The sequence below is a fragment of the Mercenaria mercenaria genome, chromosome 13 (genome assembly GCF_021730395.1).
Source record: "Mercenaria mercenaria strain notata chromosome 13, MADL_Memer_1, whole genome shotgun sequence".
In the NCBI taxonomy this organism is placed as follows: domain Eukaryota; kingdom Metazoa; phylum Mollusca; class Bivalvia; order Venerida; family Veneridae; genus Mercenaria; species Mercenaria mercenaria.
Genome location: NC_069373.1, coordinates 45,334,485 through 45,389,242, shown reverse-complemented (window position 1 = coordinate 45,389,242; position 54,758 = coordinate 45,334,485). Strand labels below are relative to the sequence as shown.

At 35.4% G+C, this 54,758-nt stretch overlaps 3 protein-coding genes across 10 annotated transcripts; 1 reads left to right on the top strand and 2 right to left on the bottom strand.

The window, feature by feature from the left end:
- Nucleotides 1-343: 343 nt before the first annotated feature.
- On the bottom strand, nucleotides 344-26,122 carry LOC123528476 (oocyte zinc finger protein XlCOF7.1-like). Of its 7 annotated transcripts, none has more exons than XM_053521683.1 (7): nucleotides 13,671-13,800; nucleotides 7,119-7,227; nucleotides 5,308-5,351; nucleotides 4,726-4,844; nucleotides 3,811-3,967; nucleotides 1,863-2,456; nucleotides 344-1,431 (listed from the first exon to the last, which is right to left on the bottom strand). In XM_053521683.1, exons 4-7 carry the CDS (start codon nucleotides 4,822-4,824, stop codon nucleotides 605-607), a joined length of 1,677 nt encoding a protein of 558 aa, XP_053377658.1. In that variant the 5' UTR covers nucleotides 4,825-4,844; nucleotides 5,308-5,351; nucleotides 7,119-7,227; nucleotides 13,671-13,800; the 3' UTR covers nucleotides 344-604. The 7 variants fall into 7 exon arrangements, with proteins under 7 accessions (XP_053377658.1, XP_045164155.2, XP_045164158.2 ...); XM_045308220.2 differs by lacking the exon at nucleotides 7,119-7,227 and adding an exon at nucleotides 11,417-11,440 and having other exon boundaries at nucleotides 13,567-13,757; XM_045308223.2 differs by lacking the exon at nucleotides 7,119-7,227 and having other exon boundaries at nucleotides 13,671-13,805.
- LOC123528478 (uncharacterized) lies at nucleotides 13,832-35,253 on the top strand. Of its 2 annotated transcripts, none has more exons than XM_045308232.2 (3): nucleotides 13,832-13,874; nucleotides 18,147-18,258; nucleotides 24,219-35,253. In XM_045308232.2, the coding sequence occupies exon 3, from the start codon at nucleotides 24,499-24,501 to the stop codon at nucleotides 25,417-25,419; it is 921 nt and encodes a 306-aa protein (XP_045164167.2). In that variant the 5' UTR covers nucleotides 13,832-13,874; nucleotides 18,147-18,258; nucleotides 24,219-24,498; the 3' UTR covers nucleotides 25,420-35,253. The 2 variants fall into 2 exon arrangements, with proteins under 2 accessions (XP_045164167.2, XP_045164168.2); XM_045308233.2 differs by lacking the exon at nucleotides 13,832-13,874 and adding an exon at nucleotides 17,617-17,966.
- A 4,295-nt stretch (nucleotides 35,254-39,548) lies between these two features.
- Nucleotides 39,549-52,610, bottom strand: LOC123528475 (uncharacterized). The gene is made up of 3 exons (XM_045308217.2): nucleotides 51,735-52,610; nucleotides 42,601-42,691; nucleotides 39,549-41,989 (listed from the first exon to the last, which is right to left on the bottom strand). The coding sequence occupies exons 1-3, from the start codon at nucleotides 52,004-52,006 to the stop codon at nucleotides 40,082-40,084; spliced, it is 2,271 nt and encodes a 756-aa protein (XP_045164152.2). The 5' UTR covers nucleotides 52,007-52,610; the 3' UTR covers nucleotides 39,549-40,081.
- Between the last annotated feature and the right edge of the window lie 2,148 nt (nucleotides 52,611-54,758).

The window sequence follows — 54,758 nt, the reverse complement described above, 5'->3', positions numbered from 1 at the left end:
CGTATGTTCTCCTTACTATTTGATAAACGACATTGTGTCTGAAATCATTAGTCCTCCACCTCTGATTCATGTGGGGAAGTTGGCAGTTACTTGCGGAGAACAGGTTTGTACTGGTACAGAATCCAAGAACACTGGTTAGGTTAACTGCCCGCCGTTACATGACTGAAATACTGTTGAAAACGGCATTAAACCCACAACAAACAAACAAAACAAGGCAAATGTTGACGGACTATGCCGGACTGACCGTTCGTAATTGCTCGCCTTGAGTACTTTGTGCTCAGGTGAGCTAAAACAGAAATATCTGAAGTGAAATTCTTATATGAAGCAGGTAAAATCTATGCTCTTATTTGTTTTTGTTGGGTTTAATTGTCACACTTTTCTAGACTTAGGTCTATTGTGTACTATTGTCACACAATTATAGGTCATATAGACTTTCCAGCTCTTGCACTAAGTTAGTAAGTTTGATGATCTCCTTTGATATTAGAACACTAAACTTCAGATGAGGTTTTTATTGTACAGCTTCAATGGTCCAGTGCTGTATGTCAGCCATCTGCTCAGCCACTGAGTCCCTTCTACGTTCTTAAGTTTTAAAGAGTAAGTTAGATCATTCAGAAGTACTACTAGTAGAAGCCGCTGTCCAGTCTCCATGAGATGCAATATGCACATCTAGCAATTTCTTTTTACAATAGCCAACGAGGCATATGGGACACATGTATGGTTTCTGTCCACTATGTTTTAAGGAATGAACATGCAAATCATCTTTTCTATAGAACTTCTTATCACAAAATTCACAAGACCATGGAGTTTCACCAGTGTGCCTTCGTTCATGTCTTCTCTGGGAGGCAGGTGTCGTAAAACATTGAGTACAGTATCGACACTCAAATTTTGTTTTATTCTCATTTGGTGGTCTACGAATTTGTGTAGGTGTTGATAAATTAAACATAAACTGTGCCCCACTTTCACCATCAGAGGCAACATTTGCTCGAGATGAAAATCTGCCACCTGTAGCATTGGCAAAATTCTTGTTCATTACTGACTCAAAGGATTTATTAATACCAGCTCCTGCAGGTTGCTCAGAATATTGCTTGTTAAACATATTTAGTTCATTTCTTTTACTTTCAGACATTTCTACTAGGTTTGCTTCACTACCAACACCAGCTACAATCCACATACTATTCCCGTCTGTTTCAGTGGCAATTTTATTACAACCCTCTTCAGAGTCGCTTAGATAAGACTTTTGTACTCGAATTACATCATCTGTTTCCGTGGAAATTTTCTCAGGCAGTGAACACTCATCGGAGCTGCTTAGATAGGACTTCTGTATAGTTATCACATCATCTGTCATATTGTTCATGATATCAATAGAAATACCACCTTCACTCCTTTCGGGATTTTTTCCACCCATGGCGACTTCTTGTAAATCTTTACAACCTAAAGAACAAAAAAAAAACCAGCTTAAAAAAGTCTAGAAATTGGATAATACTGACAAAATGGTGACAATTCTCATCCAACACTAGTATAATACGTAGTGCCCTACACAAGGGAGATCATTCTTACCTGACTAGTGAAATACTGTGACTTGTCTTACATAAGGGAGCTAACTCGCATATAACCAGTTAAATACTGTGAGTATCCTACACAATGGAGATTATTCATACCAGACTGTAATGAAAAACTGTCACTGTCATCAAAAGGCGATAATTCTCATTTAACTGTAGATAAAAACTGTCAGCATCTTACAAAAGGAAGGTAATTCTTACCTGACTTGGGTGAAAATACTATCAGGTTCATACAAAGGGAAATAACTGTAACCTGACTTATGAAATTCTGTCATTGTCCTACTAAAGGGAGAAGACTCTTACCCAATTCTGGCAAAATACTGGCACTGTCCTGGTTATTATGAGGTGCAGTTAACTCATTGCATATACTTTCTGGAGCTGTTTCAGCAATTATAATACAGTTGTTTTCAACAGGTTCCTGTTTAATAAAATCAGTATTGCAGCTTTTATATTCTGGATCAGCAAGTAACTTTTCTGGTAATTTGTTACCATCTGCATTACACTCTTTATCTGAATCTTCTTCATGCTGTAAACTTCTAACATTTTCTATTTCAATGCTAGTAACTCCTTTCTCAGTTAAGACTTCACAAACTTTTCTGTCTGTCTTTTCTGCATGAGTAATTTTATCATTTTCCTTTCTCTGATTGTAACCATCAATATTTATATAATTATCTTTTGCTCGACTGTTTTTGTCAATAACTGTATGGTTGTCCTTTGCCTGACTGTAACCATCGATGATAACAGGGTTACCTTGACTGTAACCACAAACAACTGCATGTTTGTTCTGCTGAACATCAGGCCTTTTTCTTTTTAGAGCAGGGCTTTGTTGATCTTGTGGATATATATTGTCAATATGAGTGTTCCTTCTGCTAAAACTTCTGTCGTACTTCAATTTATCTGAAAGGACAATTCGTAAAAAGCTTTTAAGTCAACCAAAACAAGAACACTCTCTATGAATGCGAGTGCTCGCCTGAAGTGCTTCATGTAAGGCAATATGCAAAAAAAGAGTTCTTGGTCTACTTACTTACTCGCTCAGTTAAAAAAGGACCTGAACAAAGCATCTGTTGGTGCCAGTGCTCATTTTAGGTGTTTGATATGAGACAATATGCAAGAAACAAATCAAGGGGTAAAAACTCTCCTTCATCTTGGTCAAGGGGAATAACACTAAATGTGATCAAAGGCCATGTACTAATTAATAACTATAATGAGGTTTGGTTGTTCTGGTTAATAAAATATTTCTTGAATTATAAGCATTTTCATTCTTTTCTCAAACAAATCAAGGGGAAAACCTCTGCTTTAACTGGGTCAAGGGGGATAATAATACATGTGAGCAAAGGCATGTGCTGATTAATAATTATTTGAGGCTTGGTGGTTCTAGTTTTAATACCTTTTTAATTATAAGCATTTTCAATTCCGGACAGACAGATAGATGGAAGCCATGGACGGACAGACCTGAATGGACATCAAACCAATATCCCTCGGCAAGGAAATAATAAATCAATGGGCCTTGTATTTGCTTAAAATGCCTATCCTGGTTAAATATCCGTGTTTGCAATGGATATGCCAGTATTTCTGAAAAGGGAACAAAGTTTTGAAAAATTTTCAAGAAATTTCAAGTTGAACAGATATACATGTCCCCAACCATTTTCCATATATTATCTATGACTAAATCATTCAACAAGAACTGTCAAGGAAGACAGTGTGGTCAACTATTTCGAAGCTGGATAGTGAAATAGCAAACATCAGAGGAAGCCAGAGCAATCACTGAGTGTTTTATGAATCCAATGTGGATGACTATAGTGGACAAAAGTTAAGGTCTGAGTTAAATTTATGTAATAATAAGTAATAACAGAGATAGAGTGTAAGTGTATAAAAACATTAGCAAAATTAAAAAGAGACATGATTTGCAGGTGTAACATGCACCATGTGTCATATCATGTGACTAATAATGTGGAACAAATATCAAATCCATTTAGTAGTAAGTGCCCTGAGCTTCCTCTGCCATTTGCCAAAGTAGCCAAATGCTATAAATTCAAAGAACTGGCTATAGATTTTTGAAAGTGGTATCAAGAATTTTATTATAAATAATATGTGGCCAAATTTTAGCAACTCGGCCTCAATTTGGCAATTTCTCTCTAAAAGTGGATACAACTTTCTGAGGCCTTGGGGAGGCCCTGGTGCCATAGCACAACTAAACCTGAAATTCTAAGTAAAAAGGGGGCACAATATGGTTAGTTTGTATAGTACTTACTCTTTGCACAGTGCACTGTAAATTGTTTCTTTATGTCTGCTCTCTGATCGAGAAAACCTGTTCCGTAAGTGGAAGTGAGACTTGAGATAGTTCCGGCTGAGATGTTTGTTGTTAATACAAGTGACTCTTCACCAGCATGTTGTGAAAGTTGTTCAGTCTATAAATTATAAAGATACTGTTAAGGTAATGGACACTCGTGACAAAAAAAATCAGCAAATCACGTACCAGTATTCTCAATATGTAATTTCAGCATATTCTACTGTTACGAAATTTGACATTCTTCAGACTTAACCCTTATCATGCTGGACATAATTTTATGTATTTTCCTCATTATTTTAATAGAACCATGTCAAATTCATTACTAATGACAAAATACTGTTATTGACATTTTCTCATGATACTTTGCAATGTTCAATGCTTTATTTTCATAAGTTCATACATGTTACAAAAATTGTACATGTAATTTGTGAATAAAAATTTAAAATACCACTTTTACAAAATACATCTAAAATAATTTTTGAACAACCTGCATTAAAGTCCCAATGGACTTTAAATTGTATGTTAAAATCAGATGAAGCAGCTGCCAAAACAGACAGATTGTATAGTTACTTGGTTAGAAAAAAACACCAAGTACTGTCATTACTGTAAATGCATACTGGCAGTTATAGCCATAATGATAACAATGGATCGATTCAGTAACATTTTCTCAATATGAATCAAATATTCAAACCTTTGAAATATATTTTATAAATTATTGGTTGAAAATAGGATTTAACAAGAAATTACTATATAGCCAAATATGTGGCAGCCACATTATATATACAAAGTCATTATGCCTGGGCCTTTAAGCCTTAAAGTGACTAAATGGGACTTTAAGCCTTAAAAGCGGCATATAGAAACTGATGTTATAATTACCAAATACTGCATCTGCTGTCTAAGAATGGTTGTATATAGTGGTTTGAAGTATGGCAAGTGCTTGAAGGCATCTAGGCATGAATCTAGGTCCCCCATCATGGTACTGGTATAGATACAACCTAAATACAGAACAACAAAGTGTACTTTTTAACAGAAAGGCATATCCTGTTGACTAACAAATGCCTCTCTAATAAAAGCCATAATAACTGTTAGATTTAGATCAAGTTTAAAGACCATGGTGTGAACTTCTTCAGAGCACTTGACCACAATAATCAGGCAAATTTAGTTTGAACATGTGAAGAATATTGCTGCATATTGCTGATAGTATATTCTCTGCTAGCAGCTGGTGCCGGATAAAGCTTGTTTGACTTTTTCATGGCTAGCTGGGAGATTCTTCATTCAGGTGCCACCTTCGTGCAGGTATCAATGCTAATGATGCTTTAGTGTCTGTGATTAATTATCTATTTTAAGTGGTATCAGTATGGCAGAGCTTATGTTAAATCTCATCCATTTTGGCTCCAGAGTATAAAGAAAAACAAAGAGCACCTAATGCCAACAGAACACTGAGAATAGATCACTTACAGCACCAACATCACCTATCAAAATAGATCACCACCAGTACCAATCTAAAAATAGAATCAGATTAAAACATTGAAATGCTAGCTAGTCTAAGATGACACAAGTTAGATTTACTGTCCATTATAAGTCAGTACCAAGTTCTGTCACTTACCTATAAAATTATAAATTTATGAACTACTTGAAATTCTCACTGAAAGTTAATAATTATCTCAACCCCAATTTTACTGCCATTTAATGATTTGCTAACCCAGAGGTTTACTTTCTGCCACCTAGCTGCAGAAACATTTAATCAAAATATAAATTTTGGTGTGTGTGTGCGGGGGGGTGGGGGAGGAGTCATGCATTCATTATGCATGAACTCCAAAAGAAATTTAATTCATTCGCTACATTTACAAATTTAATTGCACACATTTTGTTTCATTTAACATTTAAATCAGCTTCCCAGCTATTCTTTTCACCAGGCAACACAGATGGAACATTATTTTTATTAATATAATTGTAAGAAACCTTCTCCCTGACAATATGCTGATGTCATCAAAACAGCATCTCATTTAGCCATGATATCACAAAGCAGTGTTTATATTTCATCCAATTTTCGGGCGACTGAAATTTTGCTTTTCTGAGTGGGAAGGGCGAAATGAAATATTTAAAGGCTAAGTTACGGCTAAACTTCGCCCAAAACGCAGTCCCTGGTATACTCTTAATCAATTTAGAAAAATAAATCACTTCTTGAGTAAGTTTACATTACTGGACAATCAGAACAGACTAAACTTCAACCTTATTCCATGTTATACCGGCCATTACCTTATTCCCAATAAGTTCCCTATTCTTTATGTACTTTTATTTATTTGTGGGGTTGCATTAAAAAACCAAAGAGTAATTTCACGGAAGGAAGTGGCTATTCTTAGAGTCCCGAAGGAATAGACTTGCAGGCTATTCTTACGGCTCTCTCTTAAAAATAGTGAAAAGCCTGCAGGTGGTTATTCCTACGGCAGTTGATTTTGTGTTACAATACATTGTACTGAAGACTCATACAACTGATATATTTTCAACCGATTTCGGAAATGACATGTAATCACATTTGGTCATTGTGTTGCAAATAAAATGTCAGGTCTGAATTGATGCAAACATGTTAAGCAGATGTGTGACAAACGTCAAGTATAAAACTAAATTAAAGCAGGGTTCCCGGAAACGCCGAAATCGGCGTCCCTGTACGCATAATTGGTCCCGGTATACGCGTGTTTATTGCAGCTTGGGAGTCCCTGGACGCATGTTTCTGCAGTGAGACGCAATGAAAATTAATTGATTACATTAATTTTTGACTACATTTTACTTATTTTACCTTTACCTTTTTATCTCATCTTAACAATATTTGGGTGAAGAATTGTGATTACAAAATGTCTGTCGGTCTACATTTAATCTGACAGTACAAATTAGAGGCCTGTGTTTTGACGAAAAGTCTAGTCAGTAGTTGGGACTGCAACTTTTTCAGCTTTGGGAGTCCCAGGACTGCAACTTGAAATTGCTAGTGAGAACCCTGTTAAAGGGCAATAAACATGTTTAGAGTGGTAAGAGATTTGTACTGTTGTGAAAAATTTGCATGTATATACACGAAACATAGATAATAATTCTCTAACTGGTTTAGCTGAAAACACTTGGTCGATATTTTTTAATATTAATAACGTAATTGAATTTACATCTGTACAACCAACAATCGTTTTCCGATTTATTTAGAAGACAAATTTCAGTTAAATAAGTATTATATACTTACAATAAATTTGTTGCATTAAAATTGTTTGTTTATGTTAAACTACCTTTTGTCTACCTTTTGTCTTCTGGGCACACTCCATAGCCCTTTAGCTAAAATAAGCCCCCTTGAACTACGTCATAAAAACGGTTCTCCACCTCCAGTCTAGTCTAAACCTTTTAAATAAACATGAGAAATATATATATGACGTATCGTTTAGATATCCATGCAGTATTTATCCAGTTTTGATTTGAATGAAATTACAGGTGTCACTGTTGACTAATTCCTCTGGTAAGTTATTCCATAGCTGTTATAGTGCGATGTCCAAAGGAGTTTAACCGTAATGATTTTTTGGCTTTTAGTTTGTAAAGTTTCAAATTATGACCTCTTGTACTGCTATTTCCAGCAAAACTGAAGAAAGTTTTCATGTTTACATCATCTGTCTTGTGTATTATTTTAAATACCGGGATCATATCAAATCTATTTCTATGATAGTCCAAATTTAAGAAGGAATATATAATTAATTAACCTCTTACATTATAAGAAAGATGTCTAATTTCAGGAACTAGTGCTGTTGCACGTCTTTGTAGATTTTCAACCAGCTGTTTACATTTTTTCGTAACTGGATAATACACTAGGTTACCATAATCAAATTATCAATATGAGAGCAAACTAAATTACTAATGCCAGAAAGTTATACAATGTCAAAAACAACGATTTATCCAATGGAAGTAATAAAATGGAACAAGAGGGCCATGATGGCCCTATATCGCTCACCTGTTATCATTGCACTTGAGGACAAGAATGTCCTCAGAAAAAATATCTAAGTCTAAAGGACAGGAACAACAAAGGAAAGAAATTTAACCAAAAAGAAAAACAAAATTCTTACAAGGTACAGATATGTTAAAATACACCTAAAAATTGGAGGTACCATCCATGTTGTACCACAGAAAAGTGGTCTCAGTTTTTCCCTACGGCCAATAATAAAAAAATTACTAAAAATAGGCTATTTATAGTAACGTAAAAGGGAAGTAATTCAAAAGAAAATTATTGTAAGTTAACAAAAGAAGGATCTGCCAAATAAATCTGTTGACATAAATAAAATTTCAGATCAGTATCTTCATTAGTTACGGAGATATACCCATTTTAATTTGAAATAAAGGGAGGTAATTTGACATAAAATCAGTCCATAGTTATCTACCCTGATTGGCTCGGTCCAACTAATGACAATAATGAAATTTCAAATAAGTCCTGTAAGTACTTACTGATATAAATCCATTTTGACTACAATCAGGGGAGGTAATCAGATATAAAATAACTCTGGAAACTACGATTGGATCTGATTTGTCATAGAATCCAAGATTTATTGTTGTTGAAGATATTTTGGAAGTTTGAATCAAATAAAATCATAAATGAAGTCTCTATATGGCTGCAAAAGCCAAAATAGCCAATTTTGGAATTTAAGGGGCCATAACTCTGGAACCCATTATGGAATCTGGCCAGTTTAAGAAAGGAACCAAGATCTTGTGGTGATACAAGTTGTGTGCAAGTTTGGTTAAAATCAAATCATAAATGAAGTTGCTATTGTGCAGACAAGGTCAAAATAGCTAATTTTGGCCCTTTCAGGGGCCATAACTCTGGAACCCATTAGGGGATCTGGCCAGTTCAAGAAAGGAACTGAGATCTTATGGCAATACAAGTTTTGTGCAAGTTTGATTAAATTCAAATCATAAATGAAGCTGCTATTGTGCAGACAAGGGCAAAATAGCTAATTCTGGTCCTTTCAGGGGCCATAACTCTGGAACCCATAACGGAATCTGGCCAGTTCAAGAAAGGAACCAAGATCTTATGGTGATACAAGTTGTGTGCCAGTTTGGTTAAAATCAAATCATAAATAAAGCTGCTATTGTGCAGACAAGGTCAAAATAGCTGATTTTGGCCCTTTCAGGGGCCATAACTCTGGAACCCATAATGGGATCTCGCCAGTTCAAGAAATGAACCGAGATCTTATGGTGATACAAGTTGTGTGCAAGTTTGGTTAAAATAAAATCATAAATGAAACCACTATTGTGCAGACAAGAAATTGTTGACGGACGGACGGACGGACGGACGCACGCACGGATACACGACGGACAGAGGGTGATCACAAAAGCTCACCTTGTCACTATGTGACAGGTGAGCTAATAAAATGAGTTTTACTAGGGGAAATCACTTCCCTTTTCTGTCTTTTCTGGATCATTTTACCGGAAAAGTAAAAGAAGTCGGGTGAAATTATACCAGTCAAATGAATTCAGTACAATGTGTAACTGTAAGACTGTAAGAATAGCCACTTCCTTCACGGAAAGTGTCCAAAGGGTTTCTTGTGTAGGCATGGTAAAAAAATAAGGAAGTGTCTAGGGGTACGGATCCGTACCTCTAGAATCTGATTCTAGAGGTACGGATCCGTACTTCTAGACAAGCCTGTTTAGGGTTTTCTAGTAGGGGTACTGACATCCATTTTTTTCTAGAGATTATGGGTCATTTACATTTCAAATTTTGTTGAAAATGAAATAAAAATAACACTTCATCAGAATTCACCTTAAACTTGGATCTAAATAGTTTACAGATAACAATGTTCATCCGATTTGTTACATTTTCTTTCGAAGCGTAAATAATCGAGGAACACCAAATAAATCACGAGGATTCAAACTGGCAGAAAAAAAATATATCGATATTTAAGATTAAACAAAATAATCTTAAATATGTTGGGAAAAAACTATATTTAATTGATAATTAACCCTTAGTGTATAATGTTTTTTTCACACATTTGGTAGTCGTTACGAGATACAAGGGACGTTTTCACAAACACTTTCTTTTACTTAATGTCGCTTAATTGATTATTAAACAATCAAGTCCGTGCCGATTATCATTATACCTTGTTAAATAACAAAATAAATAGGTGCATATTATTATGCCTATTTTTTTTGCTGAATTTCAAATAGAATTCATTTAAGGGATAGATCTAGCTGTTATCAACAATTTATTTGACAACAAACTAATCGGCACGGAACAGAGTATTCATTTGGAGTTCCTCGGTTATTTAAGTTTTGAAAGAGAAGTTAAACAATCGAGTGAACGCTGGTATCTGTAAACCAATAAGATCCAAGTTTTAAGTGAAGACTGGTTAAGTCTTATTTGTTACTTCATTTTCAACAAAATTTAAGATATACATAACCCTAAATCTCTAGAAAAAGGAGGTCCGTACCCGTAGAAAACCCCCTTACAGGCTTGTCTAGAGGTACGGATCCATACCACTAGAATCAGATTCTAGAGGTACGGATCTGTACCCATAGACACTTCCAAAAAGCAAAGAGCTATAAAAAAATAAATAGATCGGCAACTTGAACAGTCAGGGGTGTAACTGTTTAAAGTTATGTAACCTATTTCAGTTACTTTTTCCAGCATTTTATAACCTGTATGAGTTATAAAATATAGATAACCCAGGTAAGTTATTCATAAAAAGCCTTTTTGCTGTTCTCACAAATTGACCATCAAAGTGTAATTAGTAGCAAACTGTGGTTAATCAAATTCTCTTTTAGTCTGATGATGGCCTGATGAGCATGATGTTAAGAGTTTTATAGCTTTAAAACCATTTGCGTAAGACTTTATCAGCCTTGCGTAAAAAAATTTACTGCATAGCTGGAAAGATAAAAGACCAAGGATTCAGGAAATTATTGCATTAGTCACATTCAAAATAAGCATTTGGCACAGGAGGGCTTTGTAATATTTTATGATAACTGAAACAAGTTATGAAAGTAAACACAATAACTCAAATGGGTTATAAAATGTGATAACTTGAAACAGTTACACCCCTGACTGTTGAAAGGCATACTGAGCAAATCTCGTCAAAAAAGCGTGACAACTGAATGAGATCTCGTTTACCGGAAGTGACGCGTTCTCCATGCGCCATTTTGTATGCTAAAGCAATTATTCATCAGTAAATTAACTATCACCTTATGACCATGCTTCTTTTGATGGTAAGAAACGTGTACTTTGTGTCTTAAGACTATTTCACATTAAACTATATGTTGTTTGAGAAGCTTAAACATGTATTTTAAATGTAGTTTTAAAGGTACAAATTGTAACTCCATGCTCGCCGATGTTTGTTTTTACTAAGATAACGCCGATTCATGCTCTGACACGAGATCACGCGACATTACAGCCAGTTGCCATTCTGTGTATTTTATACTTCTTTGCAAAAAGTAAAGTGGCCGGCTGATAGTATCAGTGCTACAACCCTAACCCTAAAAGTCCAGAGTTTCTTGTGTAGGCATAGTAATTGGAAACTCTTTACTGCATTAATAAAAAACCGCTTTGGCTCTTTACCCTAACGAATTTGTGGTCTCTGACGGATGTTAGTCAAAACGTCCCCTAGTCAAAACGTCCCCTAGTCAAAACACCCCCCATTTTGGTCAAAACGTCCCCCTTTTCTGGTCAAAACATCCCCCTTCCAAAAATTACCAGGTCAAAACACCCCCCTTAAAATTTATATAATTTTTATTATTATTATTATGTAAATACATATTATTTAAGTTAATTTGGTAAACATTATTGAATTATAATGTTCATTATATTGTTTTACATGCATAGATTTTAATTTAGAATATTGTAAACCATTAGTTTTAGAATGTTAAGAATGTTATATGTTGTGAAATTATCTGATGTTTATATTGTGTAAAAGTGATGTTTCTGTTATTTATTAATAATAAAATTAAATGAAATTATAATGTTATGTTACAAATGAAATTGTTACAACTGCATGAGGACAAAGTGATAATGGATCAAACAAGATGTTTGTAAACAGGTATCTAAAAGTATAATTGCACAACAATTAAATAATGTAAAAAAAAGTTAAAACTTAAAAATGGAGTGTCCTTGCATTAAGTGTAGGAACAAAGTCAAACCGCGTCTACATGCCATTGCCTGCGACTCGTGTGGCAACTGGCAACACAGAACCTGTGACACAGGTAAGTTATATTCATGTTATTATCATTATTTCTTGAATTACTCGACTTCAGTAAATGTCTTTTGTGGAATACATATCATATTCCAAATTGTCTAACTACTTTTTTGGCAAATACGTAATTTTCTGCCAAAATCTGATTAACTACCTTTTACCATTTAATAATACCTTTATTTTATTTTATAAAATATTGAAAATGTAGTCAGAAAGAAAAAAACAATATACAGATCATAATCACATTATGAAAAGCAAACAAATTCAAATATACAAGTAATCAATGCATTGTCAAGTTAATCCAATCAGAGGTGATAATGTGTTATAACATGAACAGATTACAATAGGTGTTAATTCAATCAAGAGATTCTGTATATATTGAATTGTATTAGTGACAAAAAATCAAAATTAAGATAACAAAATATTCTTCCGACAGCTCTTGTTCATTGTAATATTTGGGTAAGGTTGGTGTCGGAGTTGGGCTTATGTAGGTTGCAGCGGGAAAAGTATAGGTCCATGCAAACCAGGGTATTCGCAGCTTGGGACAGGTGATTATGTTCATGCTATTAGTATTTAACTGTCTTGATAAAAATGTTTCTGAATTTTCTAAAACTCTTCTCTTCCAGCAACAGCATCATAACAGATTTTTTTCAGAAAGTTATTTATAGTTTGTGTAAAAATGTATTATTATTTATAGTTTGTGTAAAAAGGTATTAACATTCTTTTCAGTCATCTCATTTTCTTACTATATCTTTTTTTCAGTTACTTATGCACAATTTGTGATTTCTATCTCCTATAAATGTTTCTTATGTCTTTTACAGCTACCGCGCAGGGGGTATGTCTGTGAGTTCCTTGCTAAAAAACATGAGCACCATTTACAAACCAAGGCTCACCACAACAGTTCAGGATGAGAAATAATTGTGATAAAAACATTAACTAGCCTAAAAATGAATTTGACTTCTTGATATTGTGTAGCTGGAACACTGTGAATTAATATTGTGATATTCTTGACGCGAGATTAGACATGGAACAGCACATAAACTCGGTATTCAGATTCTGCTATGGTCAGATCAGACAAATTGGTCACATAAGAAAATATCTAACAACTGACGCAACAAAATCTCTAGTAAACTCCCTAGTAACATCACGGATGGACTATTGTAACGTGCTGCTGCATGGAATACCGAAAACAAATCTTAAAAGACTACAGCACGTTCAAAACACAGCAACCGCCTCATCACAAAATCGTCCCGCTATGACCATGTTACTCCTATCCTGAAAGATCTCCACTGACTACCTGTAGAGTACGGAATCAAATTCAAAAACCTAACACTTACCTATAAAACATTACATAACAAAGGTCCAGTATATCAAGAAAATGCTGAATGTGTACCAACCAAAACGGGACTTACGATCCCAGAATGGTTCACTAAGACTGGAGTTACCTACGAACATTCGAACAGCAACTTATGGGGGGTGTTTTGACTAGGGGACGTTTTGACTTGATACCGTCTCTGACAATTAACTAGCTGATGAAACATCCAAAAGCTATCCGAAACTGAAACTTATCCGGAAACATGAAATTGTCAGTGTCTCGTAGTACAAAAAGGCTTCTATCCTTACACGTTCTCTCCTTCTGTTACATGTTATATCTCTTAAGAACAACATAAACTGCATACAATATTCTTTGTCGGTCAGTTCTGATTTTAGAGCTTTGTTTAAAAATTAATAATAAACCGGTGCGATGTTAATTGATTCGTATTTGTCACGATGTGCTAAGATTACGGAGAAAACAAAAGCCGTACCGGGCAATGACTGCAACCGAAGGTTTGTAATTACACGCACATTTTCATGTCAATATTGCATTATTTGTATTTCACGTGTGCACTTTTGTGTGAGATTTTCAAAAAGATACTGAATTCATGCGCGGATCCAGCCAATTTTCTCAGAGGGGGTCCGACCTCACCCCACAGAAAATTTTGAAATTTAGCGCTTCATTTTCTGCATTCTGGTGCATTTTAAGAGCATTTAAGAACACCATTTCACTGCAATTTTATATACATTATACCTCTTATTTTCACAGTTTTATGGGCTAACCTGTTAAATTTGGGGAAAATGATAAAATCAAGTTTTCTTGAAGGTAAAAGTCTTAATTTCTTTTAGATAACCAAAGAACTAAAAATACACAGAATGGCAACTGGGGATAATCCCGTGTCATCTCGTGTTAGAGCGTTATCTTATTTCAAAGCGTTTGCCGACTTGATCAATCGTGATCAAATCAACAGACGCTTACTAAGTATTCATAACTTTATCATGACATCACAGTACATTAGGGGTTCTAATTGACCAATCAGACAGCTGCATTTTCGAGTACCTGCCAGTTTCCACTTGGGTATAACAAAGTATATTTACAATGAACATATAGTGACTTTAGAAATAAATATCACACTATTTTAGAAATCAAATTAAGATTTCTCACTGCACATGCCCCAGATGATGCTACAAACAACAAAACTTTGAAGTTTCATTGAAATATTATATCAATTTAATACTTTTATTTCAGTTGAAAGTTTGGGATTTTACACAGGGAGTCTATGATAAAGTCCGAGTAAAATGTAATCATTACCCAAGTGAAATTAGTATCATTCCGCAATGTTTTGGACATGTTAAAATTATGAATAAAATTGGCGGTACGCCCGGCGCGTAATAAACCAAATCGAGTCCTTTTTTCAAACGAAAACTGTTGATTTCTTAGACTTCCAATCATAAATTCATTCCTTCCCAGTGTAGGAAATACTAATAACATTAAAAAGCACCATTATCATTATAAACAATCGATCCGAAAGTAACCTTATTTAAAAGCGTTTGCCGACTTGATCAATCGTGATCAACAGACGCTTACAACGAGGTCTCATTCAGTTGTCACGGGATGTTGGTGAGATTTGCTCTATATGCCTTTCAAGTTGCCGATCTATTTATTTTTATAGCTCTTTGAGATAACTAATATAAATATGAATTATGTCGGGGTCGTATGTAGCAGCAGCCGCAGCCGCATATACTTTGAATGTGGTCTTAATGTTGCCTTTTTCGAAAAACATTTTCTTTCCTTCTTGTCCTTCTTTCCTTAAGAAGGGTTTTCCAGAGGGGGTCCGTACCCCTGGTCCCCACCTCTGGACCCGCGCATGGAATTTATTCCAAGACAACACTGAGTGTCCCGGCCGTCAAACAAATGCTGCCCAAAAAAATTACAAAGTAGGAATATCATAAAATAATAATATCCCAATAAGCCAGTTTTAAAAAGGTAAGGCAAATAATTATGCTGGCGATAACACCTTCAATTTTTCATGCAATGACACAAATATAGATAACATATTGTTAATTCTTTGGAGTCAGATAATCAATCTTTGATAAAACTGTTCTCAGAGTCAGACAACCACAGGAAATTGCACAATTGGTAAAAAACAATTATGGATCAAAACGTAACGTTAACCAGGCCTTTTCATCAGGAAATTGGGAAGAGGCCTTCGCCTTTGAAATTGGGAAATTTCTGTGCAGTAAATTATGGTCCATTTTGGGAAAAATAATCAACTGGAAGTAAACACCAAAACATAAATCAAATTTATCTCCCCTGAAACACAGACTCAAGGCCATGGAACATTTAAAGGATTAGACTGGTAATGCGTCACACGTGCGCTGTTAGGCTATAGTGCGACAAAAAATCGATACCAGACAAATGCTAGAAGGTACACAGTTTTTAGCTCATCTGAGCCAAAGGCTCATGGTGAGCTTTTGTGACTGCTCAATGTCAGTCGTACTGTGTCATGTGTCTGTCAACATTTTCTAAAAGAATCTTCTTGAAAACCACTGGGCAGAATTACACCAAACTTCACAGGAATGATCCTTGGGTGGCCGCCTTTCAAAATTGTTCAAAGAATTGAATTCCATGCAGAACTCTGGTTGCCATGGCAACCAAAAGGAAAAACTTTAAAAATCTTCTTGGCCAAAACCACAGGGCGGCTTTGATATCTGGTTTGTAGCATCATCTAGTGGTCCTCTACCAAATTTGTTCAAATTATCCCCCTAGGGTCAAATATTGCCCGGCCCCGGGGTCACATGGTTTATATAGACTTATATAGGGAAAACTTTGAAAATCTTCTTGTACAAAACCACATGGCCTAGGGCTTTGATATTTGTTATGTAGCATCATCTGGTGGTCCTCTACCAAGATTGTTCAAATTATCCCTCTAGGGTCAAATATGGCCCCACCCCAGGGGTCTCAAGTTTTACATAGACTTATATATGAAAAAAAGTTTAAAAATCTTCTTGTCTGAAACCACAACACTTAGACCTTTGATATTTGGTTTGTAGCATTGTCTTATGGTCCTCAACCAAAATTGTTAAAACTGTACCCCTGGGTGAAAAGAGGCCCTGCCCTGGGGGTCCAAAGTTTTATATAGACTTATATAGGAAAAAAACTTTAAAAATCCTTTTGTCTGAAACCATACAACCTATGCTTTTGATATTTGGTATGATGCATTCTCTACTAAAATTGTTCAAATTATGAACCTTGGGTTAAAAGAAGTCCCACCCTGGGGTAACTTAGTTACTGTGTGAGTTATATAGGAAAAAATGCTTTAAAAAATCATTTGATCCTATTTCCAAGACTGTTTAGTAATAAATTAATAATTACCAGATGAACCCAAGTAATATGATGTCACTTGACTTTGACCTTGACCTACTGACCTACTTTCTTGTTTTTTAAGATACAGCCATGAAATTTTGATGACATACACAGTTTTGCACACCCATTGTAAAACTGAATGTCATTGACCATGAATGTGACCTACTGACTTTCTTAATATTTTATCATAAGTTTGATCTTTGAAACATGTAGCTCATATTACTCAGGTGAGCGATCCAGGGTCATCATGATCCTCTTGTTTGTCTTTTGGATGTTTTGGTTCAAAAACAGCTTTTTGCTTGTATTTTGTCACTTGCGAAAAGTGATCATCAACAAATTGATGTCTCAATATGGATTCATGGTCTGATGCAGTCAGCTACAAGGATGAAATGTAAATTTAATGTACATCATAGCTAAGCGTCACAGGACAGACAGTTGTTTCCGAATAGAAACCATTTTAGTGTCTTTGGATACACAAATAAGCATGAATGGTAATTTGTGAAGCACTAAGAAGGTGACATATCGCCCTCATACATGTGTTTGTAGCTTCAAAGGACAGGATCAGTAATTTATAATTGTCATGACTCATGAATTCAAGTTTGACAGTGTTGATACTTTATTTTTATGTGCATAGGAGCTTTAATAAGATGAAACCATAATATTACTGGGGAATTTGGGTTCATGTTCCTGGCAGAGTTTGTGAATACAAGATCTATTTCAATTGTCAATATTCTCAATTGCTTAAGTTGGATGTTTATGAAAATGGGTTTCTTTTGGTCTAAGTTGATCAAATTATAAAATTAACAGCAAATGTTACACTATGGGGAAGTTTTTGACACTTTTATTTAAGGAAGCAGGAAATAGTTTTCAGGTGTTGAGTGTCAAATTGGCTGGGTTCAGATTTACAAATAAAAAGTCAATTTACAGATTGAAGTGCATATTTGTACTTAGAAATAATAATAATTGCTAGAATTGAAGTTCATTGGCAGGAATTAAATTTCATTTATTGAGTAAAAATTAGTTGAGTTGCCTTGACCTTGAAATAAGGACAAAGTGGCTTGCAGATGTGAGAAAATGCGAGCTTAATGTGGAACTGACATTTTGACAAAAGCTGCAGGGAAATTGAAATACTGAGAGAGAAAAATTGTGCCATTGGCCCTCATATTTGAGGTTACTTTCAGATTTAACAGTGTTACTGGATTAAGAAGCTGTGTAGCAGTTGGTGCTGTTATTTTTAGGTAATTTTCTGTAGCCATGTGAAACTTGGTAAATATAGCTTTTTTTTTATCATATTTCACGACCGGGAGAGCAGAAAATTCAGGGTTTGTAAACTGAAAAGTAGATGTTAGACATGTACTGTTGATGGTTAGTAATGAGACACATAAGGTCATGTTAATAGTGTAATATTTGTATTTCAGGTGCGTGGTTACAGACTTTTTATGTGAGGTTTTGAAAGTCAAGTAAGCAACTGTATTCAGAGAAGATGTGAAAACTGTTCGCTGCCTTCATAAGAACTAATCTTGAAATTTTGTAAGTTCTTCTGTGTGTCTGAGAAGCTTTTCAGTTTGATTTATAAATGAGTATGAATGTAAAAGTTAATTTCAAAACAAAATACTAGTCAAAAGGGAGGTAACTGCGATTCAGGCATAACAGTTTTACATTGTTTTGGAAACAGATATAATGACAGATGTGGCTGTTGTAAACAAATGCTTGCTTTGACATTAAAGTTGTCAGATAATATGGCATGTATATGCAAATTCTCACCATTCACACTAAATCAGTTACCCCATGATCCGCATCCATTCTCTCTTACTCCTTTACCCAATCCCGCACCATTCTCCCCAACTCAGTTACCCCATCCTCCCCCATTCTTCCAAACTCAGTTATTTTTAGCTCACCTGTCACAAAGTGACAAGGTGAGCTTTTGTGATCGTGCGGTGTCCGTCGTCCGTCGTCCGTCCGTGCGTGCGTCCGTAAACTTCTGCTTGTGACCACTCTAGAGGTCACATTTTTCATGGGATCTTTATGAAAGTTGGTCAGAATGTTCATCTTGATGATATCTAGGTCAAGTTCGAAACTGGGTCATGTGCGGTCAAAAACTAGGTCAGTAGGTCTAAAAATAGAAAAACCTTGTGACCACTCTAGAGGTCACATTTTTCATGGGATCTTCATGAAAGTTGGTCAGAATGTTCATCTTGATGATATCTAGGTCACTGACGTTTACTTTACATATGGCCTGGTGCACAGTAAAGTGCCCAATTGGGTTAGCATCTAAGTCAAAAAATAAAGATTTTACTTTGCCTTGAAAAATACCTTTTTTCAACACTTCAACATGTTGTGCACAAGGTTCAATACCCAAATAGATAACTTTTTGGGAATTTTTTTCAAAAAAGTGGATTTAAGTTGCCATGTCGGGTTGGGGACGGACATTACACTGTCATTCAAATTAGATTCCTACTGCAAATGTTTTATACAAAACCAGTTCTTTTATGTGTACTTTCTAATAGTTTGAGGTCACAGATAAGAAAATATAAGCCTTAACTCTTTGCTTTTCCAGTTTTTTTTAAAAATAGCTAATTTCTTTGAAATTACGATTATTTTCTGTTAATCGTAAAATTCACTTTAATACAAAATTTGGAAAACGGAACATTTACAGCAGGAAAACACCTTTAAAGCAATTAATTAATACAAACAACAAAGTAGAAACATAAATACTCTTATTTATATTACATTTAAGCAGAAATATCATAAATAAATAGTGTCGGAAACGGGGGACGGACATTACATAAAATGACTGGTTCAGCTTTTATAACTACTTTGGAACAAAAATTACTCTGAAATTCAAATTTCTTAACTAAGGGAACATTTGTGTCATTTCAATAGGTAATATGTCTATAAATATAGTAAATGGTTTTACTAAATGATAAAGGAACTTCATTTCAGACATTCATTTAAAAAGCAGTTAAAAAGCGAGCGAGATAGAAGTATTTCATTTCTACTAAATTTCAAAAAGTATTCTACAAGCAGTATTTGTCAAAATCAGCTTTAAAATCAATTCTTCACCTCATATTATCATATATATGCAAATACTGTTCTGTTTCAAAGAAAAAAACATACATGCAGCACACGCATTCCCATAAAACTAATCCATATCTAACAACCTTCCATGAGAATACAAGCATATTAAATGTAGATGACCATAACATTACTGTATCAGTTTAGCTTTCTATCAGTGTTGTGTTAATGGTACAAAAAGAAATAATGATAACATAATAAAGTTCTGTCTGTGACTCAAAAAATATAACACTTCAACACATTGTTTTTTTGTATACTTGTACCAGTCTTTTATTTTTCACGGTTTAATTTAATATATACTTTTTTTTAAAGGGGTGAGGTCTTTGGCAAAAAAGGCAAAATATATCCTTACTAGGGGTTTTAATTTTATACAATACACTGGATTATAACACTTACATCAAAGAGTGTTGTTTTAGGTAAAGATTCCATAATGATCAATTAAGATCCAGTTTAGGGGTTTTATGGTCCCTTGTATATTGGCACCCTGTTGAGAAAGTGTGATTTTGTGATCTTCTATGGCCACCTGTGTTTTATGGCATGTTGTTGCCACCTCCATAGGTCACTAATTAATTATGTTATGATTATGATGCATCTTATGACCCTTTATGGTGTTGATGAAAATATAAGAGAAAATATAAAAGATAAGAAATATACAGTAGGGCACTAGGGGAGGGGGAATAAGTGTTTATGGTAGCATTTCAAAACGTTTTTGTAATTACTAAGGGAAAAAAGGGGGGCATAGTTTTCTGGATATGATGTTAAAACCTATAAATTATAATACTATAAATTTCAAGAAGACAGAAGACTAAAACTCTACTTACTTTTTTCAACATGTAGTTTCAGTACAAAAATGTAATGTCCGTCCCCCAGCACTTTAAATGTGCTTATAGATAATGTTTGGCAAAGTTTTACTTTATCTATATACTCATTAGTTTTTTTCATGTTTTTTCATGAGTTCTTTATATGAAAGTAAAATTCATGTATGAAACTGATTCATTTTGCTGAAGATTTCAACAAATTTTGACATTTTTTACACACACTGTGTTTTTAAGAATAAAATGTCACAAAATAATGTATTTTACTGATTTTAAATGCATTTGTTTTTAAATTTCAGTTCTTATTGATAAATCAGAAATAAAAGGAATTGAATTTGATAGAAAATAATAATATATATACAACATTTAAAATCAATGATAAGTGGGGACGGACATTACGGGGACGGACATTACAGATAACTTTTACACTTTTGTCAATATCTAAAAAACAGCTTGATGGATTTCAACAGTTTTTGGAAATGTTACTCATGTCATCATATGTAATAAAAATATGCTGCAAATTTCTAGTTTTATAACACTTAATGAAGTTTATGGAAGGGGGACGGACATTACGGATTTTTTGTCACAAACTAACTTTTGATGAGATATTCAGCTATATTTATTTATAGACTTGATGTACAGAAATGATACTTTGACTATTTCAACTTACATATTTTTCAAACTTTTCAAGGCCATCCCACATGTTCTAGCACCAAAAGATACTACTTTTTTCTTCACTTTTTTAAGTATAGCATTTTCAGATTTCTAGGGCGTTACATCCATACAACTTTGGTTCAAACCATGATTCTCAGAACAAGAATTACAGAAGAACATGATGTTATATATCAAATCAAAGCAAAGATATTTTTCTTTCACAAAATTTAATAGTGAAGATGTAATAAAGAACAGAATTTCTGTGAGACAGCTTACAAAAATGATGAAATTTTAGATGCTAACCCGTTACATGCAAAAATGGCTAAGTTTTGCCTACTTAAACTTGTCGCACTACTTTATTTTTAAATTTTCATGATAAATGTTCACCTCCACATCTACATCTGTATCATACCTTACTTATAAACTTTATTTCATAGTTCTATCATGTATTGTTTGAAAGATGGGGCTATGTACATGATTTTTTGCTGAATTGGGCACTTTACTGTGCACCAGGCCATATAACAATGTGTAATAAACATATTGACACGCGAGAAGATGCAATTTGCAATCAATTAGCAACCGATTATCGGGTTAAAATAATCTTTTTGTTTCGTTCTCATTACGGCAGATTAAATGATTGATGCCTTTAATTTCCATGAGGTCACATTTTTCATGGGATCTTTATGAAAGTTGGTCAGAATGTTCATCTTGATGATATCTAGGTCAAGTTCGAAACTGGGTCACGTGCCATCAAAAACTAGGTCAGTAGGTCTAAAAATAGAAAAACCTTGTGACCTCTCTAGAGGCCATATATTTCAAAAGATCTTCATGAAAATTGGTCAGAACGTTCACCTTGATGATATCTAGGTCAAGTTCGAAACACGGTCACGTGCCATCAAAAACTAGGTCAGTAGGTCAAATATTAGAAAAATCTTGTGACCTCGGTAAAGGCCAAATTTTCCATGTGTTCTGTATGAAAAGTTGGTCTGAATGTTCATCTTGATGATATCTAGGTCAAGTTTGAAACTGGGTCACATGCTATCAAAAACTAGGTCAGTAGGTCTAAAAATAGAAAAACCTTGTGACCTCTCTAGAGGCCATATATTTCATGACATCTTCATGAAAATTTGTCAGAACGTTCACCTTGATGATATCTAGGTCAAGTTCGAAAGTGGATCACGTGCCATCAAAAACTAGGTCAGTAGGTCAAATAATAGAAAAACCTTGTGACCTCTCTACAGGCCATACTTTTCATTGGATCTGTATGAAAATTGGTCTGAATGTTCATCTTGATGATATCTAGGTCAAGTTAGAAAGTGGGTCACGTGCCATCAAAAACTAGGTCAGTAGGTCAAATAATAGAAAAACCTTGTGACCTCTCTACAGGCCATATTTTTCATTGGATCTGTATGAAAATTGGTCTGAATGTTCATCTTGATGATATCTAGGTCAAGTTCGAAACAGGGTCATGTGCGGTCAAAAACTAGGTCAGTAGGTCTATAAATAGAAAAACCTTGTGACCTCTCTAGAGGCCATACTTGTGAATGGATCTCCATAAAAATTGGTCAGAATGTTCACCTTGATGATATCTAGGTCAAGTTTGAAACTGGGTCACGTGCCATAAAAAACTAGGTCAGTAGGTCAAATAATAAAAAACCTTGTGACCTCTCTAGGGGCCATACTTTTCATGGGATCTGTATGAAAGTTGGTCTGAATGTTCATCTTGATGATATCTAGGTCAAGTTTGAAACTGAGTCAACTGCGGTCAAAAACTAGGTCAGTTGGTCTAAAATTATTAAAATCTTTTGACCTCTCTAGAGGCCATATTTTTCAATGGATCTTCATGAAAATTGATCTGAATGTTCACCTTGATGATATCTAGGTCAGTTTCGAAACTGGGTCATGAGCGGTCAAAAACTAGGCCAGTAGGTATAAAAATAGAAAAACCTTGTGACCTCTCTAGAGGCCATATTTAATGATATCTTCATGAAAATTAGTGAGAATGTTCACCTTGATGATATCTAGGTAAAGTTCAAAACAGGGTCACGTACCTTCGAAAACTAGGTCAATAGGTCAAATAATAGAAAAACCTAGAGACCATATTTTTCAATGGATCTTCATGAAAATTGGTCAGAATTTTTATCTTGATAATATCTAGGTCAAGTTCAAAACTGGGTCACATGAGCTCAAAAACTAGGTCACTATGTCAAATAATAGAAAAAACGACGTCATACTCAAAACTGGGTCATGTGGGAAGAGGTGAGCGATTCAGGACCATTATGGTCCTCTTGTTTATTGATTATTAAACTCCCTGTCTTTAGAGGTTAGCCATGAAATTTTACTCAAGTGAGATGACGCCTATTTGTTTGAGGTCACTTGATCAAAGGTCAAGGTCACAGGAGCCTGAACAGTAACTTGAGAACCACTAGGCCAAGAGTGTTGAAATTTAGCGGGATGACTGGACATGCCAAGTAGATGATCCCTATTGCAGCCAACCATCAGTGTCTCTTTGACTTTCGCTCCTGAACCCTATTGACTTCTTGCCTATAGGACTTTGCACTGGGGGAGACATGCGCTTTTTTACAAAAGCATTTTCTAGTTTCAATTCAGACATGTTATCAACAATCATAAACATCCTTGAAGATATCCACCAAATATTTCCTTGCTTTGTGTGGCTTTTTTTCCGTTGTGCCACTGTGTAGTTTGACACTATTGTGTCATAATTGTGAAGTACAAACAACAGTGAATGTGTTGCATAATAACACATGATATCAGTGTTCTTTGTTTAAAAGGGAAATAAATTAGATTGTGTTAGAATTTAGATTTTCTTACTTAAGGTGCCATATTACAATTGAGCTTCCTTTGTGGCTCACAAGTTACCTTTCTTAAAACATTTCTTCCACTTGTCATTTATAACAATTTTCTATGTGTGTTTTTTTTTTTCAGATGTGTGACTCTTGGACTCATAGCAACATTTAAAGAATGCATCTATTGTATTGTCAGATAGGTACAATGTAGCATAGCCATCTTGTTGGAATGACTTGCTGAGGTCTTCAGATAGATGCAGTAACATATGGCATGATCAGTGGTCTTCAGACGGATGCTGTTAAAAGCTTACTGCTCGGAGGTCTTCAAACTGATACTGTACTATTTTGACATCCCGATCTTCATATGAATGCTGTTACATTTTAACTGATAGTCAAATTGTTGTCCATTAACAGCAAGCATGGCAAATGTGTGTTTGAAAATGTGCAATTCTATGTACCAGATTCCGACCCGGATACTATGCCTGGTGCTACTCCTTCTGCAGGGTGTGGTCTTGGACTATTACCTAGTCAAACACAAGAACAAATATTGGGCTTCATGGATTGTTGCTGATATTGCAGTCATTGTAGTCTTTGTCACGGCATTTATAATATCGTACAGGCATTTACAAGTTGCAAAGGATGCAGTCGTTAAAAACACTCCTGTGCAGACTGGTGCGTTACCACTTGGCTATCTAGCATGGTTTGTTTATAGTGGTTTCCTGGCAACAAGGGTGGCCATTATTTTTAAAGATTTTGCTTTCCAGCTGAAAGAGGAAGACTTTTTCGGACCAAACACGCTAAAAATTAACATCTCTTTGGCAGCTTTTGTCTTTATGCTGTTACTTCTTTGTCATCACGATGCAGAAGTCGACTCGGAACGGAAGCATGTGATTGTTGAGCTGACTGGTACGGTCGTTTTTGACGTTTTAGACTCGGTAGATGTCCTTGACATTTTATTTGATAAAGAGGCTATTGAGGATTTTACTGCTCATATGGATACTGCAATAATTGTCATAGCGTGTATTAATCTAGTTCTGCCAACCTTGCCTTTGATGACCTTGAGTCGCATGCATTACGGACACAGACGTGCTCCGCGAGAAATTTCAATGCTACATAAATTGCTGCTGGTGTTTCTGGTGAATCTTCCACTGCTAATTATTCGATTACTCCTTTGGCACCTCTTGAGTAAAGATATCTCGATATTCCCAATGAAGAACGTGGTAGTCATATTTCTGGTGTTTCATGATCTGTATGAGAAGAGGAGAGAAGAACTGGATAGGGAGGAGATGATGGAAGTTGATGGAGAGGCCACAGAGCTAAATGAAGTGAATAGTCAGTGAAGAGACTTTGTTGTCAAGAATAGAGCATTTGAAAAAATGCCTTTAAAAGTTAGTAATTTGTAACTTTAAAGACTAGTACTTGCGCAACATTAGGATTGTTATTTAGCTCGACTATACGAAGTATAAGGAAAGCTATCCTACTCGCCCCGGCGTCGGCGTCTTTCCGCGTCCCCATCTTGGTTAAAGTTTTGGTGCACTTTCTCTTTTTTTCAAATTATCACTGTAATTACTTGATGGATTTGATTCAAACTTGAAATACTTATTCCTCATCATCATCCACATCATCTGACATAAGGGCCATAACTCTGGCACCAATATTTCATGAATTATCCCCCCTTTTCACTTAGATTTTCAGGTTAAAGTTTTGATGCACTTTCACTCTACCGTATTTTGGTGCGTATAGGTCGCACTTTTTCTACCCATTTTGCTGCCTGAAAAAGTTCCTGCAACCTAGACGACAGAACATTGCCAGCAGAAATTTTTTTCGGGCCAATTTTCTGACCGTAGCTCTCGCAAAATTACGTGCATTTGTTACAAATGAACAAAATGGATAAAAAGTATCAATATCGACGGCTTTTCAACCAATAGCGGTTATTTTCAATAAAATATATCGTAAATAACCCATACAGACTATTGAAATTACGAATGACTTTAATTCAATGATGTTTTTGAAGTTTGAATTACGTTAGTTTCTACTTTCATTTTACTGGACGCCATGACAGGTACATGTACTCCGGGTTGGATAAAATCCGGACAGATCCGTCCTCCATTCCAAACATTGTTTATACTAATTCTTAGCGTAATAAAAAACTCGAAAGATATTTTTTTTACTTTTAATTTTTAAATAATAAAAAAAACCTCCAAAAAGAGATATTTTTGTTTGTCTGTTCATCACTCTTTCGTATATTTAATTAACTCCTACAGTTTCCACCCAATTGAAATAAAACTTTGGTCACATTATCAACATGAAGCCAACATGCATATTTACATGTACCGTCAGTTCTTACAAATTTTCTGATTTTCTTTGCTGGAGTTATGGCCACTTTTTGAAGTTTGATGTGTTGCAATTGTATCTTTAATGTTGCAACTACACCGCAACATTGTGTAACTCCTTCTTTTACTGAAACACAATCAAAATGAAGTTTACATGAGCAGATTATCGACAGCTTTATATCCAACAATTTCTGGGGTTATGGCCCTTTTTATTGCTTTGAAATATTACAACTAAATTTGAACATTCTGTATTCAACTTCTACAGTTTCCATCCAATTAAAACAAAACCAGATATACATTATCAGCATTAAGTGGACAATTCCATGTGTGTATTTTCAGCACTTTCATTTTAGATTATTTTTTTTGAGTTATGGCCATCATTTGGATATGTATTATAACCATTTTTTCTCACTGAGAATTAGACATAATCTTTTCTTGTGATTGAATAATGTGAACACAGTTACTAGCGCATGTTTTGTGCAATCATGCATTAAGTTTCTTTTATCAGTTGTGGCTCTTTTGAATTGACGAACGTTTTCACAACATAAAAAATGAGATGGTCATGAACGAACTTGGAGAATTTCTATAGAGGTCTGCTTCAGCTGAAAATATGTACATGTAGCTTATTGACAATTTGAAAATGCCATTTTTATATTGATAAAACAAATTATTAACATGTATGGATGAAGCTGTGCCTAGAAATAAAATTATAACTTGATTTTTTTCATAGCAAAAAGCTGGTTGACTTTGTATTGTTACATTTTACTTTGGTTGGTGGAAAGCTGGAGGCAAGGGGGATGCAGGATCTGTGTCCAAGTGGTTAAGGTCGCTGACTTCAAATCTCTTGCCCCTCATCGATGGGGTTCAAGCCTCACTGGGGGTGTTGAATTCTTCATGTGAGTCCAGCTGGCTTACAGAAGGTTGGTGGCTCTACCCAGCCCAGGCACCCGCCTGTGATGAAATAATGCAGGGAGGGGCACCTTGGGTCTTCCTCCACCAGCAAAGCTGGCCATATGACCTATAATTGTGTCGGTGCGATGTTAAGCCCATCAAAATAAATAAATTGCTTTGTGGGTGTTCGAAGGGGGAGTAAGGCGGTGGAAGTGGACAAGTTCCTCTCTACATTAAAAATTGCTGACAATACTTTTTATTTAATCTTGTAAGGGGAGCTAAATCTGGCTTGTTCAGAGTGTTTATACAGTGGTTATTTATTAGACTAGCTCCTAGACTATGATATATCTTTTTACATTTTTATGATTGAATGTAGTGAACTGAACCAGTCTATATCCTATGTCCAATATCATATGATAATTTCAACATCAGTCCTGTGTGAAAATCTCTAAAATAGACTGGCTTTTGTCTCTATGAAATTGAATTCGTCAAAAAAGGGAAAAATATAGAAATATAGTTATTATCAGTCTAGTGGCTAGTCTAGTTATTTCTCACTGTGATATACTTGCTTTCAAAAGCAGAAAAATAGTATTATTTCTATATCACGAAAATGTTTTGTAAGAAATCGGCCAAGAATCCTATAAAAATATTTTTCATAGGTAATTATACATGTTTTGTTGTATTAGAAACATAAAGGCATATTGCTGTATGAAAATAGAAAATGATGAGCTTTTATGTTTCAAATATTAATACTAATATGATGAAATTTTGTTGTGTTGTATAAGATTATTTTTTTGATACTTGCAGTTTTTACAGAAACCTAAAGTATTGAAGGAATATTTAAGAAAAATACTGTATATCAGATATGTATTATATATATTATTTATCCATTTTTATGTTCTTTATCCAAGTGGACATTGTTGGTGGTAATAAATGTTCATTAAGCAGTGATTCTCTCTCTCTTTTTTTTTATTCTGTAAATCTCTTAAATGTACCATAGGTTGTTTTTTTTTTTATTGATAAGTACTTTAAATCAGCAGTGTTCTTTTATTTGCAATATTAGTGTCTTTTCTAATTTTGATATTTTATATAACATTTCTTTCAAGATCTGTTGCAGTATTTTTTATGAATGCAATATTTGTTTATTTTTAACTTCATTTCCATTGTTAATTGTATCCATTAGTGTATTACTATTCACTATTGTTTGTGGCCTTGTAGATCTATACATTACTTCTGCATTCATATAATGTAATATGAGCTGCACCATGAGAAAACCAACATAGTGCGTTTGTGACCAGCATGGATCCAGACCAGCCTGCACATCCGAGCACTCTGGTCAGGATCCATGCTGTTCGCTAACGGTTTAAGTAATTGCAATAGGCTTTGAAAGCAAACAGCATGGATCCTGACCAGACTGCGGGGATGTGCAGGCTGGTCTGGATCCATGCTGTTAACAAATTAAAGCCACTATGTTGGTTTTCTCATGGCGCAGCTCAATATTATGTTTATATTTATTGGTTTGTTTGAAATCTCTGTTATCTTACTTAGTTTAAAGTGTTTATTTGCTTTGAAGAGTTTTGTTTCCTGTTATGATTTTGTAAACTGATTCATTACTGTAACAGTTACATTAGTTTTTATTGTACATAATTTTCAATGTTAAATGTACAGTCAAATCCGTGTTAAGCAGCCAGCTAAAGATGTGGCACAGTTAGTTTACTTAAGGCAGGTATTGAAATTTGAACAAAAAAGCCATTTTGAAAAGTAAGCTGTCTGGCTGTCTAAGGCAAGTAGCTGCTTAATACAGGTGCCGGCTAAGGCAGGTTCAACTCTATGCAAAATATACTGTGAAATCATTAATTTTTGTGGTTGTGACAATCCACAGGATTAAATCAGAATGAACGATCAAATTTCCCATTCATTTTATCTTCAAAGGTTTAAAAATTATCCAACTGAAATTTCCATTTTTGCCAAAATCAGTGCTGGCCGCATGTAGTTCTATCTTTGCGACCAGTGCAGACCAAGATCGGCCTGCACATCCGTGCTGTCTGATCTTGGTCTGCACTGTTTGCTGTTCAGTCAGTATAATTTCAGTGAAAACCCTTTTCAAATAATAAATGGTACTGCCCAAATAGAATGATAGACTAGTCCACTTTAGAAATTTAGCAGGGTACAGGTTCATGCCCATGAAATTAAATGATTTCACAGTGGTTGTACATGTTATGACCTTTCTGTGTGATGCAACAAAATACCACACATAATGATTGTGTTCATACAGTGCCTTATTATTATATTAAGCACTTACAAAGTGCCTACTAGTATGTTGTTATCTTTTTGCAGTAATTCCTCATTTTTTGTCAGGCAAAAGTATTTTGCATATCAGTTAAAACCATTGTTTATATCATATTTGGTTAATGTATGTTGATACATAAATCATTTAAGCCAAAAGTAGTATGTAACAGGCAAAGGTTGGAGGCAAATGTTTGTCATTTTTACTTCAATTTTTTGTTTAAAGATATTTTGTCTTGTAGACAGTCATGATATAATCATTAGAAAAATTTATCTCTTTACAATTGACTTTGTTGTAAACTTGTTGATATTGACTTTTACTTGTACCGGTATAACGGTCCGTTTTCCCCAGATTGTTTTTTCTCCGAGGCAGGAGGTGGGGTGGGGGCAGGGAGCCAACTTGTTGATTTCTTTCCCTGGGAAACATACGTCATCTTATTTTAATCTCATTGTTTACTTGTATATGATATCACTTCATTCCTGTACTCTTTGGGTTAGAAATACATAACATTGATGTTTTACATTTATTTGATGCACTTGTAATTTTTATGCACCATTTTGTTATACAAGTCCCAAGAAATCAGGAATTAGTACACCCTTGAGTCAATATTGTATTCGTTGTTCTATGTCATACTATATATATGGCATGTATGAGTTCTTATTTCAGCACTTGTTAATTTTATAGAGAATATTACATGGGTGCCTTTTCATATTGAATTTATTAAACGAGTTGAATAAAATGATAAAATGCGAGGCTCTGCATTAATAAATTCAATCTGGAAAGTCACAAATGTAATATTCTTTTTATCACATGTTATCATTTCCTGTCGAAACATCAACAAATCTACTTTCTTTTACTATATAAACAAGTCAATTTGACCAACGTCTCCTGTACTGTAAATGACGTCAACGTCAAAGCTTTATTACACTAGTGTATTATCATTTTTATGCCCCCGAAGGGAGGCATATAGTTTTTGAACCGTCTGTCAGTCTGTCTGCAATTTTCGTGTCCGGTCCATATCTTTGTCATCCATGGATGGATTTTCAAATAACTTGGCATGAATGTGTACCACAGTAAGACGACTTGTCACGCGCAAGACCCAGGTCCGTAGCTCAAAGGTCAAGGTCACACTTAGATGTTAAAGGTCATTTTTCATGATAGTGCATTCGTGTCCAGTCCATATCTTTGTCATCCATGGATGGATTTTCAAATAACATGACATGAATGTGTACCACAGTAAGACGACATGTTGCGCGCAAGACCCAGGTCCGTAGCTCAAAGGTCAAGGTCACATTTAGACGTTAAAGGTCATTTTTCATGATAGTGCATTCGTGTCCGGTCCATATCTTTGTCATCCATGGATGGATTTTCAAATAACTTGGCATGAATGTGTACCACAGTAAGACGACGTGTCACGCGCAAGACCCAGGTCCGTAGCTCAAAGGTCAAGGTCACACTTAGACGTTAAAGGTCATATTTCATGATAGTGCATTGATGGGCGTGTCCGGTCCATATCTTTGTCATTCATGCATGGATTTTAAAATTATTGGGCATGAATGTGTACCACAGTAAGACGACGTGTCGCACGCAAGACCCATGTCCGTAGACCAAAGGTCCTTAACTCTAACATGGGCCATAACTATTCATTCAAAGTGCCATCGGGGGCATGTGTCATCCTATGGAGACAGCTCTTGTTATTTAATGGCTTTATTACACTCCCACGACGTCAAACATGTGATAAACTGTTTTCTGATATTTGCATTTTGTTCAAGGTTTTGCTTTTAAATCTCACTGTATATAAAACTTTTTAATTTACTCCTTTGTTCTGCACTGTTTCTCATGGCACATTTTGAAATGCTGTATACAAGGCATATTGTTCATTTTTAGCTCATCTGAGCACTGAGTTCTCAAGGTGAGCTATTGAGATCAACCTGACTGTCAACACTCCAGAAGTCAAAATTTTAGCCCAGTTTTAATGAAACTTGGTCAGAATGTTTACCTTGAAAAAAAAACAAGATGAGATTGTTACTGGGGTCAGAAACTAGGTCACTAGTTCAGTTAATAGGAAAGCCTTGTTAAAACTCTGGAGGCTACATTTTTTACCTCACCATAATCAAACTGTCAGAATGTTTTCTCTGTGAAACCAAGGACATGTTCAATGCTTCATTACTACATGTGTAGGTCACCAGGTCAGATCAGAGAAAAACCAAACCTTGTTAACTCTGTAGAGGCCACATTCTCTGTTTGATCTTAGAAAGCTTTCTTAAATATGTTTATCTCTATGAAATCTATGTTAAGTTTAAATTTGGGTTACAAGAGATTGAAAACTAGGACAATAGGTCAAATCATAGGGAAAAAAATTGTTATCACTCCAGAGGCCACATTTTCTATATGATATTCATGAAACTTTTGTCTCTAAAGCATAAGTCAGATTTAAAACTGGATTACCTAAGGTCAAAAACTGGATCACTACGTCAAAACATAGAAAACCCTTGTTTACTCATTAGAGTAACATTTTCTGTCTTAACTACGTTGAATCATAAAAAAAAAAAACTTCTTAATACTCAGAGGCCAAATTTTCAGCTTTATTTTCATAAAACTGTCAGAATGTTTATCTCAAAGAAATCTAGGCCAAATTAGGTAGTAGGATATCTGGTTAAAAACTGGGTCAGGTGAGCGATACACAGCCTTCATGGCCCCCATGTTTGAACAGTGGTGCCATAATCATCTGCTAAATACAATTACAAATTATACTCTAGTCTTCATTTTTGAATTTAGCTTTTGATACTTTTAAAATTGTTATTCATTCCTTCATTTAAAGTTTCTTGTATTTTCAGACATATTCATTCATGCATTTAAGTTTTGATATTTACGCTATTATTCATTGAAACTCTCATTAATTTATCTTATAAATATATAATGTATTTGTTGTCTAGTCTCTAACCCTTACTGTGAAAACAGTAATATTCATCATATTTGTTCGAATGGTCCTGCTTAATGGATTTTAGGGGCTGCATCATCTCTGACATGAATTTCTTATGTATTGATATATCTAAAATGTTAATGCTTGACTTGAGAAGCATATACTTACTGAGATTTATATTGACTGATGCCTCTCTGATTTTCTATCTAGAAATATCTTTTTATTCTACACTGAGGACTATTTGGTATATACTTTATCCTGTTTATTCAGAATTTGATTATTTTGCTGAATTGTTGTCATGCTACATGTAATTCATACCAGTGATAAAAGTTTGTCCTTGTGACATATTTCTTTAGTGGCATCTTCGAGGGCACAGAGCTTTTAAGTCCTGATCTCTATGGCTGCGTTTGGGATGCTTTGTTCTTCCAGGAAATCTACCCTTACCTTTCATATTTAATGCACATTTCAGCACCTTTTTTCCCCAAAACACAATTCTTACCATTCATGATGCAGTGTGTCAAACTCTGTCCCTATTGTTACCTGTCTGGTCCATAAATCTGACATCCATCAAAAGGATTTTAATATTACTTTGCACCAATGTTCCCCATAATGAGAGGATGTGTCATGCTCAACATTCTGGCCCTAATTTCTCGGGAAAAAACTTAAGTAATTACTTAGTTATGTCTGTTATTTTAAAATCGTGCTATTGCTTAAGTTATTGTTATTTAATGTTGATTGTTTCTATAACAATGTATTTATAACTAAATTATACTATGGTTAGTAGTATTTGTTGACAACTCTTATTCCAGTCAGGCAAATATGATATTTCTGTTTAAGCATGATATAACAAACTTAAGTATTTGCTTAAGAATATTTCTTATTTCTATACTTTGTTTCAAGTAAAATTCAGAATTGTTGCGTTTTGATCTATAGATGAAATAGTCATACATGGTTCTAATATAGATGAAAAAGTCAACATTGAAGACACATATAGGTAAAAAAAGACTTAGTTAAGCAATTACTTAATTTATTTCATGAATTTTTGCGGCCAGATCCCAAGCTCAAAGGTCAAGGTCACACTTGAAGGTCATATGTCAACATTGATCTTTTCCTGTATGTCCGTAAATTATTTTAGGACACTTTTCTTTTCCTATCTAGCTTTTTTCGTCCATGCATGGATATTTAAATAACTTTTTGTAAATATTCAACATAGTAAGCCCATGTGTCATATGGACCTAATTTACCCATAGCCTGCTGGCGGCAAGTGATTCTGCCCTTGCGACCAGTGCAGACCAAGACCAGCCTGCACATCAATGCAGTCTGATCATGGTCTGCACTGTTCGCAATTCAGTCAGTATCTTTCTGGTAAGCACCCCTTTTATAACAGTTAATGGTACTGTCCTATTGAAAGATGTACAAGTTCATTATAGAAATTTAGCAGGGTAAGGGTTAAAAAACAGTATTGTATTTTCTTCCGAATTACTTCCCCTTAATAAGATGAAGTATTTCCTAAAATTCTTTCAGTTACTTTCCCACAATTTAAAAATGAAATGTTATTAAAAATACTTTTTATATCAATAAATAATACCTTTGTACAGGCAATTTACAAATATAAATGCAAACTGTGTGTTATATAATACAACATTGTATATACAACATTGACAGATACTATATCATTAGGCTATTGATAATAATTGCAGTCACCTTCCAGTTGGGGACTTTGTATTGCATTGCATGTACTCTGTTCACTTGTCTGTTTTGAATCAGTCATCAACAATCCATTTTACTTCGGTGTTTTCCATTGTAAATATCAGTCAACAAAGGCCACACATAAAAAATTATGATTTTGGTCTGTTTATTGCTAGTCTTACACAGCTTTCAGAATGTCTTTCATAGCTAACAATCATTAATCAATAATTGAGCCATGCCATGAGAAAACCAACATAGTGGGTTTGCGACCAGCATGGATCCAGACCAGCCTGCGCATCCGCGCAGTCTGGTCAGGCTCCATGCTGTTCGCTTTTAAAGCCTATTGGAATTGGAGAAACTGTTAGCGAACAGCATGGATCCTGACCAGACTGCGCGGATGCGCAGGCTGGTCTGGATCCATGCTGGTCGCATACCCACTATGTTGGTTTTCCCATGGCACGGCTCAATTTATGTTAAAAAATCTCCTCACCTTCCCAAATGTTCAAGTGCCATGTTGATCAAATAAGACATTAGGATAAGAATGATTGATAATTTCGTCTCTTGCAAACTTATGAACTTACATAGTTTCGGTTAAACGTTTATACACAAGAAGTATTATTGCTAAATGATTATATGAGCCGTGCCATGGGAAAACCAACATAGTGGGTGTGCGACCAGCATGGATCCAGGCCAGCCTGCGCATCCGCGCAGTCTGGTCAGGATCCATGCTGTTCGCTAACAGTTTCTTTAATTCCAATAGGCTTTAAAAGCGAACAGCATGGAGCCTGACCAGACTGCGCGGATGCGCAGGCTGGTCTGGATCCATGCTGGTCGCAAACCCACTATGTTGATTTTCTCATGGCACGGCTCATATCATTTATAGGTGCTTTCCTTTCTTGCCGGAATGAAAAAGCTCAGTTATAAACCAAAGCAGGGTTGTTTACATTCCTTGTTATGTGCTGTTTTTTTCATCACTTTTCTAAACTTGACATTGTACTTTTTGATTGTTGTTTTCTGCCGGAAATATGAAAATAAAACAAATATGAATGAATTTTTCTTCCTTATGTCTCAGTTTATGTATGGAATATGTTTTTGTACGCCCATTTTGGAAAGATGCGACATATCAGTTGGTGGCGCGTGTGTCTGCCTGTCCATCCGTAAAAAATTCGTCCCCCGAGCATAATGACTTTATAACCATTACAGGTATTGACTTTAAACTTGGCCTATAGGTAGATGGGATGAGCAGTGTGTTTGAACCGGCTCTGTAGGTCAAGGTCACAAATTGAGCTATAAGGTCAATATTGGCCGTATTTTGTGTCCAGAGCATAACTTAATAACCAAGCAGATATTGACTTCAAACTTCGTATGTAGGTAGGTGGTGATGAGACGATATGCAGAGCACATGAAATGGGTTTGTAGGCCAAAAGTCAAGGTCACAATTTGAGCTCAGGGGTCAAATCTGTCCTTCATATTTAGTGTCTCGTATTTAGTGATCGTAACATAACTTATTAACCATTCAAGATATTGACTTGAAACTTAGGATGTAGGTAGGTGGTGATGAGACGATGTACAACGTGCATGAACCAGTGTGGTAGGCCAAAGGTCAAGGTCAATTCTGCCCATCATATCTCGTGTCCAGAGCATAATTTGAAAAATATTAAAAGGTACTGACTTACTTTTAACTTGGAATATAGGCAGGTGGTTATGAGACGACGTGCATTAATCTACATAACATCCCCTCCCATAAACTCCCCTCCCCCACCCCCTACAAGAAAAATGTTTTGTTTTTTTAAATCTTAATCTACTGCTACGATTGGTCAGCCCGGTGTCCGTATAATGTGACTGGGTGGGATATCATGTCGCGTGTCTACGGCATGATATTCCAGTGAGGCAGAACTATAAAGTTCGGCATTGTGCTCACTGCTAAGTAGACACCGTCTTTTATATGACTGAGAAAAAAAAGACGTTAAACCTGAACACACAAACGCTATTAAACACTAGGTCTACGTTGGAAACATCAAGTATGGCAGTTTTTCTTGCTGCGTAAAATCCCGCAAGATGGCAATACTAGGTAATATGACTTTTTTACGTAATTTGGGCATGTGTAAGTAGAATGTCTGCCTCGATAAAATCTCTAACGAGTTGAAATCGGCTCATTTTGAGTGAAAAAATGTCTCTAGGCCAAAACAAAAATGTTTTTAACACACTTGGCAATATTTTTCACACACTTGAGGCAACAATTTTTCTACCTGATCTACATGAAACGTGGTATATCTGCCTTTATGTATTATACATTACATTCGAAGCTGGGTCAACTGCTGTGTAAATCTAGACCAATATATCAAATTATAAAGAAAACCTTTAAACTAAGGAAGCTCGAATTTATGCCTGGGTTATGCGGTCAGGTATGTTTCTATTATTCTGGTCTACTGGGGTAAAAAAAAAACTAGCTCACTAGCTAAATCCCAGAAAAAAACAGCGCTTCAGATGTTACGCTCTCTACTTCATGTACATGAAACCCAGTCAGTATAATGAACACATCTCGGATAGAGAAGCAGGTAACTCGGTAGGATTGCCAGAACTTTAACTTTCTACATGCCACATTTTCTACCAAGTTTTAAACTAGGGCATCTGCAGTAGAATAAAACTATATGCCACTTTAAGGGCAAATCATAGAAAAGCTCAGTAGCACTCTATAGATCACAAATTCTACCTGATTTACGTATTATTTTACGATGGAATGCTCGTTTCTATGTAATGTAACCAGTTTCGAATCTGGGCCATTTAGGATCAGAAACATTATGTCACTAGTTCTGACCGTGACAGTACTCTGGCTACTACGCCTGCTAGTTATTTTTATACAGATCTGAGAGAATCTCAGGTGAGTGGTCTACGGCCATCATGGTCCCCTTAAATTGTTGATAAAATTCATTAGCAATAAAGATAATTATTATTCTAGCCTTTTGTTTTGTCGACTGTAAACTTAAGGACCATCAACCGGATTCGTCATTAATTGCCACATCATGACATGTTTAATACTCTCTGGAACTAGTGACAGTATACAAACAGCCTGACGATTCAACCCCCGCTTAGTTTTAAAACATAAAGCCAATATAAAAGATATTTTTAGTAAACGACCATAATAATTAAACATCGGTCATACATACATAAAATTATATAAAAATATGTTAAACACGTAAATATTACAGCATTCTTTCTCTCGGAATTTTAAATTGTGATTTTCATACATGATCCCAATTATCGTTTTCAAAATATACAGACATTCTGGCGCTTTCTCTGAGTGGAGTTGGACTTCCGCATCTATATCCTAGCTTTCTGCGGCTGTAGCGCATTAAAACGTAATAGCGTCTGATGGCCCTTTCACGCTTCCGTAGAATCAACATTTATAACACGAAATTCATTTTGCAAATATTTCTGAAATGTCTAGGTCTGCAGCTCTAAAATACGTGTCAGTGTTGTTATATTTTCTGCTCCTTTGGGATCATGGAGTTCATTCAACATATGTGTACTAGAGTCCGTTTAAGCCGGTGCTAGGGGGCGTGAGAGGTGTTGCACATTTCACTACCTCTCATGAACAGACTCAATCAAACCGAGTGGGCTATATTATTCTTCTTGTTTGCATTCTTTGCTTCCAAAGGATCTTTTTACAGAGTTTATTTACTGTTATGTCTGTAACTGAAATATTTACATGTCGTTTTTTATTTAATTTTACATTCAGACGTTCATTTGTCATTTACATTTTTCATTATGTTTGTACGAATATCCGAATAGCAAAACAATATTCCAAGTAAAAAATAAAACTGAAAACTCGTTTGAAACTGTGAAATCTTTGACGCATGGAAAGTCGAGACGCCATTATTACGTCATTTCGGAATGACTACCTTTACGTCCCTGGCGGGAGCTGAATACAGGATTTGCACTCGTTAGTAAAGTACACGCTACATTTCTGACAGAAAACGATATGGACAAATTCAAGTTAAAACAAGAGCTGTCACTAATGGTGACAAATGCCCCCGCAGCGCCTTGACCTTTGACCTGGTGACCTTGACCTTTGACCTGGTGACACCAAAGTCAGTAGGAGTCGTGTACTCAATAAGTACTATCAGCATGTGAAGTTTGAATGTCCTGGGTGCAGTGGTTCGCGAGTAAAGTGCCTTCATGCAAAACGTTAACGTTGTGACGAACGAACGAACAAACGGACGTACAGTTAAAAACTAATATGCTTCCCTTCGGGGGCATAAATAGGGACATCGCATAGGAATAGTTCACCACTGAGTTGAAAAAAGGAAGCTAGAGCTACAAGGTTATCCGCATGTTTTCGTGCAGGTGTAAAATGACGTTTCACTAAACATTTGTTTGTGTGTTTTTGAATATTGACTGTAAAATGACGTTTCACTAAATCTTAAATATTGACTGTGAAAATGACATTCTCTCTTTAAACTTAACCTTCGTATATTTTCCGTGTTTTACTTTCATTCTGATTTTTAGCTGATTCATGGATGCATGCAGATACTATGTTGTTGTTTACTGAACTTTGTATCTCTACGACAATGTACTACGTACATGTCGGGAATATATGTCTGTAAACTGTTACATTAATTGTTTGTAAGAACAAGTTTTTTATTATGTTCTGGTCCTCAACCAAATAACGCTTTACGGAGTAATGGCCCTTAGTCTAACAATATTGCATAATAACGCAGACTTTCAGCATTTCTTTTCAATGTGAATTGAGATATTGAACTGGTCAGACATGGGAGAATCAGTCTTCTAAGCAAAGTTATGGCCCCTACTTTTTGTATGTTTTCTGCACTTTTCTTAATGATGAATGAAGGCATACATGGGAATACTGTGATTATACAGTTTTATGTTGGTTCGGCACGACGCTTAGGGTTTTGATTAATGCAGTGCAAACGGGCATATTTTGCAACTTTGGGGTTAGGCGTAAAAGGAATGTTTGTTTCCGGTATCCCGACTTGGCGTGACCCTTAATGTTTTTATGGCCTAGGAGAATACTTTTTCTCAACTTTTTAACAAAAAGATGCATAACTTCTTTTTTATGCTTTAAACATGCTCAGTGATGTTAGAAATAGACTTACTGATGCTTTAAAGGCATAACCCCCTTATTTGTATTCATTTTTGACATAGAAATAATTTCCGAAAAGTCTCACTTAATAAACCCCCACCCCCACCCCCATAAAAAATCCGACGTACCTACCCTCATTTTTTGTGCATGTTACCGGAAACAAAGAATTTTTTTAGGCCTTATCGTTGTTAAGCGATGCAAAAGCTTACATCATTGATAAATTGTGTAAATGCAAATAAAAATCATTTTGTATATTTCATTTAATCCGACAACTTTTAAAGTCAAACAAAACCTTATCATGCCTTTAACGAATCTGATATAAAATTAGTCTTATTCATATAATCATTATAATACAACAACAACATTACCAACAACAGCATATAATACGCAGCCTTCTTCGCTCAATTATAATATTAAGTCTTTCTTTAGTATTCAGACTTGTGTTAAAAAGAACTGATGTACTCAATGTGCCTTATTCTTCACGAGTACCTGATAAATGGTTTTGAGCCTACGTAAGAATAAACATTAGCTGTGCTTCGATGTGTCTTATTCTTCACGAGTACCTAATAAATGGTTTTAAGCCTACGTAAGAATAAACATTATCTGTGCTTCGGTGTGTCTTATTCTTCACGAGTACCTAATAAATGGTTTTGAGCCTACGTAAGAATAAACATTATCTGTGCTTCGATGTGTCTTATTCTTCACGAGTACCTAATAAATGGTTTTAAGCCTACGTAAGAATAAACATTATCTGTGCTTCGGTGTGTCTTATTCTTCACGAGTACCTAATAAATGGTTTTGAGCCTACGTAAGAATAAACATTATCTGTGCTTCGAGACCTGAAGAAATTTGCGTATCTTGTTGGCTGCTCGGAGAAGTTGTCATATGCTGCACTGCGCACCCCACCACAAGGTTTTGGACATGTCTGATAACATCTAGCAAACCGTACGTCTTCATCCTTATTAGAACTATCAGAGAGTAACTTTTTGCCTCTCGCTGGTCTCGGATAAGAATAATTGTTTTCCATCGACATATACTCGTCATCGTCTTTAGGAGTGACCATTGGCATGTATATGTCATCATTTTGTGAATCCATCCGTAAATATAGATCCTCACCATTGTTCCCAGCATCCATCATTAGGTATGGATCGTCATCCGTTATTTTACAAGCATTGGGAGCAGTTGCTTCTGGCGTGTTCATTTGACCTGTTCTCCGCATCTTATCTTGCCTGCAAGTTTCCAGTGAAGATGTGCTAAATCCGCGTTTACCTTGCTTCTTTAATGATGATTTCAATGCATTAAACATGTCTTCATTTTCATAGTCGACGGCTTTTCTGTCAGGATTTTCAGAAAGTGACCGTCCTCTTTCCGCAGAATTTGCATAATCTGGTTTAGGCACGCCCAACTTCGCTTTTGACTCACTGAATCTCATTTTTAACTTAACTGGTTTATATTCTGACCCATATTGCTTAGCTTTTGGCACTGGTAATTGAGATTTTAAAACACTATATTTAGGTCTTGTTCCTAATTCCTTGAGCTTTGGCTCGCTATGTTTAGAATCTTCTTGTTTCTTATGTTTTTCATTTTCTTCCTTAAAGTTAATCTCAGCCAAAGAAGTAATGCATTTGTCAAGTTTTTGAAGTCTAGAAACACATCCGGCATCCTCATATTCACTACTTGACTGTCTTTTTAAGGGTTCCTCAGGAATCAGATTAATCGAGAGTTTGTCGGGCACATTCTCGTATCCACTTGACTGTCTCTGCACCGAATGCTCCAAAGCAGAATTAGTCGATCGTTTTTCAGGTACATTAACATACTCACTCGATTGTCTCCTTGACGAATTTTTTGAAGTAGAAACATTTGACTTGCTCTCCGGTACATTCACATAAGTATTTGTATTGCACGGAGGTGGTACTGTCTTCAATAACTTTGCTTCCTTAAATTTCGTCCTTTTTATCTTTGCTAAAGAATTTTCATAATCGTGCGGTTCGTCTTTCGTTTGCACTTCAGCGCTTAACACGTTGCTGGAGATATTACCAAGTCTTTTAACATTTGGTTTCGGTTTAACTTTCGGTTTTATTTTTTCATGTCTTGTTTTAGAGATATTTGTGTCTTCTTTCACAGAATATATCTCTACCACATCTTTATGTTCTTCGTTTGTTGAACACTTATTTGAATCATTCGGAAGTTCAGTTCTGTCAGTTCCGACATTTCCGTCACATTTATCAACGTTTTCAATCTCAGCTTTGCCTTTGTTGTTCAAAACAGGGAAAACAGGAAAAGCAGTTTCGTAATCACTGTTAATGGACACTGTTTTAGCATGTTTTTGGGAATTGTGTCGCCTCTGAAGCGAAAATTTGGTTTCATCATTTAAATTTGGCATACTTAATTGCTTTGGCTTATCGCTGGCGGTCAGCAGACCCTGCTTTGAGAACTTGGTATTTTCATAAACAACAGCTGTGGAGGCAATAGTTTCATTTTGGGTAGAGGCAAGAGCAACGGTTTCATTTTGCTGTGCGGAACTGTTAACGCCCTGTACATCACATAATTCACCCTTTTTTGCGCCATTGGTTCCCACTAACTGAACGGGTCTAGGATGTTGACCGGAAGTCTGATCTTGTACCTGGCTTTCAAATACAGCAATAGGAAGTATTGTGTCTTGGCTGTAAATGGCGTTTTGCACCTGAATGGTAAAAGTAAACGAACTTTTATTAATTTTATCAATTTGATGTCTAAACTGATATAAAGTACTGAATATCACAAGAGACCAAAGAAAGCAGTTACAGTTCATCTAATATTCATTCAGTTACAATTCGCTTCAACTTTAGTTGCTCACGTGACAGACACCTTTTTTTTGAAAGATCAGTTTTATTTTCCAGTACTGAGTAGTGAAAAATTATAATTCAGTTTAAACTTCGAATATATAATAATGCCGTTTATAATTTTAAAATATCGATATAACGTCACATCAAATCTTGAACTTAAAACTACAAAAATAAATCAGTAGAAAGTATTTAAAGAGCCTTACATCTATTATACCAAAACATTCGTGCGAATAACGTAACTGAAGTCTTGCACACAACTTAGAACATATTTTCTTTGGTAGGTAGACATGATAAGTGAGAGAATTCGTGCGCATGACATCCTATCTCATGCAATGAGATTAGCTGAGTAATGACCGTGAAATAGTAGGTCTTACACACGACTTACAGAAATATTCTCAGAATTTTGATCTTTGACCTACAGGCTATAATTGTAGTATTAACTACAGCCAATGTATTTGAAATGTCTTACCCCATTTACAGCTTCCGGTACGTGCTCCTCCCTGTCAATTAGGTCTAAACTTACAGTTAGTGGTCTTTCACGACGTTCCGTATATACCCGCCTGAAAACCAAAAGCAACACAATTACTTATACATAAAGCTTAAATATAAATTGTAGTTTACTCGGATGGCGAGGGCAAAATGTTGGCATATATTATGAAAGTTTAAAATATCTGTAACGCTTATATTTTGCACACGTGGATACGCCTGTTTTATACACATGTGTACTAGTTTACACTTGAAGAAAGAGCATTTCCGTTCTGTATAGGTACAGCGGCCAGTGAGACATTAAATGGTAGTGGAGGTTAGCAAGCTTGTGGGTCTTGGCGAAATTGTCTCATTCTTTTGTAATCTGTCAAGGGCGACTAGACTTACTCATGATAGAAATATATGCTACCAATCCAAAGTTTTCAAAAGTAAGGTAAATTTTATCTACAGTCATAAGAAGCCAGCAAAGGGTCTGCTTAAGTAATGGATCCGTTATGACATTCGGCAGTTTTCGTGCGGTTACGTCATTTTCCGACTTCTACTTCGGTAATCCTCGGTCGTTACCATGGCTCAAGCTAACACATGCCTACGTATCAGCCGAGAAATGCCGAGATCACTAACGGTGAATACGGACAATACGTTATCAAACGGACATTGCCGGTTACGGTCTACTACCGTAAGGTAGGCGGCTGGCTAAGTCAAGTAGAAATTACCAATATTGACTGTCTGCTTAAGGTAGGTAGTTGCTTAATACAGGTGGCCGGTAAGGCAGAAATTGAATGACGAGTAGTTAGTAAGTTTTTGAACATCTGCTACTTTAGATAAATGAAAACACTTGAAGGCTAGGCGCCCCCTACCGGACTAATCATTATCAGTATCCGCTGTTATATCTGTTATGACAAAAAAAACAAAAAAAAAAAAAAAAAAAAAAAAAATATGCCATTGGTCAATTTCAGAAATGTGCGCACAGAAACAGCCAATCAAATGCTCGAGTTTTGAGACTGATCTTCAAACTCTTGGTATTAACCTTGGACCGTGGATCAAGTTTCAAAATGCTTTAAATACACTGAGACACGAAGAAATGTATCAGTATGACCTAATGTTACCAAATTGATACTTGAATCAAGAGGCTAACCAATAGCCGTGTCATACGGGTCATACACTTCAAGTGTTATTAAGTGCAATTAAATTGGTCATCCTTCATATGATGCTATAACTTTATAGTTAAGATATTTACTTCTTTTATCAAATTTATTTAATTTGACTAAATATATAACCAAATGAGTTAATGCTCTCAATTTGAAAAAAAAAAGATTACCTATTTTATTTCAACAATCGACGAATAACATTACTGGATGAATATGTTTCGTGTAAGACGATGTATCATCTCATTATTTACGATTTAAAAAAAAACAACGTTGGCCGAATTAAGTCAAGATTATTTTTTTCTGTATGCATTTTCAAGTTCCGTCGTTTCGATCACTTGGAATGCAGATGGTATCATGATTACGTATTTTTTTCTTTGCAGAAAAAATGAAAATAAATTAGAAAAGATTATTTAACATTTTCCTCAACGATACGGGGTCTATCAAACATAAATCAGACTCCACTTACGGGCACTCCTCCCAATATAATAGGGTTATTATAGTAGTTGCTTGATCTGGGATGCTGTATTCCGATCGGGTCGCACCACATGGTCCTTTTATTATATACCTACACCAGTTTGTTTGTTGTTTTGTTATGGTCACAACCAGTTAAATAGTTTTCCCTATATATTCTATATAAAACTGACATTTTTTAAAGAGCTACCAAACATAGCTATACCCATTTCAGAGAACAAATCCTTACCTCATTTTAAAGAGTTATGATAAAACTGATATAAAATGAAGAGAAAAGTATGGGTCATGTATCTTTTAAGAGAGATTTCTCTGGTCACATTTGCTTACTGTAAACTGACATCAAAATCACACTGCTGTGACCTGGAAGTACTATTCATACTACAATTGAGATTCACTTCACCAAATACAACCTTCTCTCCCATTTTTCCTACCAAAATGTCACAAATACATCCACAATGAAATTTAAACAGAAACTAGCTTTAATTTAGACCTCTGTTGCCATGCCAAGTAATAGTGTTCAAATATCTGGCAGCCATTACGCTGGTTCCTTTAGTTTAGTTAGGCCTTATCGAACGAAATCTTCTATGTTATCGATGTTATAAAAGATAGAACGGAGTGTAGTTTGTGCCAGAGTACGGTGTCGGGTTATGCATATTAAATGAAGATCAATATGGATTTTTTTCTGCCTGCTCGTATTTACTTGTAAAATAAAAGCCGTGTTTTTGACCGAATTTATATATAATTAATCGCAATTTTAAGTCCACTCCAGAGAAAATGGTATATTACTTAACGTTTACCCTGCTAAATTTCTAATATGGACTGGTCCAGCATTCAATTTGGGCAATACCATTTATCATTCGAAGGGGTTTTCTCTGAAATTTACTGACTGAATACTAGTAGCGAACAGTGCCGACCATGATCACCATGACCATGATCTGATTTTGGTCTGCACTGGTTGCATAGGCAGAGCAGGCTAAAGGTTGATTGTAGTGTATATTTTGTGACATGCATCATATAGACACGACACGCCCTTTGACAGGAAATCCGCGAACAGTACAATAGTAAATACATGCAGCAGTCTTTCTTTATTTATATTGTTGTCAAAATTTATCTTTGCGTAATAAGTAGTCATGACTGTACAACATACTGGACCGACAACACTTATACATTTCCTGACAAGTTCCTTCCTGTAACACTTCTTAATATCAAAGATTATTTTCAATAAGATCAAATAATATTATTGTTAGCATCTTTTTAGCTCGACTTTTCGAAGAATAGTCTGGCTATTCTACTCACCCTGTCGTCTGCGTCACACCTTATAGTAAGTACATTATGGCTACCGTTTAAATGCATATAGCCTTGAAACTTTCTTTTTTCTTTTTCCATGTCAATTGTTTACCAAGCTCAATGGATCAAGTCACATAACCCTGATATGTATTTTGGCCAAATTATGCCCCCTTTTGGACATAGAAAATTCTGGCTAAAGTTTTACATGCAATTTACTATCTCCAAAACTGATAGAGATATGGGATTAAAACTTCACCTGTGTCTTCAGGGTTATAAAACTAGGTTATAGCTTCAAGTCCCATAACCTTGACATTGGTTTTGGCAAAATAATGTCCCCTTTTGGACTTAGAAAATCCTGGTTAAAGTTTTGCGTGCATGCACTTATAGCTATTACTTGAAGGCATATAGATTCGAAACTTTTTTTTTTCTGTCAACTTCCAACATCACTTGGTCAAGTCCTATAACTCTGACATGTATTTTGGCCAAATTATGTCCCCATTTTGACATAGAAAATTCTGGTTAAAGTTTTGCATGCAACTGGTTTATCTCCAAGACTAATGCAGAAATGGAATTGAAACTTCCTATGTGTCTGCGGTGCTTTAAGTCTCATAACTCTGACATGCGTTTTGGCAAAATTACGCACCCTTTTGGACTTAGAAACTTCTGTTTAAGTTTTGCGTGCAAGTACTTACACCCATTTCCTAAAGGCACATAGCTTTGACATTTATTGTTTTCTTTTTCTCCGTGGCCGAGTGGTTAAGGTCGCTGACTTCAAATCACTTGCCCCTCATCGATGTGGGTTCGAGCCTCACTCGGGGCGTTGAATTCTTCATGTGAGGAAGCCATCCAGTTGGCTTACGGAAGGTCGGTGGTTCTACCCAGGTGCCCGCTCGTGATGAATTAATGCACGGAGGGGCACCTGAGGTCTTCCCCCACCATTAAAAGCTGGAAAGTCGCCATATGACCTATCATGTGTCGGTGCGACGTTAAATCCAACCAAATAAAATAAATAAATTTTTTTTTCTAGGTCAACTTCCAACCTCACTTGGTGAAGTCCCATAACTCTGACATGTATTTTGGCCAAATTATGCCCTCTTTTGGACATAGAAATTCTGGTTAAAGATTTGCATGCAAGTCACTATGTCCAAAACTAATGCAGATAGAAACTGAAACTTCCTATGTGTCTTCGGTGTTACAAAACTAGGTGACAGCTTCAAGTCCCATAATTTTAACAAATTGACATGCGTTTTGGCAAAATTATGTCCCCTTCTGGACTTAGATAATCCTGGTATAAGTTTTGCGTGCAAGCACTTACAGCTATTACTAAAAAGGCACATAGTTTTGAAACTTATTTTTTCTTTTTCTTGGTGAATTACCAACCTCACAACCTCACTGGACCAAGTCTCTAAACTCTGACATGTATTTTAGCAAATTATGCCCTCTTTTGGACTTAGAAAATACTGGGTAAAGTTTTGCGTGCAGGTTACTATCTCCAAACCAAATGCAGATATTGAATTGAAACTTCACATTTGTCTTCGAGGTCATAGAACCATGTGATAGCATCAAGTCCCATAACTCTGACATGTATTTTGCCAAATTATGTCCCCTTTTGAACTTAGAACTCCTGGTTAAAGTTTTGCATGCAAGTTACTACCTCCAAAACTTATGCAGATTCTGGATTGAATCTCTATAGATATTATAACGTTTAGGGTAATATTCCTGCTTCTGGGACAACAATTTGAATAGCCGAGCATTGGCTGTCTTACGGACAACTCTTGTTTATCAATTAATTTTAATCTTTACCTTGCCAAATTTCTATAATAATCTTTTACATCTTTCAATCTGGACAGTACCAATGACTGTCAAAAGAGGTGCTTACCAAAATGATACTGACTGAATGGCGAACAGTGCAGATCTTGATCAGACTGCACGAATATGCAGGCTGATCAAGATCTACATTGGTCGCAAAAGCAGAATTAATCGTGTCCAGCATGATAAAGGTCAAGGTAGTTCTGCATGCTCGTATCCAAACATTTTCTATAATGTAGAACTTGATTAAACCCCGATTTTTCAAAACTTCCAAATATTCTTAGATAAATGAATAAACGAGATAGGATCGTCTGCTTGATTTTTTGTTGGACGGATTTGAAAAATTATTGACCTCGCACAAGTTTTCAAAACTGGAGTCTATGGGAAAATTACAATTCTGATTAACATTTTCGCGAATAGAAATTATTCTGCAACGTAGATTTTTATTGATTTTCTCGCAGTCGTGAATGAACGCATTATCTAAAAGATGGTGAAATAAAATGTATATGTCCATGTGCTTCTTTTTCTGATATTTGAATATGATAAAAGAGACCCGCAGATTTCAAGCAGATTTTAAGACATTATATATTTGAAATGATTTAACATGTCAAAAGTTTTAATACAAATTTCATCTCAATGTGTAACACTCTTCTTGGTGAAGTTTTAGCATATCAGGGTTTTTAACACTGTTCTGTACAATACGGGTACTTATTACAAGCTTACAACAAACAGACCATATATATTTTTAACATTCTAGCTCATGCACAAATTTATTATAGAAGCCTGTACATTTTTTGACGCAAAAGTGACTACTCAACGAAAAAAGGAAATCACAAAATGGCGTGCCCAACTTAAAGACTTTGGCAAAACTCAGCCACCATATCCAACGGATCTTTCCAAAGATATAACTGTACTAAAAATCGTGCAAGATAAGTGAGCACATGATTGCAAGTCGGCTGTCTTAATTTCACAAGATATGTACGTACCACTGAAAAACTGGTGCAAATATCACTTTTTGCACGTAAATTTATGCTATAAACGCAAATTAAGATTAGTCTGTTGATAATAAACTAAACTGATCCACCTATCAATATGTAGTTTTTACCGGATTATGGTCGGAACTAAATATATAGACAGATTTTCTGTTACCGGGCAATACGGACGACGTGTAATATCTACGGTTCTCCAAAATATTACACAAATGCAGTTCCTTTAACTGTTAAATCTTGCGACATCATATAGAGTATGGAGCAACATGTGAATAGTGTGTGTAGGAATTCCTATGCACAGTTGCGGCAAATTAGTCACATCAGACAATATATAACCGCAAACGCAGCCAAATCTCTAATCAACTCTCTTGTTACATCACGTTTGGATTATTGCAACTCTCTTCTATATGGAATTCCAAAACGGTCAATGAACAAACTGCAATATGTCCAAAACACGGCAGCTAGAATCGTAACCAGAACATCCAGATACGACCATATAACGCCGGTTCTGCGTGAACTCCATTGGCTTCCTGTGCAATGTAGGGTAAAATACAAAATTATAACACATACATATAAGGCACTCAAAGATCAATCACCAGCTTATGTAGCGAACATGCTAGAAATATATACACCATCCAGAAATCTGAGATCGCAGAATAATGCATTAAAACTAGTGGTGCCCAAATTTCGAACAATACGATTTGGTGACAGGAGCTTTCAGACAGCTGCTGCGAGGTTATGGAATGCCCTCCCATCTGGCATAAGAGAGTGCAAGACCGTGCAAAGTTTCAAAAAAGCGCTAAAGACGCATTATTTCATACAATTCTTTGGCAACTAACATCTCACTGATTACCTGATTTATAATGTAGGTACTTTGCCGGCCAATTAATTACTTTAATTAAGAACTCCAGTGTGACAGAATAATGTTGGCGGTGTTTTTTTTTTCTGTGGGATGTATCATGGATGTTCTCCGGACCGTTTGGGTGGGGATTGACCCAATCATCCGGGACGGTTTGCATGCTGTGATGCATTTCGCAGACATCATACCGTTTAATTCCGTCTGTTCAAAATGTAAGATATCTTCTGTTCTATTCTGCTCTGACCTGTGTCTTTGATAGGTCAGTTAATGTTTTATGATATTGTATTTTTGTTTCATGTTTTGATCTGCCTACCTTCCAATTTAAAATGCTTGGTATCTTATTACCGTAATGTAATTTTAATTTCTTCTATAATAGTTCAATTCCCATTTTTTTATTGAACATTATATAAATGTTTTTTATGTAAAGCACTTTTGAACGTATTTTTATATGAAAAGAGTGCTATATAAATGTGGTATATAATAAAAGAGTATTTCAATATGAAAACAATATATAACCAGTGAAACAATACTTTCTTCTGCCTTTGTATACAAAATGACGGACATGGTTCAATGTCGAATTGATTGAAAATGAACCCGGTTACAAATAAACAAAACTGTTCGTCAACCGTTGTCATAAATTCAATATCTGATCAACGGGAATTTTTACCTTCAGCAAATATATGGTATTATTATATAACTCCTTATATTAATCGCCGGTCGATAGTTTGTGATATTCACCGGTCTATAGTTCAACACTGAATTTTGATGGGGGAAAGTCACAACTTGTAGTTAAGAAATAATAAGTTCCCAAACGTGGTTTATCGTAGAATAACCCAAGTGTTGAGTTCTTATGCGTAAGAATATATCACGAAGGCCGTAGGCCTGAGTGACATATTGTTTCGCTTAAGAACGAAAAACTCGGGTTATTCTATGATAAATCACACTTTGGAACTTATTATTTTCATTCTAACTCGACATACTAGTATCAACAGTGTTAGAAAAAAATGGTAACTACTTTTTACGACCGCGCTACGCACCTGGATCGGATGACGTCATTGCACTCGAGTGGTATATTGCAGAATAACCCGAGATAGATTTTGCTCTACATGTACATGTAGGTTATTTGCTGGTCGAGTTAGAATAAAAAATAATGAAATTTCCCTATTGATATAATGTGAATAAAAAAAAAATATTGATCGGCAAGTCATTTGATAAGTGTTCGATAGAAACATATTTTACGGTCACATTTTGTAAATGTTATCACCGACTGGAAAACAAAGATATTCACAATGGAAGGAAAGTATCATATTAATTTTTAAAAATATAGAGATTATCTAGCGTTTTGTTGTTGTTTTGTTTTACCTAGAAAACAACACTGCATTGAATCAACACACTTAGTCAGAAATCTAGACTTAGACCCAGACAAGCTCTTTTGGCTATGACTTCTTTCCAGTTATACTTCCGTTTATATTTTCAAATAAGTTAATAGAGCCAGTCTATATCCTGCATCCATTTATTCTGAGAAAATCTTCAGAATAGATAGGCTATTGGATCAAGATTGTCTGAATTCGAATTTTAAAGTTAACGCTAACTTTTCTTTTGCTCTCACATAGTTGAATTAAAAATGAAATTTCGTCTGAATCAGTCTTCTAGACAGACTGCCTTGTAAAATTATGTTGTGACAAAGTCATGGCGTTTAAGTATTTGACTGTATTCAGTCTAATAAAATCTATATGACTGTATTCGGTCTAATAAATCTATATGACTGTATTCAGTCTAATAAAATCTATATGACTGTATTCGGTCTAATAAATCTATATGACTGTATTCAGTCTTATAAATCTATATGACTGTATTCGGTCTAATAAAATCTATATGACTGTATTCGGTCTAATAGAATCTACATGACTGTATTCAGTCTAATAAATCTATATGACTGTATTCAGTCTAATAGAATCTATATGACTGTATTCAGTCTAATTCAGTCTAATAAATCTATATGATTGTATTCAGTCTAATAAAATCTATATGACTGTATTCAGTCTAATAGTCTAGTAAAATCGTGTGAAGATTCTAGTATAGAACACAACCAAGCAAAAATAATAGCTGACTCGGTTTGACTGGAACTGTTCGTGAGGGTAATGGAATTTGCAGCACCCATCACACCCCTCTTACCGGCTGCAGGGGAATTCTATTATCAAGAAACTATCTAAGTTCTAGACTTTTAACTCTGATACAAACTGAATAAGGACCAGGGCCTATTTTCAACAAGCTTAAATTTTAGAGTGGGAAATACGAATTACATATTTTTTGAATATGGACAAAGTTTTCACCGACGTCCAAAGTCCTAAATTTATTTTTGTTATAGGACGATTATTTAAGTTGACACGAATTTTTGATGCAATATTACGTAGTTGTACGGCATATGTGTGTTTACACCCCCCCCCCCCCCCCCCCCCCTCTCCCCCGCACACACACAATAAAAAACAGACCGAGCATTAAAATACAAGAACATTTGTTATTATAAAATATTATAGATACAACAAAAACTTACAAATTGTGTCTCCTTGTACGCCTGGACTTTACGATGAAAGCGATTATAACAAGAACTATAATTAGAACTACGGTTCCACCGATGGCAGCCATTGCAAGATATATAAAATCGTCATCTTCAGCTGCTTCGGGAGAACCGGTTGTACTCGCCGCTGTCATTTTTGATGCTGTTGTTATGTCTTCAGGTGTACTTTCCCATGCTCCTGTAGTCATGTCGTAACTACTGTAGTCAGAGGAAGAAGTATCACCTGCTTCCGGTATGTCAGTTGTCATAGGTAATATTTTCTAGTTGCTGTTAGTTTTCACATAGCTATTTCAAGTTACGGTTGGTTTTGTAGTTGGTTCAAATAAGTTTTTTTATGCACTAAATATTTGTTTGCACATGAAGTTTCAATACACTTTCTTTTAAAGGAATATTCCCATAGTTATTGCGTCAATATTCGCTTTATATCGAATACAAATGTATATTACGTGAATTTTTATTCAACTTGCCAACAAATAATTTCAATTTTTTAATTGAAGTATCAATTTTGCACACCACTTTGAACTGACGATACAAGTTGACGAAAATTTTGATTGCAAAACTTACATTTTAAATCGACCTAGTATTAACAATGTCGAGACACAATGATCATAGCAGCTATTATTCTCAGGTTTTCTTGACAACTAATAAATAGTCCGACCTCTTTTTTGTGGTTTTAAGAACCATTGTAACCACTTCTGTATTTCAACATCTTCACAAACAACATGCACGAAAAGACCTTAAAATACTTTTTTAAGTTGTCATAAGAACCACACAAACACACATTTCAAGGCTAAATGCGATTATCCCAACGCCAAAGGAGCGCGAGCGTGTGAGACAACCAGCGGAAATGTAGCTTCCGACAACACTTAGTGGCAAGTGTTTCGTCATGCCAGAAGATCAAATCTGAACTAGATCGGAGTTGTACATACACTTCGCAAAGTGTAATATACACTCCTTATATCAAAGTAAACTTCATTTCACGTGACTTAGACTATTTGGTTGCAGGCTCATATCTATGATTAACTGGAGTGCATATTTACTTTATGTCGGGGCTTTGAGTCTAGTTTGGTCCCAGCTGAAGAATCTCCTGTTACAGAAATCGGATGAGGCAACATTATGCTTTATACTTAAATGCTGCACACCTCTCGCTCTTTACCAACTTTTTTTCCAAAATGTAGAAAATAACGTTCATTTCACGTGACTTTGACTATTTGGTTGCAGGTTTATATCTATGATTAACCCCAGTGCATATTTACGTTATTTCGGGGCTTCGAGTCTAGTTTGGTCCCAGCTGAAGTATCTCCTGTTACAGAAATCGGATTAAGCAACATTATGCTATATGCTTAAATGCTGCACACCTCCTGATCTTTGCCAACTTTTTTTTCAATCAGAATTTAAAAAATACTTTCGTAACTTAGTAATTGCAATAGAAAGAAATTTGAAAAGTGATTCTGTGCTTTTGTGATTTTTTTTTAAAAATCTACAATACATGTAACTTTCTTATTTGGAATAAAACAATGCAGAAAAATCACAAGCCGTTTAGTCAAGCTTTTGAAATTTGATATAAGATAGAAGCTGTACTTTAACATACGTAAATATCTTTTTCAACAATTCTAATTTATCGTTTTCGAAACCTTTAATATGTCTTTTTTTTTCTATTTACACTGTGCTTGATGTAGAAAACATGTTTAAATGCAGCTCTGCACGAATACAACTGCAAAGAGTGTTGTATCGAAAAGCTAACTAATTTTAGGCAGCAGGATGTGTGTATTTTTCCATTCAGACTAAACTAATAACTTACGTCACAATAGAACAAAAATAACTTCAAACGGACCTCAGTCAATGCCTAGAAATCGTCAAGATGTAATTATTAATATATTCGATCATGTTAAAATAGCATCAATTGTTTTACAAACACAGGAGATAGGGAAGCACGTGTGAAACTAGAAGTGATACACACAAGTTATACAGTATGTCAACAAACATTCCCAGTGATTTCATTTAGTAATCATTAGTTATTGTTTTGGCAATCCTCTCAATTTAAGGTAGTTCTGTGCGTTTGATAGACCGGAATTAATGACGTAACGTCATTTATCCGGATAACGTAGACTATAGCCTGGATTCGGCACCATTTTATGAACTACTAATGGCAAATCATGAGTAAAGTTATTAAATCAGCAACGCTACTATCTTTTTAAAGATAACATATGATATAATGTAGTTGGTTTACGGTGGATGGGGGGGGGGGGGGGGGGGGGGGGGTCAAAAATGAATGTTTCAGGGGAAGTCAACATTTGCAGAAATATAGTAAATTACGGGAGATTTAGCTCCCGTTAACCACAGTTTAACCAAGTTTAACATTAACGTTCATGTTTATCATTCACTCATTTTAGCTGTTGTCTCTACATTTTATTTCTAGATATAACGTTTGCTTATCATTATTTCAATTAGTGTTGTTGCTTATTATGTAATTATTTTGATATTGAATTTGAATAATGAAGTATAACAATATGTTTAGCAATGAAATCTCAGAATAAAAACAAAGAAATGCGCAGCTTTATAGTCCTTAACTGTGTTTACTTTTTTCATAAGCGTTTAAAAAGTGTTTGAAAGAAAATAACAAATGAAAATGAGTTGGAAGACCGAGGCTGTATATATAAGGTCTGACATCATCAAACAAGTACAAATTCATTGTATATGTTATCAGCTAAAATGACAATAGGGTTCAATCTATGTTATCAGCTCATTTCAACACCTCGCGTGGCGTAGAGATAGCCCTGATAATGGTAACGTCCCGTTAAGATAGCCGTGTTTGTCAAGTGATTTTAAAGGTCATTGCTTTTGTATCGACACAAAACTAGAGGAGATGAAGAAAATCCTTCCCCGACTAAAGCTAAAGGATAGACTCAATTAACTTATATCATGAAAACAAATCTCATTATTATTAAGTGGTAAACTAACTCAGTTAAAAACAATTAAAGTAAAAAGGTCTATTCCTTA

Coding starts and splice junctions, on each gene's coding strand:
- LOC123528476 (XM_045308226.2), bottom strand. CDS start 4,824: ATGATGGGGGACCTAGATTCATGCCTAGATGCCTTCAAGCACTTGCCA. Junction 2,457..3,810: donor TACAGTGCACTGTGCAAAGA/GTAAGTACTATA, acceptor TTGTCCTTTCAG/ATAAATTGAAGTACGACAGA. Junction 1,432..1,862: donor CAGTATTTTGCCAGAATTGG/GTAAGAGTCTTC, acceptor TTTGTTCTTTAG/GTTGTAAAGATTTACAAGAA.
- LOC123528478 (XM_045308232.2), top strand. CDS start 24,499: ATGGCAAATGTGTGTTTGAAAATGTGCAATTCTATGTACCAGATTCCG.
- LOC123528475 (XM_045308217.2), bottom strand. CDS start 52,006: ATGACAACTGACATACCGGAAGCAGGTGATACTTCTTCCTCTGACTAC. Junction 42,692..51,734: donor CGTACAAGGAGACACAATTT/GTAAGTTTTTGT, acceptor TTTGGTTTTCAG/GCGGGTATATACGGAACGTC. Junction 41,990..42,600: donor TACCGGAAGCTGTAAATGGG/GTAAGACATTTC, acceptor TTTACCATTCAG/GTGCAAAACGCCATTTACAG.